General features: G+C 54.4%; 2 protein-coding genes and 1 long non-coding RNA gene across 3 annotated transcripts; 1 reads left to right on the top strand and 2 right to left on the bottom strand.

Moving 5' to 3' along the window:
- Positions 1 to 3,725: 3,725 nt before the first annotated feature.
- LOC119110201 (POU domain, class 6, transcription factor 1-like) lies at positions 3,726 to 10,098 on the bottom strand. The gene is made up of 6 exons (XM_037233936.1): positions 10,019 to 10,098; positions 9,569 to 9,690; positions 8,950 to 9,008; positions 8,340 to 8,429; positions 7,596 to 7,732; positions 3,726 to 3,907 (listed from the first exon to the last, which is right to left on the bottom strand). Exons 2-6 carry the CDS (start codon positions 9,656 to 9,658, stop codon positions 3,726 to 3,728), a joined length of 558 nt encoding a protein of 185 aa, XP_037089831.1. The 5' UTR covers positions 9,659 to 9,690; positions 10,019 to 10,098.
- Positions 10,099 to 31,646: 21,548 nt separating this feature from the next.
- Positions 31,647 to 49,846, top strand: LOC119110200 (trimethyllysine dioxygenase, mitochondrial). The gene is made up of 11 exons (XM_037233935.1): positions 31,647 to 31,651; positions 34,319 to 34,467; positions 35,185 to 35,274; positions 35,798 to 35,949; positions 38,918 to 38,999; positions 40,317 to 40,419; positions 43,091 to 43,226; positions 45,579 to 45,655; positions 48,681 to 48,813; positions 48,907 to 49,140; positions 49,817 to 49,846. The coding sequence occupies exons 1-11, from the start codon at positions 31,647 to 31,649 to the stop codon at positions 49,844 to 49,846; spliced, it is 1,191 nt and encodes a 396-aa protein (XP_037089830.1).
- Positions 49,847 to 53,687: 3,841 nt separating this feature from the next.
- LOC119110520 (uncharacterized) lies at positions 53,688 to 59,296 on the bottom strand. The gene is made up of 3 exons (XR_005095503.1): positions 59,095 to 59,296; positions 54,079 to 54,227; positions 53,688 to 53,783 (listed from the first exon to the last, which is right to left on the bottom strand). It is a non-coding gene; the product is annotated as an uncharacterized LOC119110520 (long non-coding RNA).
- Between the last annotated feature and the right edge of the window lie 12,234 nt (positions 59,297 to 71,530).

Here is a 71,530-nt window from a genome sequence, read left to right as displayed (position 1 = left end):
GTTATGTTTGTTGCACAGCCCAAGATGCCCAAGATATTTACCTTTCATGACTGAGCACAAACATGTTCGTAGACCTTAGAACAGAGCACGCGCCTAAAGGAATGCGATACCTTTCCCATCCTTACCATTCTTCTAGAAGCGTAAGCCACATTTTGGCTCAAAACATCAAGTTATCTCTTTTTTGTTATGCATTCCAGAGGTTTCAGTCTAGCTAGCCCCAGTGCCAGATCTCCGCACAACTACCGTTGTCACGTTATACACGCTGCTGCAATGTTTCGACGCCACCGAACCCTTAAGATGCACGTCCCTTTAGAATATTGTGTTCTCGCCTTCTACAGCAGCGAGATTCACCTCAAGATACCTCCATTCGTAAGCTATTCGACTCAATCAGAGCAGTCGCATCAAATATCTGCAGGCTGAGGGACGGCACAATGTCTTTGATCGTCACCATGGCTCACCTGCTTTCACACAATGAATGAATGGGGCAAAGTTCAATAACGTCGGCCGGCTCACGGACAGCGCATGAGCTTCTTATCGGTTACCCAAGAATACTGCCGGCGGCGACTGAGCATGCATTGCGACTCGTGATAGTTCGCCGCTACGAAAGTTTCAAATTTCATACCTTTAGCTCAAGTTTTTTTTACAAGCGGATGCTACAAACGATTAGTCAAGGGGTGGTAAACAGCGGAAACGATTCGCCGCACACTATGATGTAAATTTTGTCGCCACCGTAACGACATTTTTCACGGCAGCGTATTGACACGTTTTCGAAATGGCGTCATTTTAGGCTTGTCCAATCGTTCGTGACACAACCGTGCGTCATAGAAAGTTGTGCTGCCCCCACGACTTGCAGACGGTACATTGACTGATGTTGTGAAGTTGAATTGACGCCTTAACATGCTTCGGCTGTCGAATCGTGGAGCAAAACGTGAAAAGCTCTCGAGAACTGGCAAATCCGTTGAGACCGCTCGTCCGCCGGCGCGACTACGCACTTGTCACTTCGCGATTGCCCGACCTTACTAGATCGTCGCCGATTGATCGCAAATTTACATCGCAAGTGTTGTGCCGATCAAAATTTGACAACACGTTCTCGCGCACCATCCTCTCACTATGCACCTTTCAGTTATTACGCGACACTGCAAGACCTCGGCCACGTACCCTGGTCGAGCGAAAATGTCATTGTCCTTCTCGCTCCGGGTACCTGGGTACCTGATAAATGCCGGAACTGGACACACTCGTCCACTCGCCCACCGGCAGGTCTTTATCCAGCACATCAGATGTGCAAACCATTGCTGCAAGAACTTTGAGCTGAAGCTCCTGCAGCCAGACGTGTTCTTGTACTGATCCTCATCTATAATGAGCCGGTGATAAGTCCAGCATTTGTGTCTCATGCAATATAGCGCAGAAACCAACTTCTGTGTGAGTCAGTTTTACATGAAACAACATAATTGCTTCGACTTTTTAAGATGAGCCTATGCTATGATCAAAACACCACCTACCTATTCCAATGGGTCGTCATCCGTCTATTCCGAGCTGTAACCTGCCAAAACCGTTTGGTGAGGCCGGGTTCGGGTCTAATGTTTCGTACACCAAGCTCTTTTTCGTTTCAAGTGCTTGCGGACCACTTCGTCTCTCGCTCGTAAGTGCACGCTGATGGGATTTGCATTAATGTGTCCGTAATGACGGCAAATTATTGGTTATTATAGCCTTCACACCATGGGGGAAACATGGTTAGCTAATTATCCGGCCACTGTTAGGTACTGTTGAGTGCTGAACAGGACTGGATGTTTGGCTTTCAGTCAAGTACGTGCCACGACCAGCACTGTCTCCTTGAAATGGCCGAGATTCGAAGCGGGGTTATCCAATGACGGGTTCAGCGCTCTACCAACTGAGCTAACCAGGAAGGGCGGTGCATGACAATCACTGATATCGTTGTATAGGCCCCAAGCAATGATATCCAAATCAGCCCGACGTAACGGTATCCAAGTAAGCATCATACAATGTCAAACTGAGCCCTTTCAAGTTGTGGAGATTCGCCTGCAAGTATATAAACAGCTGTCATATATGATGCTGTCAGAAATATATGAAACTCAAGGACCTCTGGATTTGGCCTCGGCCACCGTTGAGTGCAAACCGGCGGACACTTATCATGCGCTCAGTGCCCCACATTCACCAAGCCTCTACATCACTAGCTTACAGCTAGGAAAACTGTGAAACATCTCAAACTTGGCCAACCAAAACGTCATTACGTGCATCGCAACAGATCGGAACCTGAGAAAACCGAAGCAAACGAATGCACGGAGGGTTTGCCGCCCCCGCGCCAGGCGTAAGTCAAGTTCGTCTTTGCTGTTGTGGTCTTCGCAACGCAACGTCAACTCGACCCGAAAAGACAATGACGTCAGTTGGTATTAGAGAGCACATCGGCCACTTAGGTCATTTTGCGCTGCTCTAAAATTTCAGTTACACGGCGAGCTTAAGCTGCTACTGAGGTAAGTATATCACGTGGATTTCAACAACGACCAAGAACAGTGCCACGCCACATAGGTCGATTTCTATATATTCCCCTTTACTTGAAACCAGGACTCCACGTCCAAAGAAATGCTGCCTCTCGGTAACCGGAGGTGCACATTCTACCAGTGTATGCCTGCCAGCGAAGATCTCGCCGCACCCATCGCATGTAGGAACAACAGCACAGCAACAGTATACGTGAATGTATTTGTCGCGTTTGGCACATGGTGTTTCAGCTAGCCACCGGGACGAGAAGGCCGAAGTAGGAACTTTTGAGGCCGCCCCACGGCCATCACTTGCCGCGGACAGCTCGAGAAAGACAGCTCCGCTGGCCGAAAGCGCAGCCAGGCACACCACACTGGTTGACGACGCACGTAAATAAAGACATCGAGCGGTACACGCCGCGCGCCAGAAAGACTCGATTAACAAAAGATTGATGGTGATTGTAGCGTGCGGTAATATGGCGAGTATGCAGACGCAATCATAGAAACCGAGAAGCTCATGCAAGTTTCTGCTATCACTCGAGCTCGAATATAATCACCTGCCCGTGCGGGCCAATAGCCGATCCATCAAATCGTCGATACTGACTATCTAAAGCTCGCTGCGAAGCCGATGGCTTGAGGCCGCCGGCAGCGCACCCTGGTGCACGCGCCGCGCATTCGTTTGTACACGGTACACCGATAGATGGCGGTCACTGCGCGCCTGGCCATCGCTGGCGGGACGCCGCGCCATCCAGACGACCACGGCCGGCCCGCCAGACAAGCAGTGCCGGCGCCGCCTCCACGGCACTACGTGCTGGGACCGGCTGGCTGGCAGGGGTACTATGTACCGGCAGCAGTACTCGCAGCCGAGGGCTACTCGGGTACGGGTGCCACTCGGCCACCGCCGTACTGTGTGCGAGCGTGCTTATCTCCTAACCGTGCCGCGTGGGAGGAGCTCGTCACCCAGACGACTAAACGGAGCGCGCGGGCCGTTACGACGCGTAACGACGCCACGTGGGCGAGCGAACGACAGTCCCATAATGCTAGTTGCCCGAAGGCCAACGGTAGGCCCCCCGACCACGCGAGTGGCGCCTCTGAATACATCGACCGCTGACGCGCGTACGCCCCGGTAGAGCAGCGCCCTGCGCCGCGCCGCGCCGCGCGAGGCCGGGCGGCGACCGCGATCGCGACCGGCACCGCCGCCGCCGCCTGCCGGGCGCGGCGGCCGGCCGGCGGCTAGACGGCCTTCATCGGCGGCTTCTGCGCCACGGTGAGGTAGCCGCCGCCGGGCGCCGGCGGCGCCGGCTTGGCCATCAAGCGCACCGTGTTCTTCAGCGCCTGGCGTTTGTTGCAGAACCAGATGCGCACCACCTCGCGTTCGTAGCCGAGTCGGCCGGCCAGCTGGGTGATCTCCTGACCTGAAACCAGCGGAGAGCGGTATCAGCACGCCCCCTGCCGACGGACCAGTCTCAGTAAACGGCCGGGAAAGCCAGAACTGATCGTCGCGGAAAAACTGACGGCTTGCTACACGACGCCCCGCTGATTGGGTGACGTCCTTCTGTCACACGGACACATGTATGTATGCGTGTCGTGCGCATGCGATGGCCACTTACCGTGCCTAACACCTAGAATACGCGACCGACTTTGCCACTTGGTATAGTGACCCGGTCGATAGTTCATCAGGTCCTGGGCATAAAACATGCAAAACCACACCCGCTTACCCAAGGCGGCATTTCCGCGCTGAAAAATGCATCGTTATGCGCACGTAGCCCCATCGCCTCGGCAAATCGAAGACCAGTTACATCCGCACGGCTAACCCGGCCACGACGATCGATGGCGGAAATCAGCCCACTTCGCGAAGAGCTGCCGATAAAAGTCAACGAACACCATGGACCGATGCTGAGGAAGGGCTCGACAGCCGGCACCGTCGCCCAGCGAGCACGCTCGCCACAGCGCCTCGCATGCAAACACAGTTGGTGTTCCGCGGTCTCTTTTCACGAATGCTCACGAGGAGCACGCGGTTTTGGTGCGGCTGTAAGTGCTTGAGACGCTGTTTTGATACGGCTGTAACCGTACTTGAATTCAGCGCATTCATGAGTTCAGGACATTTCTCGCTGGTGATCAGACATATTCCACGATCAGACACTGTTAAGTGTTTGGAAGAACCCTGCACGTGTGATGACTCAAAATATTTCTGACGGTTCACACCAGTTGTCTAAAAGAGCCTTGCTATGCAAAGGGATGACCTTAACCATTATTTTGGTGCTAACAAGGCAAATTGTCTCCCAGGACCGGTTTGCGGCACTATGGGACAAGTAACCTTCAGCTCGCGATGTGCACTTCCTTTCTCCCAACGGACTAAGCCTGGTGCGTTCACCGTTCACGGCATGCTGCGGCCTGTCACCGTCCCGTACCATTCTACAGTTTGTTTTGGGCATCCCTCCCGCTGACGCTCGCTTGTCCGGTGGCAGCATTGGGGTCAGTATGCGGGTCCTGCGGGCCAGGTCAGGATGTGATGGACCCCGTCCGTCGCCCGGAAGGGTGGGCTTCCGGTGACAGCGGTGGGGGTCAGGAGCTGGGTTACTGGGGCCAGGTCAGGATGTTGTGGTGACCCCGTACGTCGCCCGGAGGCTGGCTGTTCAGGATGCAGGTTTGCTGCGGGCCAGGTTCAGGATGTGTGGGACCCCGTCCGTCGCCCGGAGGGCTGGCTGTTCAGAGCAGGTGCTGCGGGCCAGGTCAGGATGTGGTTGCGCCCGTTAACGTTCGCCCGGAGGCTGGCTTGTCCGGAGCAGGTGCTGCGAGGCCAGGTCAAGGATGTGGTGTGTGCCCCGTTCCGTCGCCGGAGGGGGCTGGCCTGTCCGGTGGACAGCCAGTGGGGGTCAGGAGCGGGTGCGCTGAGGGGTCAGGTCAGGATGCGGTGACCCCGTCCGTCCCAGGACGCTGGCTCAGGCCGCCCGGTAATGACGGCAGCCATCGCGGCCCGACGAGCCCGGCGCCAGATCGGGCGGAGATAGCGTCTAGCGAAGACCTGCCCGGCTCGGACGAGAGCAAAAACACGTCCTGCGAGGACCAGGCTAGCCGCGGCTCTGACGTGTGACTTGAAGCATTCCCAGACATGCTCCAAACGCACCTCCTCCCGGGGGAGAGAGATGGGGATCACCGAGGCGCACATGACTGGTGCAGTGATGCGCCCTTGAAACGCAATCAATAACTTACAAGAGCACTGAAGAGCCGGCGCTGGGGGACAGGCTGCGGCGTTCGGGGGAGGGGCTCCGGGGTGGATCCAGCACCAGGCTAACCATTGACGAGGGCCGTGAAATCTAACAGCTGAGTGACCCGCTCGCGCCAGGGCTGGGGGGGGTCTTTCGGGGTCGTCTTTTGCGACACTGGGGAGCCAAAGCCTTGGGGCGGCATTGCAAAATGGCACGCGACACCGGCTCCGGAGTAGAAGGGCACTGAGGAAGCAGGAACATCACATGCCCGGCATCGTGGCGCTTCGGAAATGAGGAGTCTCGGCTCCCTCCGTGACGGAAGCACGTGCAAAGCACGTGACAGGCAGGCCAGATGATGGGCTGTTGGCCAAAACACTTGGGCCTATCACCCGCTGTCACAATTTTCAATATATATATATATATATATATATATATATATATATATATATATATATATATATGGAATGCTGGCGCAGCCGCTTAACCCAATGTCGCACACGCCCACAGAATCAGCACTTACGACGGCGGTTAGACCGACGGGATTGTCACCAGCTCTACAATGAACTGAGCACGGCTCGGCCGCGGCCAAACCGGATCGAGCCCGGTTTTCTAACAGAAACGTTCGTCCGCATCGGGAGCAGTGAAAGGGCGCGACATTCTGGACAGGTGGCGCGCTTCTGGGGAGATCGCTGGGAGACGAACGCGCCGCCCAGTTTGTGACACACGCCACCGCTGGCATGGAGCGACATCTATCGACAAACCTAAGCATTGCAGGAGAGGCCTGGGACGTCACATTGGCTTCGGTGACGGTAGGGCCCGGGAAGTAGGAAGCACCGGCGCGTTGCTTAGTTAACAGATCTTGGCGAACGCTGTCAACATGTTCTCACGCGAGAAGTGTCCTTGGGCGGAGCGCTTGTAAAGTAATTTATAGTTCTTAAAAGAAACCGTCACATGTTTGTCTTCCTAGCTTGATGTCGCGTCTTCCTTGTCCTCCTTGCCAGCAGACACGCGCACCCGATAAAAACCTGGGTGAAGCGCCATCTATTCTAGGGGAACTGGCCAACACCTGCCCGCATATCGAAACCCGCTGAGAGGAGGGGGGGGGGGGAGGCGTTGAAACGCACGTGTTTACCACCCTCCGGTGCGACGATTAGGTAGGGCTTTGTATCTGAGGCGACCCTGCGTAGGACGGATGATCGCGGGGATGAAAACTCGCCGTTATGCATGGCAGGGGGGGGGGGCTACTAAGGAGGGAGAGGGTGTGTTGCAGGTTACAAGGTGTGATAATCAGATAGCATAAACGGTCAGACTCTACGGGTATTCAGGCCCCAAGCCTATAGTGTAACCAAAGAGACCACGGCCATCATCGTCATTACGGAGCTGTACGATATATTCAGCTAGCTGCCGAAACTACATCGCGTCGCATGCCTCTCACCCTAGCAAGAAGGGCGGGCACCGCGGGGAATCGAGTCCTGTACCTCTGGTTTTCCAGACGCGCAGCAGTGAACGCCGCCGCGTTAACCGCTACACTACCGGCACCCCCATGTGGAGGTTCGACGTCCGTTAGTCCCTGTCCTCGTTACCTCACAAGTCGCAAAGGTTTTGCGGCACGCCGCCGTATTTCATCGATTACCCCAGCCCGGGCGTTCTAACCTCCGCCTGTCCGACGCCACCGATCTGACACGAGCATAAGCGTGCTAGCAGGGTACAGGGGCAAACCGCGTCCGGTTCGGGGTATCGTCGGCATCTGAACACCTCCCGCTAACCGTGCCGCCGGCACCGCTGAGGCATCAGACGTCCAATTACCCTCCCGTCGCAGGCGGTCGCAGCCAGCTCAACCGCACGACACCGCCACGCCGGAGCGCCCTCCGCAGCCGCGTCACCGTCCACCTACCGGACGGATGCGTGTTACGCTCGAAGTGCGCGTTGAGGGCCTCCAGCGCCTGCGGCGTGAACGAGGTGCGCCGCTTGCGCTTCTTGGAGGGCTCTGTGCCGCAGAAGTCCACCAGGTTCTGCGCGCCCAGCTTGTGCCTGCCGACAGCAGTCGTCTGGTCAGGCGGCCGGCTGCGCACGCCCGGCTGCGCACGTCCGGCTGCGCACGCCCGGTCTGAGGCTGCCGACGGGAGCCGGTCAGTGCGCGGCACGCCGCCGAGCCCGGCTCCTCTGTCGGGCGTCTCGAGTGGGGCGATCCCGCGCTGGGCACGTCGTCATACGCCGGCTCTGCTGGGGCCGGGCGCCGCGCGCGGCTCTGGGGGGGGGGGGGGGGGGGGCCTGCGCGGGGTCCGCACGTCCCGGCGGTGTGCACTCGCGGAGGCTTCAGTGAATTGAACGTTCATCCAGGTGAGAATGCCGCAACGCATTAGCGAGACATAAACAAACGCGATCAAACAAAACTGCACGCCCCTCTCCTCCGCACCAAAGGCTGTCCATAGTTTACAATCACATCACACCCCTTACGCTGTCTGTCGTACTAACATGTCCCAGAGTCGAACAGCGTGATTCCTGCGCCCGGCGAAAGCATGTGTCCCAAAACACGACCAGGCGTGGCTCAAGAAAGCGAGGGACATCGATGCAGCAGTGCAGTGGCACACAAAAGCATGGAGCTGCTCTTGCGACGCGACAGTCGGCATTACATTACCTGTACCTTTCTTCAGCCTCCCGCATCCACTTCTCGAGGATGGGCTTGATCTTCTGCGCGCTCTTGGGCGTGATGTCCAGCTTCTCGAACCTGCCGGCAGTGCACGGCACGTCGTATCACCAGGCATCTCACTTCTTACAAGCAAATCCAGCGGATGCTCTTTTGTGTACGTATATACAGATCTCAATGCCTTGTAGCGGCCACTGATGGCACCAACACGCCTCATGCTGCGCTCCAGAACGTGAGGGGCCCCCTACCTCGGCTGCTCTCAGCCCAGGGTTCGGGGCTGGAAGCAGTGAGGCAAGGGTTCCCATCAGTGAGCAGCAAAAGCTGGCGGGTTGACTGGGGCCGATCATCAGCATGCGATACGCGGTGGCGTCAGTAAATGCCAAGGTTGGAACGCATGAATTTCGGCCCAGACGTATTCGCCCGCAGGAGCCCGAATCCGGTTATTATTCGTCGTCCACAGGCCTTCGGAACGGGACTGCAGCCTCAGTCCAAAGGCCTGAAGCTCTGGTTCTGTATGTGCCTACACCCTCCCGAGCGTGCCTATCCGAGCCAAACGCGGCCTCGCTCCCATCTGCAGGTGCCGTGTCCGCCCACCTCTCACCTGCAGATGGCCGACTGGCTGTAGGCCGGGCCCATGCTGACGCTCAGCGCCTGCCCCACCTGCCGGTGACGGACGGACGCGGCTGTGAGACGCACGTCAGGCGACGGCAGGACGCGCAGGAGCGGCCCTCCGGACGGCCCAGCCAGCGCGCAGGCCGCGCAACAGTCAGGACATGATCCACTCCTCACTGCCCGACTAGCGCCGTCATGCCATGCCGGCGGCTAAAGGCTCAAGGTCCGGGAGTGTACAGCGTTGGAAGGCCGGGAGGCACACAGGGCGCCGTCACAAACTGCGGGCCGCAGCATATGAGAAAGCTTGACTGAAAGCTTGACTGGTGCTCTTAGCATTCCCTGCGAGCCGACCCGCCTTCGAGGCGCAGCGCCCGGTGCCAGAGGAAGAAACTAACAGTCCAAGTTCTCACCGCCTGAGCACGGTGCCGAATATATCCGCCGCCGTACTTAAGCCGAGGAGGAGGCCGACACTGAGGCAGGACTGAAACCTCCCACGGGAGACGATGAGAAGAGGGAAGAGGGTGGGTCCGCGTGCCTTCGCCAGGCTCGTGCCGCAGCAGCGGGCCGACGAGGACGCCGATCCTGCCGGAAAGCAGCGCTCGTCTCACCTGCGTCTGCGTCAGGCCCAGACTGAGGCGGCGCATCTTGAAGGCGCGCGCGAACTCCTTGACCTCCTCGAGGTCGATGCCGTCCACCATGTTGGCCGTCACTTGGTTGATGGTCGGCTGGTCTGCGGGCGCCGGCCGGCCGGTCAGAGCGGCGGTGGGCCACGCTCGCGATCCGACGGATCAGCCCTCGTCCCCGACGCTTCAGAGCACCACGCGGCCGGCCGCGCCCCCCCCCCCCCCCCCCCCGGCTGTCACAATGGCGTTCAGCAAACACACGGCCAGACGAGGCGCAGGGCTGGCGAGTCCGTTCAGCGGGCTAGTGGTGCCACCTAGCGGGCGAAGAATGAACCTTACGTTGCCAGGGGTTCCAATAAACTGCTCGCCCCACGAGCTCACAGCTGCCCACCGACTCGACTCCGTCACCGGCAGCGGCGGCGACAGGACACTCACTGCCGGCGTCGAGGAAGGGGTCCTGCCAGTCGGCGACGTCCGGCGGGCTGTCGTCGGCCGGCCGCGGCGGCGCCGGCGGCAGCGGCGGCGGCGGGCAGTACTGCGGCGCCGCCGCGTGCACGGCCAGCGACGGCGGCGAGCTGGCGCCGCTGGTGACGGCCGTCGCCTGTCGGCGCGCATCGGCGCTGTCACACGCCGCCACCGAGGGAGACGATCACGGCGGCCACCAGCCTACGGACGGCGCTACAGACGGGCTAACATCCTGACCGGGATAACACAGGGAAGGATGCTGATTATTTCTACTGCCCTGCACTTTATCAAACTAGTGTACTTCCTGATCTCAGAACATTACGACGACTCTTTTACATAAACGAGATAGGATAGCCAAACACGCCTATGAACTGAAAGAGGGCAAAGAGGGAAAGAGGGCAGAGGGCAAAGAGGGCAGGGCAAAGAGGGCAGGAACTGCACGGAAATCGCATATTAGAGGCCACTTCTTCCCGCCTGCAGCCATCAGTGTGCATTTCACGTAGATTACATGCCCAAAAACACAACCAAAGCCAGGAATAAGCCATCGCAGCTAACGCAGCCTCGGAATGAGTGAACATTCCCACCAGCAGACTGACAGCGCGGGCAGATCCCATCGCAGTGCACCACCGGTGCGCGGCACGGCAGCAGACGCCAGCCGAAAACAGCCGCTCGCCGTCCTCGGGGGCGGCGCCGACACATGCGCACACAGCATACGCAGGCCCCGGCGACCGCGGCCGTCTGTCCCGCTCCCTCCACTTACGAGCGTGAGGGGCGCGGCCGCGGGCGCCGCCAGGCCGTGCAGGGCGGCCAGGCCGGGCACGGCCGGCGCCGGCGGCGCCACCAGCGCCTGCAGGTTGGCGGCCGTGGCGGCGAACACCTGGCCGCCGCTGAGGCAGAGCTGTGCCAGCCCGCCCGACGCCACCTGGCTCACCGGGATGGTGATGATGGGCTGCATGGTCACGCCTGCCGGACACGGGCGCCGAGGGCGCGGCGTCAGCGGGACGGAGCGGCTCGGCGACGCCACACGACACCGAATACGGGAGTTGGCTAGGGAATTGTTGGTCCGTGCCGTCCTTACGTCAGCTTAATCGGACAGCGTCCTCCGTGAAAAAAAAATACAACAGCACACAACACACGAACAAACAGCAAACAACTCACGAACAAACAGCAAACAACTCACCAACAAACAGCAAGTAACTCGCCAACAAACAGCAAACAGCTGCCGAACAAACAGCAAACAGCTCACGAACATACATCAAATACACGTCATCCGAAGCGTGTCACGCCGCATTCCGCTCAAATGCACACCACCGCCATTTGTACCAGTGGTGTGCAACTTGGCACCGACGTGCTTCCCACGTTAACGCACCCAGTTCCAAAACAAACCAAGCGACGACGTGGTCATGGCGTTACATATGCGTAGGTACCTGGTCTTGTTTTCGTACGGTGTGCGGGTGAATGACACGCGTACGTGCGACCTGATCATTTACAAACATTTTTGAACATGAAAATTAAAGACCACGACGTTACGGGACCGTCGAAAACACACCCAGCTTTAATTCAAGGCTGGGAGCACTCTCTGACGATGCCCGCCATCAAGGCAACCGCTGGCCAACAGTGACAACTGCCGACAGATGTAAACGTAGGGGAAGCCAAGCCATCTCTAGATTACGAGCACAAGCCGCCAAGGATGCCATCACGCAACGTCGGCATATGCTGCAATTCGGTTCCCACGTGGAGCTGTGCTAACGATTAGTACCTTGGTGGCCTGCATGAAGTTTGGTTCCACGGCATGATGGGGACGGCATGAACTGCAGTTTAGCTGAAGTGAGACGCACTGTACCGTGGGCACCTTGGGAAGTGATGACGTGCTGACTTGGTACCATTCATGGTAACGCAGCCGTCTTAAGTACCGCCGCTATGACAGCGCACCATGCCCGTCACGTTCGTCAGGGCACGGCACGCCGTCTGAGGACGACACGGCACGTGCGCCGCTTACCGTGCGAGGTGGGTATGATGAGCTGGGCGCCCTGGATGCCCTGCGCCAGCTGACCACCGGCCAGGATCAGCTGCGGCACGGCGGCCACCGCCTGCGGCAGCAGCTGCGGCGGCGGTGGCTGCACCACGGCTCCCGCCGCTGTCGGGACGCAGGCCGCGCGAGCACGGCGGTCAGCGGAGCGGCCACCAGGGACAGCCGGCACTGACTGGTGGCTACGGAGTGCCACCAAGGACATCAGCCACTGCACACCCGGAGTATCTCCGCCACCGGCCACTAGGAACTCTACCATTCGGCGCTCGCTGGGGGCGCCACCGTTCCCTGTCACAAAGGGCCCGCCCCTCGCCACGACAGAGCCCGGTGGCGTGTCTCAAGAACGCTCTCACAGTCTGGTCGGCCACCCGTTTTGGAAGGTACAGACAATGTTTGACAGCAGCTCCACAGAGGGCCCGGCGGCACGACGTCCTGGGGACGGGTCCAGCAGCGCGTCTGCCAGCCTGCGCGGACGGTGCGCCTGTGCTAAGGGGGTTGACTGACCCATCTGTCCGGCGGTGGCCGCCTGCAGGCCGGCCAGCTGCGCCTGGATCGTCATCAGCTGCTGCAGCTCGTGCAGCGACATGCCCACACCGGCCGGTCTGGCGGACTCCGGCGGCCCTGGTGGGGGTCAGAGATATGGGGGTCAGATATCACGGTGTGACGATCACGGGATCACAATCACGAGTCGCTATCACGAGGTCGCTATCACGGAATCACAGCCCCGGGATGGGAGACGGAGCCGGTCACAGCCGACTGTCCTGGGGAGAGGTACAGAGAGCCAACGCCAGCAGAAACGGAGGGGGCGTATCCTGCGACGCCCGGAGAAGGACGGATACGGGTCACACTGACGGGGCCCGTCCGATCCTGAGGCACTGCATGGGGACGGAGAGGGATGGCAAACAGGGGGTTCGTTCGTACTCTGTACATCCCCGAGGAAGCTTCGGAGTCGGTTCTGGCAGATTGGGTAGCACAAATGCATGCTTAAGTGCTCCCAAAGACAACACGGAATGAGTCAGGGAGGAAACGCCTGAGGAAAGACACAGATGGATGGAAACGTCCGTGATTCAGAATATTCTTTCAGGACTGGTGTAAAATTTTCCACGGATGTGTTTGCCTACTAATGTGTGCGCTAAGCATACCTAGCTTATACGCACGTATACGTTGATGAGATTCATGCCCAGGCGATGAGCATGTATGTGATATTTACCCGGCAAACAGGTGAACAAAAAGGGTCATTTGTTAAAACCTCTGACCACGTGACACGTGACACTATTTTCGTTTGCATGCACGGTTTCTTCCTCAGAGCATCTCATCTTACACGTCTATGGACACCGGGGTTCGCGTAATGATGCGTGTTCCCCCTGATGACTTTAATATCCAAGTACACGTGACCATCCACAAGCACTGTTTCACCAAGTCGAACGTACCTGGCTGCAGCCTCCCGACAGCCCAGCGCACTCGGTTCCCGGCACATGGACAGCATGCGCACGTGCCTAATCAGCAGCACACAGGGTTTGCACGCGCGCCTGGGGGTGCCTCACCGCCCGCCGACGCCCCCCCCCCCCCTCCCCCGGGGCCCGTCACCAAGCGTGCCAGACCCGTCCGCCGCTGACCTGGATCGGCGGCCGGCCGGGCCGCCTCCTCGCCGGCGGCGGCCGCCTCCTCCTTGCAGCTGGGCACCGCCGGGGACAGACCCTGCCGGCAGAGCCAGAGGCGGCGGTGAGGACCGCCCAACACCAACCATACCAAAGTCCAGAGGTCAGGTCCCGTTTGCCTTCGCCCCAGGCAAATCCCCGGTACTCAGCTGTAACGTCCGCTCACGTGCGTCCCCGACAAGCCACGTAAGCGCCGCGCCCGGCAGCCAGCTGCATTGACACCCCCGCCGCCATGATGGAATACGAGGGCGGGAAGGCCCGGTCACTAGACAGACAACAGCGCAACATATCATGCGGACAATGGCTTCATTCATCAGCCGAGCTGCCAGTTGTGCCAGCTGGCCTGCGGTACCGCGCGAAACGTGACCGTGCCGGCGGCAGTACACCAGGTCACCACCCCACCCCCGCCAGTCAGCAGCGCTCGGCCCCCACCGGTTCGCAGCGGCCGCCAGGTGCTTTGACTCAGACGGAGATCGATGGTGCCAGCGACCGACGGTCACACGGAATGTCACCAGGGACGGCCGGAGGTCACACGGACTGTCACCAGAGACGGCTGGGGGTCACACGGACTGCCACCAGAGACGGCCGGAGGTCACACGGACTGTCACCAGAGCCGGCCGGAGGCCACACGGACTGTCACCAGAGACGGCCGGAGGTCACACGGACTGTCACCAGAGACGGCCCGAGGTCACACGGACTGTCACCAGAGACGGCTGGAGGTCACACGGACTGTCACCAGAGCCGGCTGGAGGTCACACGGACTGTCACCAGAGACGGCCGGAGGTCACACGGACTGTCACCAGAGACGGCCCGAGGTCACACGGACTGTCACCAGAGACGGCCCGAGGTCACACGGACTGTCACCAGAGACGGCTGGAGGTCACACGGACTGTCACCAGAGACGGCCGGAGGTCACACGGACTGCCACCAGAGACGGCTGGGGGTCACACGGACTGCCACCAGAGACGGCTGGAGGTCACACGGACTGCCACCAGAGACGGCCAGAGGTCACACAGGCTGTCACCAGAGACGGCCGGAGGTCACACGGGCTGTCACCGGAGACGGCCAGAGGTCAGTCAGATCGTCACCAGAGACGGCCGGAGGTCACACAGATCGTCACCGGAGACGGCCGGAGGTCACTCAGATCGTCACCAGAGACGGCCGGAGGTCACACAGATCGTCACCAGAGACGGCCGGAGGTCACACAGATCGTCACCAGAGACGGCCGGAGGTCACACAGATCGTCACCAGAGACGGCCGGAGGTCACTCAGATCGTCACCAGAGACGGCCGGAGGTCACACAGATCGTCACCAGAGACGGCCGACGGTCACATGGATCGTCACCAAACACCATGTTAGCGGCAAATTCAGCGTTACCTAGTTCAAGCCAAATGCTAATTTGCCCGTTTACAGCCTGCTGGCCAAACAGCGCGAGTGATAACGCCGCCGTCTATGTTTACATCCTTTCACCGCTGGAGGCATAGCCACCAGCACTAGGCCCACCACAAGTAAGCAAACCACATCTTTGTCACTGCTAGCATGCATGCTTTCGTATCCGTACAGCAACCCGAAGTTTTCCATTATTTCGTAATGAATTAGACATCACTGGGTCAAAGCGCGCGTTTCATACCTAAAACGATGGCCAACCAAATCTTGTTTTCGAGTTACACATGTAAAACGTATAAACGTTCTCTCAACCCTCGTAACGTGGGGCATCTCTGACTTCTTGTCACGTGGGAGCGTCTCTGGTCCCTCGTCACATGGGAGCGTCCTGACATTGAATGACGCGTCCAATAATTGTAGTGAAGCTCATGAGCCGGGACGCTTTAGGCAAAATCACGTCATGACTGTGAATATCACTTCGCAGACCACAATCTGGTCATCTCGGCAAAAAACCATACCAAGTTGGACCATGCTTCCAAACCCAGTTAAAACCTGTTCACGTTGGACCGCTTCCACTTCGCTCAACGCCAACCATTACCCAGTCCATGCTGACGGGAGTCGACGACCGACTAAAACCCCACCGAGCGAGAGATATGTTATCAAGGAGACAGACGCGCTCAGGCGTAATTCCATCGCAGCTGACGCAGGCTCGGCAGGTTTCAGACGACTCATGCCTGTCGCGGGGCGGCGTCTCCGCCCGGTTGTGGGCCGGGCGGTGCGTACCTGCGGCTTCTGCAGGTCCAGTGGGTCCTCCTGGCCGTCCCGGTTCAGGTCGCAAAAGGCATCAGCCATGGCGCTCCTGCACAGCCGAGGCGTGTCAGACGGCTGGACAACCGAGCAAAACACACTCAGCCACCAGCCAGCAGCCCAGACACTGCAGGCGCTGCCTACGGTCGGCTGCAGTCGGACGCTGCGCATACAGACAAGCAAGCCGACCTAATTTGACCGATGGCGTTCATAAGAAAATCACGCATGAAAGCAGCCCATTAAGCTCATTCAGCGACGTCAAACATGGCACAATCGTGGCGCAACTGCACCAGTCACTACCAAACATCAATGGCCCGAGCCGATCCCACCACTGCGATGTTGCATCACTACACCGTCACTGTCAGCCACAGGCGCCGCTCTTACCCCTCCACAGCCCCTGGTTCCCCGCCTCCCGCCCACGCACACACCCGGACCGGGGACACACAGAGCGCGCCTCAGCGCACCACCACCAGCGCCCACGCGCGGCCACTCCCACGCACCCCATCCCGAGCCGCCGCGCCGACCTTCACCACCATCGTCGCGCCACAGCCGCCTCCGTGGCGCGGGGCCCGCGCGACCCTGAGCGCCGCCGCGCCGCCGCCGGACTGACCTGGGCGGTCGGCCTCCGGGAGGAGCGCGCCGCGCCGGCCGCGCCGGCCGTGCGCCGGACCGTCCGTCGAACACCGACGCCGCCGCCGCCGACGCTCAGCCGCCGCCGCCGCTGCCGGCCGGAGAGAGACACGCTGATTAAAACGATGATTAGCAGGGGGACGCCGCGCCGGCACAATGCGCGGATAATAAGGCGGCGCCTCATCTGCATACGGAGAGGCGGCGCACGTGACCGGAGGGACGCGGCGCCGACACCGCGGACGCCGGCGCCGGCCGGTGCTAGCACGGCGGTCCGGCCGCCCGCAAAGAGCCAGCGCCACGCCGCCGCTGACCTGACCCCCTGACGGTCAGGTCTACTCTGGTGCACGGCTTCCGGATGAGGGGACGTCTCGACGTAGCACCGGGTCGCCGTGGGTTCAAGCCTCGGCGAGGGCCATCGTGTTTCACCGACAAGCAGGGGGAGACGCTGTGCACATGACGTGCTTCTAATGTCAGAGTAGCGTTATCACATTGCTCTGAACGTTTTCGTGGCGGGTTGTGCGCCACAAGGCCTTTACACATCAAGGCGTGCTAGCCGCCAATCAACAATAATGGCATCAAGGACACCCGTCAAAACGTGTTACTCATTATTTGTCCACACAGCACCAGTGCCTTGTCTCTGAAATATGAGATGACATAACCCACCCATGACAGGAGTGTAAAACATCCCCTCATATATATATATATATATATATATATATATATATATATATATATATATATATTCAACTGCGAAGCCGAAGTCGCAGTTGAATTCGTTCCCATCATGCACGGTGAAAATATGGAATATTAGGGTTCCATGACATATTCTTCACTCGCACGCGCGTGACCGCGGCAGCGGTCATTCGAGATGAATGTGAAATCAAGTTCCACGTTGCAGTTGGCGTCAAATTAGGCCACCCAAACCGGCCATGCCTGTGGGATCTAACCGAAAACTTCTCTTTAATGTCCATACACGGATACGGCAAACCAATGTGCTTCAAAGGGCGCAATCCATTTGATGGACTAAGGAAACAAAAGCGAAACACGAAATCTTATCGCTAAAAAACAGATCCTTCTGTAATGGTTAAAACGAGTAAGAACACCCGGAGCATGTTTATAATGTTCAGCAATCCTACTTTGCTGAAAACGGGGCAATCTTGAGCTAAAAACGTCATTGTGGTAAAATATGACATCGTGGCACAGATAACACGAACTAGCTATCAGACCAGATAATAAGCGTATCAGGTGATAATTCACACATGGATACACGCCATATTTCACACTAGACTAGGCCCATTCGAGGCTGCGTGTCTGACAGGCCGCATACGGGGGGGGGGGGGGGGGGCGACGGGGGACGGACGGAGATGACAGTCTGACGTCCTGACAGGCCGGCCAGCACCCTGTCCCTGCCTCCTGCGTCCGCACCGCTGCCCGCCAGCTACACTTTCCACCGGCCACCGACTGCACCGTCTCACAACCCGCACAATGTGGCCCTGACTGGCTCGGCCACGGACCCACAAACTGCGCCACCGCACCGGCAACGGACCGCACCGTCTCAAGTCGACATAGCGCGCTCTGGTGCCGCTCCCAATTGCAACAATCGCAAACTTCGCCTCACAGTCGGGACACCGCACCTCAAAGCCCCTCCTGACTGCACCAATCGCACACTGCATCGTCTCACAGCCCGCACATCGCACCCGGTGTCACTCTTAACTGCACCAATCACAAACTGCGTCGTCTCACAGCCCGCACGTCACACCCGGTGGCGCTCCAGACTGCACTAACCACAGACTGCATCATCTCACAGCCGACACATCGCAACACGGTACAGCTCCTGACTGTACCTACTCGAACTCTGCAAACTGCACTTACTCCACATCCTGAATGTACCAGCTCGAACTCCACACACCGCACTACCTCCACAGCCACAAACGGCAGTGCCACAGCCCGCACGTCGCACCTCGGTACAGCTCCTGACTGCACCAGCTCGAACTCCGCAAGCCACACTACCCCCACAGCCTGACTGCATCGCCCCGACTCTGCACGCGGTGCCAGGGCACAACCCCTGACTGCAACAGCTTTTACCCACCTAATGTCCCGTCCCACCCCACCGGCCACGTGCTGCGTCCTCTCGCAGCCTGCCACAGGAGAGACGTAGCCGAGGGACGGCGGATGGGGCCATGGGCCCCGCCTGAGCCAACAGGTTACACTAAACACTGGGCGATGTTGCAGGAATTCGTCTAAGCTCGCAGGGTTTCGGAGAAACTTTGGCCTCTACTCTCCCCCTTCCCTGAGGAACTTTGGCTGGATGCCCGGCGCACAGTACCATGACACCACATCCTCAGTATACGCACTCGAGCTACGCGACTCCACTTCGTCAACGATTACGGACTGCGCCGTCCCGAAAACCGCGCGCAACGACACCAGTCTGACCGAACCGCCCGCAAACCCACAAACCAGACCACATCTCCGCCTGCAACGAGCCAACCACCGCCTCACCGTCCACAATGTTCACGCCACCTTCCACAAGCTGTGTCGGCGCGCCGCCCGCCCAGCGCACCGTCTTATCGTCCGCCGGCCGAGCGCGGGTCTTATCGTCTGCGATTTAGCACGGCAGCGCCGCGGGCCCGCCTGCACGGCCGCCGCCGTCCGCGCCACTGCCGGCCGCCCGCAAACGGCACCGTCACCACACCGGCTCACAAAACGCTTATTCACACAGCTCATTATGAAAATGGCATCCCAATCGTGCACGGCCGGCTGGCACTGACAAAGGGAGGCCGGCCGGCGGCGGGGTGCCCCTCCCCCGGCGCGGCCCGCCTCTATGCCCGGCTCAACCAGACATGTGATTAGTCAATGCGCTATGATAATTCCTCCATTTTCCTCTCCGCGCTCCCCTCGCTAGCTTATTAATTATATGCATTCTCATTAAGGGCATGGCCCGGCGCTTATCATCGCGCGCTGCAGACAAATCCGGCCCTTAGCGCCGCGGCCGTGGCCTCCCCGCCGGGCGGAAACCGCCTGCGCCGTAGTTAATAACATTGCGATCTCATTATGTATGTAAATGAAGTATTAATCAACAATGCAGAATTAAACGCTGAGTCACAAAGAATTTAATTAAACGGCCAGGGCGCCCCGGTATTGAGCGGCGGCCGGCCGAGCGCTGGCCACCGACCGCATACGATTTGCGAGGGCGACGCCAGGCCCGCGCCACCGCGCGCGCCGACGCGCCGTCCAGTATTGATTGCCCGCCTTTTTTCCTTCTTTGTCCACTTCTTCCCTCCCTTATCTCATTTCAGTCCAAGTTCGGAATTTTCAATTTCCCGGCCCAATCGGATCGGGACGGCCGCATTATGCTGATGGCCCGGCAGCGGTCAGTTGGCGGCGCGTTATGTTGGCGAGCGGCGGGCGCGCCCTGCCGGCACGCCGAACGGCACGCCACATCTCCAATTGTGTTCAAGGCCGCACCCGTCATGCAACGCGAGATAATCCGCGGAGAAAGCGCCCGTCCCAGCCGCAGCCAATTAAACCAAGCCAAGCCGGCGGTCATACATTATTGATATTTTTCAGTAACTAGGAATTTTAAGCAGCGGCGGTGGGGAATCAATGCAGCCGCACGGCCGTCCGACGGTGCATCGAGGCGCGGCTAACGCATTCAATGGCTCGCTCTTATGGACCGGTCGCGAGCGGGCTCATTTGGCCGAGCAGCGATACATCAAATGATGGAGTGGCGGCCGGCCGCCGGTCAGGACGGGGCCGGAGCCGGTCGGCCGGCCGCCGAGAGCCCTCCACACGGCAATAAGATCGCCGGCCACCGCTCTCCCGGCCGGCCGAATTACGGAAAAACACGCCGACGGGCGGCGACTCCACCCGCCCGCCGTCCGCGGCCCCGGCCAGGACACGCGGGCCTCTCGTCGCCGCGGAGGGGTGGCTGTGGGCTACCCACGGCGGGGACAGCGCTGCAGGACGCGACCGCCCCCTGCAGGAGGAAGGCGGGACAGCAGGTGGGGCCCGCACGTCAGCTGCTCCCGTCGGATCGTAACAAACAAGACCGCGAAAAGAAACGCTGGCTGACCGCGGTGACAGCCTCTACACAATGGGCTGTAAGCCACCAAGGCCGGTGGCAGCGGCACCAAGATTTACCCGGACCGGCGCACGTGTGCGACAAATTCACTGAATTACGCATGACCGCATTATACCAGGCTGACCGTGAACTGCACGTGAGTTATTTGAAGTGAGCAAATCGTCAATTCGGACAGCCGGCAGACTTTCTGGAACCCGATATCTCTGCAATCACTAATCGCAGCTTCATGTAGTTCGCAGCTAAAATAAGCGGAATCGTTCGCACGCCGCGCTGTACAAGGTTTACGACATTGCATGCGAGCTGTTCGGTCGGACGTGCTTTTCCTGCAGCAGTGCGATGTGAACAAAACAAACCGGCCCATTCAATCAACATGAAAACATGAAAGCTCCCAATCGCCAAAAAGCTACACAACATGGATTCCAAGCGGACCCGAATCCATACCGGTGCGTGCTGCGGTGAGACGGGGACCCGCGGCACTCGAGGGCGAAGAAAGCTGCCAATCGCACAGGCGGGCGCGGGTCGGTGTGTGGAGTCAGCCTCACGTGCACGAGCGCTGACGACCACGTCCGATCACGGCAACCAGAGCAGATTACGATGTGAACACAACTGCACAGTGCAGGCCAACGTACCGTCTGCAAATCGCGAAGCGGGCTTAACGCTGCCCGACGGATCGGTGCTGCATCACTGTGCGGGGGAGTGGCCAACGCCACCGATTATCGGAACGGGCCGCGACTTCAGCACGCCGAGGGCGCAGCCCAGGGCGATTGGGGAACGCGAGCTCCACAGGTATGCGCTGTGCAGCCTACTTCAACGTGACCGAGACATCCAGAACATCTGCGTGTTTTTGCGACACCTCGACCGCAGGCACTAAAGCCGTAACCATTACAGGGCTTAACGATTTCATCGATCGACCTAACCTGCCTAGTCCAGATCTAAAGCCCGCCAATTTGCAAGCCGCGCGATATTAGCATCAGCGCGCGGACGCTACGCTAGTGAACCCCTGCTTTCTAGCACGTTTACGACAGGTTTTCCAATGCACTGGCGAGAACCGTTAGAACGAGCTCCAAAACCTTAGCGTTTAATGCTTCCCACATGATTCTGATTGGCAATTTTCTTATCTGCATCACCTCTCGTCGCACGAGGCACTAGGGAAGCATGGAAGTGGGTGAGTGCACCACAGCAAAACTGATAAACCAGCATTCGCGGTCCGACCATTTCTGAAACCGTAACCACCGTAAACCATCGCAATTAATGCAGCCAACGGTGCACCGATGACTGCTGTCTAAAATTCCAATGAACATAACAAATCGTCACTAAGTCAAACTATGCAAAACGTTTGCATTGCAAAACAAAATTGCAACTAAACGCGGCAGGCGTCTGCGGCGGTGCCGGCAGAGGACGGAACCAGGCCGACCCAGAGACCCAGCGAAGCCATCTGCCACAGACTATCAGCCCTATCACCAGCCGCGCCACGCAATGTGAATGGTTCACAGAAACCAGGCGCGCCGAGCGTCCCACGCCCGTGCTCGCGGTCACTGAGACTCGCGGACCGTGGCCGGCGACAAAACACGGCGCACGGTGTTTTGTGATTGGTCGATGCGATCAATGACGCCGACATTCACCGGCGGCATTACTGGCGCGGCCGACGCCCAGCGTGTCTTACCGACCAGTGAGAACAGTGCCAGCTCCGGTGGTAGGGCCACCGTCACACTACAGGACACGGCTTCGAACACAATATGTTGCGACCTAAACCGAGTACGAGTAAATGATGGTAACTACACGAGCACGTGGTGCATTTCATTGTGACTTATCTCCACCCAACATATTTGCGTTTCCTTCGTAATGCCCTTGCCACAGCCACTACGTAAACTGGAAATAATTTCTGAGTCATCGATGTTGTCGATGGCGTATCACTATACGTCGCCAGACCCCTAGCCAGAAGCGCGAGGTTTTCCATAGTTGAGGGGAGGGGGAGGGAAGAGAGGGAGATTTCGATTCTTTCTTTTCAAGCAGCGCCATTACCTTAGTGTTACATTTACGCTTTGGGGTGAGGGGAATGAAGCTCCCAAGTTCTTTCCCCAAACGACGTATTCTCCCGTACCCAGCCCCATGGGCCGTTCATTTTTTCAGCAAAATCAGGAATCATCCCTACGTCGCCGTGAAAAGCGCCTGCAGGCATTCATCACAACCGATGGCATGCATTTCCAACTGCGTCTGGATTACACGCCCAGGTTTTGGTAGCATCTGCAAGAAACAATTTTTTTATGATCGCGAGCAGGGCATTTCACTGCATTACACGGATGTTCTACATTTTAAGATATTGAAGCAAGCATGAGACTGATGAAACAAGCTCACTTGTAACTATTAATATACTTTCAAGTGAAAAAGACTGCTCTAGACATCACAATCTCTCTGTTTCGTAAATATGCTCCTCAGAACGTCACTGTCTGGTTACGTCATCGCACCCTGCACTCATTGATTGAGGGTCAATTGACACCATCATATCTGGAAATCGTACTCACGAACATCAGATTTAAAGGACTCGACAATTATATTTTTCTTGGCATTGATCGGCGCTTGGGTAATGGAACGGCAAGATCTGAATTGCGTTATCATGGTGTCAAGGACGCCTGTCTGACCTTGAAAGTCTACACGACATAGTCTGCACATCTTCGCGGGCGCGTAGCTCAGAAACTAGAGCATAGAGGTGTCAAGGTCTTAAGGGGGGCACGGCTATGAACTGCACCGAATGATCTTCAAGATAGCTATTTCAGTTCAGCTCCTCACAAATGTGGAACGCCTCCTTTCACACGCGCCCGGGTGGCCGGTCCCCTTCGCCAGGATAGTTGGGGGTCAATTTGACCCCCCTGGCATCTCGGGAACTAAGAAATCTAAAAGAGACACCAAATTTACAGGACGTGCTGATCTGCACCTGAACTCACTAAGGCCCAGGTTTGAGGTCCTAGATCCTGACCTTCAGGTCAAATAAGGTCACATAAGGTCAACCTCCAGGTTGGTCCCCAAAGTGCCCACAGAACCTAGATACCTGCTCTAAGCAAGAGGTCACGTGATCGATTAAGGTAAATTAACTTGTTTTGCCTTTCGAAGGTCACGGTGACCAACATCATACAAAACTGCTTTGAGTTTTGCATTTCAATTACGACAATAACCACGCAATACAAAGTGTTCCTAAAAACAAAATGTTGACCTGTGCCATTTCAGGTCAGTGACCTATTCCGACCCTTCATAATTGCATGAAAGATGTATAATGCGGTTCTTGTTGTCAATATATTCGAAGTGAGCACCAGAAATTGTCCCATTAAGCAAGCCTTAGAGTACTAAAACAGGCTGGCTCTGACCTTGTTCTGACCTTCAAAACTGATCTTAGGCTGATGGAATTTGTTCATTTAATTGTTGCGTTGCCTAAGGAAGCATCCCAGATATGTATGGTCTCGTCGAACACTCCCTTGTTGCATCAGATTAAACGATTACCTGGAAATCGACTTCGCGGAATGCATGGCCTGACTTAAACCTGCCGTAGGTAGCGACCATACAAGGTACATATAAATGTTTCATGCCATACGATCCACTATTCAACTGTCTGCAACTATGCACACTTTGGCGCGGCTGTGCAGCACCGTTCAGAAACCATTACAGAAAAATCTTCCGGGGGGGGGGGGGGGGGCAATATGACCCCACCCGAGCGCGTGTTAAGGTCTTTAAATTCCTTTTTAATGTTTAGGTATTCAGGTAGCAAAATGCAGCCACAACCGCGGAGAAAATGGCACGGGCAATTTTATGTACGGGTAAAGAATGAAGACATTTCAGAACACATCATTCTTGCAAGCCAAAGGCAAGTTGGAATATGTTCAGTTCCGGTCGGGTTTTTACACAGTCATTGAATGCCACACTTTAGAGTGTACCTAATTCTATACAACACTTGGTGCTAAAAAGACTGTGCATGCAGCCCTTGCTAATAACATTTTAAACACGCCAACATGGGTATATGTTAACGTTGGGGCGTGCACTGCGAAAATCTGATGGATATGATCTGACAGATGGATAATTTAATTGATCTGATGTATATGCTACGTGCATGTCACCTGTGTGTGACGTGCTTCTCAGCCATGCCAATGCATGCGTCAAGCAAGCCTGCTGAAAGTGCGGACATTTCTAAATGATCGTGAAAGCAGGAACACCTTGCAAAGCCTTTCAGCCTATTTTCCTCCATGGAACACATAGGCCGATGTTACCATTTATTTAGAAGTCAGTTTTCCTGTTTGCAGCCCACCCCGCCCCGGTTCCCACGCCCTTAAAGGCTACAGTAGCCAGCTCACACCATTGCAATGCATGCGATACATGGTGCAATGACGTAACCAGGATTTAACCGCGAAACGGCCAAATCGGGTCATAGCCAAGTCATAACCTTTTAGTCAAGGAGTCTCTCTTCATCGCTAAAGGAACCCTTTTTCTTTTGTCTTTTTATTGGGGGTGGGCTTTTGAGGGTCGGAGCCAAATTTTACCGCATTCGGGCGGGATTCCACCGAGGGTTCCGTTTTTGAGAAGCCTTAAAGCGTCTTAAAAGCGTCCTTAAAGCGTCTTAAACTGTGAACAAGCAAAATAGTCTTCGCACTCAGGAGCCCGCCAATTCTACGGCGGGAAAAGCGTGATCCCAAAGCCCCTCTCCCCCACTGGGCTACGTCACTGGCGTGCCATTCTCTTCCACAGGGTGCACAGCTGTTCAAAACGGCACAGGAGACATTGTCTACGGCCACTACACAAGACTCAGTAAATGTTAATTCCTCAACAAACGGCACCTCACTTCATTTCGAATCCCTTTGACACAGCATTATGAGAGTACTTACTCTGAAAACTATCAACATCATGATAGCACTTACTGTCAAAGCTACCTTCATACTTGCGAAGCATGATAGACAATCAGGCGCAGTTTCGCATGCATCCCCCTCAGCCGCCATGCAGCCTTTGTATGTTACTAAACTCTACGCCGTCATGTCCGTCCCTTTTCCGCCCAAGGGATACCGCGTCTCGGGGCCGTTTCAACTCCCCACTCCCATGCACAAGGCGCATTGTGCACGTCCATGTCCAGTGCATACCCAAACAGCGTAGCAGTATTATAGCGGTTAAGATGATGATGATTTGGCCTCGAGGCGCGCTGCATCTCTGGAAAACCAGAGGTATAGGGTTCGATTCCCCGCGGTGCCCGCCCTTCTGGCCAAAAGCAGGCAGGCGACGCCACATGGCCAGCGCAGCCAGCGCGTGGTAGAGCACCAAAGACTTGACCTGACCGAGCATGTCGAATGCTCTGGCATACCGTCCGACACCAGTACGAAAAGCCAGCTACTGTTTTGCAGTTTCGTGAATCCCGCCATGTGCACAGGACCTGCAGCACTATTGTCTCCATATAGCCCCGTGAACACCATGTACAAAATCCACAACAATACGAAATCAACGCAGAAGCCCGCGCTTTCGCGCTCAGTCCGCTGCCAGGATGACAAGTCCGGCGATCGTCCACTGGCGGCGCTGAGGCGGAGATGGGGCGCGGCGGGCGCCGGTCCGGCAGGGCGCGTGATGCCCGGACGGCACCCCTTCCCCGGGGAGCCGTTATCCCGGGCGCACACTGACTCACACAGAGCGGGGCGGCTGCGACGGCCGCTTGTCTGGCGGTCCGCGCGCGGCAGCAGCTCACCACCCGCTGGTCGGCTCTGATGAAAAGCATCAGGGACGGCCGAGGGGAAACTCAAATGAACAACGAACAGACCAATGCGTCAGATGATGTGGCCAGCAGCACATTCAGCGATATGGTAAGATGCTGCGCAGTTGGATAAAAACGGTCGCATTATTCAATTCTGGCACCTCGGCTTATAGGTGAAGGTACGCGGTTCGATTGAAGGAAACAGCTACTAGTGCTTTCTTATTTCAATGAGGGACAAGAGAAGGGGAAAGCTATATATATATATATATATATATATATATATATATATATATATATATATATGGAAAGCTATATATATATATATATATATAGTCTTATATAGTTATATATAGCACACTATATATACATATATGGGTCACTTTCAACTGCAGTTTTGTCGGCGCCCAGAGGCATCAGCGCCAGCCGGCCTCCCAACCTCCCGCGTGGAGACCAACCACGACCCCAACTAAGCTCCTTCGCCTCACGTGTGTGTTTGTGTCATTGGGACTTTACGACGCACTCAGCTGCTGAGGCTATATGGCATCGCCTGCCTCTCACCCTGGCAGGAAGGGCGGCCACTGCGGGGAACCGAACCCCGTACCTCTGGTTTCCCAGACGCGCAGTAGTTAACGCAGACGCGTTAACCACTACACTACCCCCCCCCCCCTCGGCCCCCGGGACAACTTTAATATCGGTGTTTACATGCAACGTACACCCGATAAAATATCCGTGTCTGCCGCTTTTATCCGCGGGCTGGGGCGACTCGTGACGGACACAACGGTGGTGCTGCACAAGACAGAAAATACATCCATTGGGATATCGAGGGGCCGACCGCAGCCGGCCGCAGTGCGCTCTTGCGTGAGATGGCCTGTGACCTCGGCATAGAGCACACGCCCAGCAATCCGCGGCGCAGGGGAGCAGCCACCCGTTTACAGGATAAATTTAACTGGCGCGTGGATAACACGCAGGTTGAGTGTCATATGGCACCGTTTATCATCCAGTCACCGGGTACTGCCGGAGAAAACTTGTTTTGCCCCCCCCCCCCCCCTCCCCGCATAACCAGAGGACCATTGTATGGATTTTCCAGGTGGCAAACGTATGTTGAAGAATCCGTGGCCTGCAGAAGTGCACTCCTCGTCAGTATCTTGCTCAGGACATGGTCGATACAGCGTGGCACGCGCAACTACTAAAACTGTCCCTCAGCTTCGGCAAACTTTCGATTCTCCATGTTCACTGAAATGCATTCAAGAGGACCATTCCCAGCCATGGAATTTCCGGCCAAATGGTCATCAAAGGGGCACCGACAAACTTCACCAAGGATCAAAGCGCCTAGAACAACGCGGCACCAACTGCTCCAGTAGGTCTCATTTCATGCAGCAAATCACTAAAAACAGCATGCATGTCTACGACCCGACGTCCTTGAAAGTTTTCCTCAATGCCGCAGATACCAGCCCAGCGTTTCATGGAAAACGGCATCTGGCGCACGGCGGCTGCATTCACAGTCCTACCATAGCCAAGTATCACGTCACTCTGGTAACACCGAAGACCATTTATGGCCATAAGACGTAAAATGCACCGATTCTCGCGTGAGTAATATGGTCATGCCACATCAGTCACACCCACCGTACCATGGAATACAGGCAGTCCAGCAAGCCCCCAGTCGTTGCCAAGTCTGGCCCAGATGTGTGTCTAGAGCTCAAAACGCTCCCAGCATCCCAGTACAATGGAGACACATGGGATCTTCACCTACCCATGGGATCCAGGCATATCTCTGCTTTCCAGAAATATCTTAATTTCCTCAGTATTCAACTAAACTACCAAAGTTTGTCTGGATGTGTGCAGATCCCTAAGGCAGTCCTGGATTTCACAGGATTCCATGCCAAGTCTGAGTCTTGAGATCATATCCTGAGATCATTTACAAAGGGGGGAGAGGGGGGGAACTCCCAGCATATGTTTGCATGCGGGTGGCCTGAGGAAAACAGCTGCTCGGACACTATCCTCAGAGATAATGCATGGTAAAAACCTTACCCCTGAAAATACTAGCTTAGACATACCAGCCATGATCTAAATCGTCTTTGATCTATAAATCGACATGGTCCACGGAAGAAAGGATTTAGCTCAAATCATGACTCTAGATGGGCTGTTGAAGGGAGTATCCCAGCTTCTTGTACTTTTTATTTCTTAGTACATTAGACGCGTGCGATTTGATCAGCAATACCCACTCTTTCATGCATTTAACTTCTTATTGCATCGGACGCGTGCGATTTGGTCAGCAATACCAGTTTTCCCAAATAATTCTGAACAACTCAGAATTTCAATTCCAAGTAGCCAACCCTGCCGGAGAAATTCTCACCTGACTCCCTCTCCACCACCATGAAAGTAATGCATCCCATTTGCCTTGTTTTTTCAACGTGAGAGTTCTGCAATGTTGTAACATGCCAATGTGTTTAATGTTTGTGAAATACATGCCACCAAGGCTTGAAACATTCCGTTTAGGCAAAGAGATATGCGAACATGAAGCTGTTATCTTGCAAATTCGACGATGCGTTTTATCACGGCTTTGATTTCTTTTCCTAGGGCATTTATCACAGAAGCTCTCTTCGAACACATTTTGGCTTTGGGAATGGGAGTATCACATGATCCATGTGGCAAATTGGTTCAAACTTGAACCAACTAACGGACAAACTTTTCAGCAACTTGTTCTTGCCCCCTAGGCCAATCACAAACATTCTTTTATTAGCACAAGCAGAGGCGCGCACGATCGTGATCGTTGTCATGACGATGGTAGTCGCCACTGCTGGGAACAAGTGTAGTGTCAGTTCAGTGCAACGTTAATACAGAACCTGACAGCGCAATTTGGACAAGAACATAATTCAAATCGATATCCTCTTTTGAGTGGTGAACTTAACACTTTACTTTTTACTCCAATACATCCCTGCTGACTTTATGTGAACACATACCTACCCAACTTGGAAACTTGATACATAGGTATAATCCTGGATCCTAAATGCTCACCTACCATGTGCTGGCATTATAACCTACCACAAGAGAAGGAGTGCACTGATATCAATCACTCTTGTTACAATATCAACATCAGTTCTTAGTGTTGTAAATTCACTGCCCTCAGTGGTGTGATAGCTGCCATGCTGGACTTGAATTCCAGAGATCCAGGTTTCACTCCTGGTGGATGGGCCTCAATTTTCTACTCCACTGGGAGAAAAATACCACCAAACCACAAGGCAGCCAGAATAATATGTCTGAATTAACAATCAACCTATTGCACATATGGGCAAAACCAGAGGCATGGGGTTTTATTTCCCACTGTGCCCACCCTTACACCCAGAGTGAGATGCAAGTGACTCTCATGGTCACAGCAGCTGAGTGCATCATAAAGCCCCAGTGATGACAAAGGCAGCTGTGGGATTAGGGCTCACCAAAGCAGAGGCAGGTGAAAAGCATTCTAGCATGCACAACAGGGGCCAGTTTCCTAATCAGTTGAAATGCTTTAGCCCCCAACTTTTTAAGAAAGTAGGCAAAATCCAGGGAGATTATCTTTGACTTTATAATTTTAACTCAATCTTAACCAGGCTGAATCATTTTGCTTTGATACAAATGCTGGAAAAACAGCTCCAAGCTACTACCTTGCAAAATATGCCACTTTACAAAAACTTCTATATAAGTCACCAACCAGAATACCCTTCATAATCAGAAACAGGCATTATATTATCTTACCTTCAAAAATAATGACAGTCTTATGATGTGAGGGTGCCCATGATGCAACCCTGACAAGGTTTCTAAGCTTTGTCATTTGGGTGCTGATCACTGATTGGTCAACAGAGCAGCCAAATATGACATACATGTAATTGAGATGGAACAGTGATCGCATTGGCATACCCACTCTTATTTGCAATTAAATGTTGCTTTTTGTCAGATTATATAGGGTTATTGATGATTGCAAGACACAATCATCATGGTTATCAATAACCTTGCTTGCAACAACACAACTCCTTGAAACACTGGCTCACATGTGACATCACACTGGCAATGTTGTAAGCAATTCAACAGATGTAACCTTAAATGGATAGTCACATAAAGCATAATGCACTCTCTTCCTTGAACTTAAGACAATCATGCTGATTGCAGCTTACTGTAGTTGGGTAGTTACAAGTCCAAACCTTGTTTTTGCACAACTATAATGCAATAATATGAATACAGTGCTCCTGATGGCTGTGTGAATAGGGACATCATGGGGACATTTCTTTCATTGCATGGACACTGAAAGACCATCTTACTACAAATTGGCCTCTTGGGTCACTATCCATACTGACCCAGCTTGAAAAACCATCAGACTGATAAGAACAATGTAAAATAGCTGAATAGTTTGGACAATTGGCCTTATTTCAGGTACCAGAATGACTTTCTGTTGACGCAAATTGCCATGCTAGACTAGGGATTCAGCTTAACTCCTGGGGGAAAGTAAAACACATCTGAGTAAGAAATGGAGCTAAGAATTCACAAAACCGTGGACGCAACCCAGCACAATTTTGGAATTACAATTCATCAGACATCTGTTATGCACGGAAATCCTTGCTGGTCATGGGACTGTACCATTAGTGCTTTATAGCGCTCATCACACCAAATACGTACCAATTATTTACTCACAGGCACGCTCCGGTTGACACGACCACCGCCCGCCAACACAATACCCACAAAATTTTCGCTTGAGCCCCGCGGTGTGATTGTAGTCGACAAACCACGGTCGAAAAACAACGCATAGGCCGACAACGATTTGGTAGCTTATCAAGAACAGCAAACAAGAAAGGTGAGGCCAAATCCAAAAATTGATTTATATTAAAGTACTTGATATTTGCCAGTCACGGCGCATTTCGTTCGTTTATGATGCGAGCATGTAAAAATGCTTCGGAGGCGAATCATTCGCCTCGGGAGTAGTTTTAGGGCCTTGGCTTTGGGCATTCGCACTGTGTAATAATCGAAACCCAAGTCCGCGTTGAAACTGCTTGTGGCCTCGGGGATAGGTGGTGGCTAGCATCTATTACCCTGGGTGGTTTACGCCAAGCGGTAGGTCGGCATGGCGTACACCCATTGTTGTGCGCCCATTAGTTGGGTTTTGAATGTTTCCGGGCGGCCATGTCCGCAACCTATCACCTTTTTTTTGTTTATCTCGTTTAACTCCTCCAGAATCCATTGTATGCTGTGGCCTGCGGCCATATACCTACACCCTCTGCTCACATTTGCACACCCACACCCATTTCCTGCCTTACAGAACGCATTTCAGGATGAGGTCAGGTTGTACTTTCTTACCTCATGTTACAAAAGAGCATTGTACATCAATCGTTGTTTTTAAGGCAGAACATATCATAATTAATCATAAAACAGGTCATCTATACTCTTACCTTGGAACCTAACTAATTACGATATCAAACATCCGACTGCCGCAAACACACAGCAGCCGCGACGCCGGCGCCATTACTGCGCGCGGTCACAGCGTTACCGCGCGCGGTCACAACATTATTGCGCCCAAGCTCCGACCAATTTTCAGTATCCCAGCCTTCCCCAGACTTGGAAAGAGGAATTAAAACCTTGAATCCCTGTCTCTCATATCTGGCAACCACTTGTCTTCACTTGCAAGTTGATCTTCTGCTACTTTCTTTATAAAAAAATAATGTAAACTTTTTGAATGGGTGGATTTCTGAGATCAGAGCTCACACCAAGCATTTCTTGCTATGTGAGCCCTGACCATTACCATCCAGTTGCAAAATGTTTGGTCAGTAACAGAATTTGGTGGTCAAGGTTTAATGTGCCAGAACACTGGTTGCGGTCTGTCCTGCCCTCTGGCATCCCCTAACCTCAAGTGAGGCCACTTGCCTGGCCACGGGTGGGTGGATCATAAGTCAGGCGCTCTTACCAACAACCACAGGGACAAACCTGCGCATCACTTGAATAAATCTTCCCTTTAGACTTGCATTGATTTTTATATCTGACCACGCAATGGCTGTCCCGATCCTGATAATGATGAGGGCGATGATCCCTTCATATCACTGTCTTGTAACGCTAGTAAGTGTTTAGTTCCACCATGATATTGCATGTTAGAGTATCGTGGTAAAAAAATCGCGACGTCCTTTTGGACGAGTATACCACATATGGCTTATGTCTCCATCCTCTTGTAATTTGAACATTCCTCCAAGAAAAAGTCCATCATTGTCGGCCTGCATGTACGCATCATCAGATCACCCAACCATCTTGTCCGTGCTGGCTCGGTCATGTCATGCGTTCGTTGCTCTTCGGCGGTGTTTACTGACCCTTTACATGAATTTATAAAGCACATGCAAATTGTTTGAGACTGTTTTTTGTGATTGGTTTTGAATTTTTGCGAGAACTGCACCGAGCCAGCTTGTGATCCATCAGCTGCACCAACTTCATTATTTTGGTTACTTGCAACACAGTTTACGAGACCAGGAAACAGCAAGCTTGCTTCTGTCAGCCCCCAGGAGAACTCACCAGGACAATAATTAAGCTGTCCTGCTTGTGAAAAGCAGTCCACTGAATTTCACAGCCAGCAAAACTGAACTGTATTATCTTGGTTGTTGTTAAAAATGCCCCATGATTGCAAGGGTGATTGCAACGGGTCTGAGTCCCATCTGTCCGAAAATAGCGTGTGCTTCAGGTGTGCGCGCGCTCTACACGCGCAAAATGAAACGTGTACACCCGCCGCGCTGACCCATGCTTAGAGGCTGCTCCGCGACATACCATTTTTCCTTGTTCGGTAAATTTTATGAATTGTTTGCATGCCAGAGAATTCACAACGTATTTATGTTGTAGGCACCATTCTGACCCTCCGCAGCAGCATGCAACATTTACCGACCCTGGCAAGCTTTGTAGCAAATAACTGAGGGGGATAGGGGCTCTGATTGCAATGTTCGAAAATGCACATGGCAGAAGGCAATCAATCAGAAACGTGTTCCATGCTCGTCATTGTTCATATGCACTATCTGGAAATGGGAGCGCCGGAAACCACTGCCCTCTGGTGACGCATCTCTGTACGCTAACTTCGGTCAGCAACCGTAAGACACGAATTCGCTTAACCAAATACAAGGGTACGGTCTTTGTTGAGGATGTATTAGTAATAGGGGCCATTGGGGCTGGCGTCATTAGGAGTGTAGTGTAGGATGCGGAGTGCGTGCACTTTGAAAAACCGAGTCGGAAGAGGCAAAGGAGCACCAGTGTTGCTAGCTTCAATTTAGTATGATGTTAATTTTTTTCTGTTTTTTAACACCTGTCAACCGGGTTTTCCTGCCATCGGCTGAAGATACTTATGCTGCCATCAAACGTGTAGACTGGCATGCTCATTTATAAAGAGCACAATGATCACTATATAGTAACACCACATCTACAAGGAATAAATGGTTAGCGAGCACTCACGACTTGGACGGTAGCGCTCGAGAAGTAACCCTGGAGCTTGTCCGAGCAATGCGAAATCAGCTCTATGAAGATTTGCATTTGGAATTAATTCCTTTAGGATACTGAATAGTTTTCTGCCGCATTCTGCCACTTAACAACACAATACACGACAAAACACACACGGTGGGCTTTTCATTCGTATCGGAATTTGGTTGGGAACGAGTTTGCGTAAAGTGAGAAGATGTATGAAATACCCGCTACAAGGTTGAAACTGTCCGCCGCTCGCACATATTGACACCAATACGGTCGACAGGCGTTGAGGGCATACAATAGCTCAGGCCCATGTTCGGCAGATTGCAGGGTTTGCCAGAATTAGTCCCGGTCACTAAGTTGCGTTTCTTTTCAATCAGGTCCTTCTGCTGCGCTGCAGCAGTGAGCCGCTCTATACCTCTACTTTCTCCGCTATGTTGGTCTATCGCCGCACGCTCAAAGCACTAAGAACCCCACCAGCAAGACGGCGCACAACTACATCGCATGCACGTGTCCACAGACCTGGCGAGGCAGGACGGAGCAAGGCCGTGTCACAGCGAAGCGAGGCCGAGTCACGGCGAGGCAAGACCGAAGCTGGGCGAAGCCGGTGCGGTGCCGGGCGAGGCGCCCGGTCGCGCGGGAGCGACGGGCCGGCGCCGAGCAACGGCGGTGAGCGTCGCTGGCCGCCGGACTATTTTTGTTTATTTTCTCTTGCGGGGCTCCGGTGGCAGCAGTGACCAGCGGCGTGCTGTGACGCCACGGTGCGCCGTCGGGCGGTGGGCCGCCAGTGCTGCCGGGCCCCGGTGGCAGCTGTGACCAGCGGTGTGCTGTGACGCCACGGTGCGCTGTCGGGTGGGGGCCGCTAGTGCTGCGGGGCTCCGGTGGCAGCAGCGACCAGCGGTGTGCTGTGACGCCACGACGCATCGGCGGTTGAAGGCCTCCAGTGCCGCGGGTGACTGGACGTGGCACGCTTCGCGTTGGTCGGGCTGCTGCGGGGCGTTCGCCGTGAGCCAGCCGTCGCCGGGGATGTGCAAGGTTCGGGGATCGGAAGTTTGGGGATCTGAAGTCGTGCCGCGCTTCGCGATGGGCTTGCTGCTGTAGCACGGCCGGCACGTTTTAATTCAGTTCCGCCGTTTCAGCACATGCAGTAAATAAGTGGCCTCAAACAGGGACCGCTTTGAGATGGGCTTACTACTGTAGCATGATCGATGCATTCACTTAGTTCCGTCCTTTCAGTACATGCAGTAAGCATAATGTTGTCGAGGTCGGTGTCATATTTGAGTAGATGTTTTCTGACCGGGTTTGGCCGGCAACGGAACAAGAATAGGCTTTTATTGGAACCTGCGAGCGCGATTTCGCGCAGCGAAGGCACTGCAATTATTTCAGCCTGTTATTCCTCGAAACATGCAAGATCGTTCTCCAAGACCTCCAGCAGGGGAACAACGGCCGGTCCTGCTCACAAAAATGTAATTCAAGGTTCGTTGAGTGGCGTGATTTCAGATGAGTGAAATGTGCTTGTACCAAATGGCAAGACCTTCCCAGAACTTCATGTCACAAATCTGTGTCATGATGCATAGGATGCACGTATTACGTCCTGTGGACCTATGACTTGTGGACAGTCACTTGCCAGTTTATGGATGCAGGGGCTGAAACCATGCGACTTTGGCGCCGATTTGAGGCTTTTGATCGGCTTTGAGGATTCGCGTGAATGTGTTGGCCTACTGATATTGATGACTCACAGATTTATGATTTAATTAATGGCTGTGAATCTGGACTGTCCTGCGTGCTTGTGTCCCCATGCCGTTCCCTTAATCACTGCTAACTTGTTCACGCATGTGCTGAGGATTTGCTAGTCATTAGCATGGCCTCCCTCATGATATTGTAAGCACCCATGATAAACACTCCAGCCGAGAAGCTGCATCCCCCAGCCGTGATCTAGCGGCGCTCCTGCAGCCGCGCTCGTCTGCTGGCGTTTTGAGGTTTCGTTGGCTGCCAACAGATGACAGCGCGGTCACGCTGTACCTGCACGGCTCTCACCTGGTGGTGCAGCACCCGCGCTGGCCGGCGGAGGACGTGCTGCTGCCGCTGGTTTGGCTGCGCGACCACTGCCGCTGTCCCAGCTGCTACAACACTACCACTCACCAGCGCCAGGTGAGTGGCAGACGTGGAAGGGACGACCGAGGCCGGCATTGGCCGGTGAACTAAGGGACTGGGACCCATACCGGCACTGGCCCGGGAGTGGGACCGGGCGGGCGCCCGGCAGGACTAAGGGACTGGGACCCAGACCGGCACTGGCCCAGGAGTGGGACCGGGCGGGCGTCCGGCAGGACTAAGGGACTGGGACCCAAAGCGACATTGGCCCAGGAGTGGGACCGGGCGAGCGTCCGGCAGGACTAAGGGACTGGGACCCAAAGCGACATTGGCCCAGGAGTGGGACCGGGCGGGCGTCCGGCAGGACTAAGGGACTGGGACCCAAAGCGACATTGGCCCAGGAGTGCGACCGGGCGGGCGTCTTGCAAGACTAAGGGACTGAGCCGGGCACCCGGCTCTAGCACTGACATTGGGACGGGGACTGTGACTGGAACTGCGGCCGTGGCTTATTCCGGGGAAAGGCCAGGGACCCGTTCGGTCGCTGGGAACGGGTCGGGGGCCGGGGTGGGCTGAAGTGATGCTATTGGCAGGTCTAGGGCAGTCCAGACTTCAATCCCGAGACTTGCTCCACACATCATCACGGACGAAATGCTCGGAGAACGAAATTGAGGATTGAGAATTAAGAACGGAATGGGCAAAATTGCCTGGACCCTAGACTTCTCTGCTACGGAACTTGGCGCGCAAAATTGGCCACATTACACAGTGGGCCTCAGATCGGCAAACTCGGCTATCACAATTCTTTGGCATTTACACTGAGGAGCCGAGCAAAATTCTCGTGAAGTGATATCACGAAAAGGGTGTAGTGAAACTTGTTTTCATTCACTGATGTTGTTAAGATGTAGGGGTTCTTACATTCGGCTCGGCGTTCTATATGTAACCAATCGCGATTAATTACAACATCTCATTTTTAGATGACCTCTACATGTTCAAATTTTCCACGATGAGTATCCTTCATGTGCGTATCCTTCACCTTTCCTCTTGTTACGCACTTCACCGTGACCCAGTGGCTTGCCGGAACTGCGCTGGACGCGGCGCCAGCCATCGCCCTGAATGCTCCATTCAGGAAACTGAAGCTGCGACGCAGGACAAGTGGCCCAGCCGGCCGCCCGTCCTCTCAGGGTTACTGTAGCCTTCTGGAAGGGCTCTTTAGGACTGGTACAGCCAAGCAAGTCGCATTTGATGCCCTTGCCTTTGACCAGCCACTTGAAACTGCGGCATATGCCCTTCGGGGAGGACGATGATCCCGTACGAGGAGTAGACCAGCCTTTCACTGTTCTGCAACTCCGTGAAGGATTACAGGACGTTGTCGTTGTTCGAGCTGAATCCCTCCACATTCTCGTGGGGTTGGTACCTATATGTGGACCTTGGTCGTTGGACCCGGAAAACCTCCAGCCTTCCTCCACCCGGATCCGCCTCTACATGGGCCCGGGAAGGCTCCTCCACCTTTCCCCCACTCTGGTCTGTGCACGCTCAAGAAGCCTTCTTGTTGATAAGCGGGCCGTAACAGGGATAACATTTGTGCGTTTTTAGAACTGAGTGTGCCAGATATCCGGGTAAGCGTACCCACGGCCTGCTCGATCCCAGAGGGCATTCTCAGTGTCTTAGACCGCTTTGTGCCATCACCAGTTTTGCGGACCTTGTCTGGTTTCACACTAGATTCCTCAAATAGTGTTTTTTAAGCATTCGTGTTTATATCAGACCTTTCACTAGAGCTGAAGCGTAGACACACATTCCATAGAAATTTCTTGTTTTACCACTTTGCCCTTTTAACAGGGTCGTCCTTTAAACTTCGATCAGGGTGAAATGTAAGGGTTATAAGAGGATGAGTGATGAAGGGACAAGGTCAAAGTGAACTATCCTTTTTTGAAAGCCTCGCTCCTTCCACAATAGCTGTAAACATGCTTTGTATTTTGCACACTTTCTGGTGAAATGCAGAGTTTACGTCTGCTTGGCAACGATCGAGACAGTTCAGAATATTTTTGTCACTGCCGATAAACCTTTTAGTTTACCGGCAGTGTTCGTTTTCGCTTATCAATTTTTCGTGATTTCGCTGTAATAAAACCTTCACTTCAAAATGCCGGCGGGCGATGCGTCCCGCTGGTAACTGCCGTTCTCAACAAATGCCAGTGCAAGTTGATTCATGCAGATGTTTTCGGCTGGAGTCTTTTTTGACGACGGTTACCAGTCAGGTGATAATTGGCTAACAGGCCATGTATGCCCCAATGTATGTCATTCCAAGCACGTGCTGCCGTGGGCAGATTCCTGGTAGCTGCCGCGTCGTTTTGAGGCGCGACCGGCGCCGAGACAGCGGCGAGCCGTCCGTCCCGCTCGGCATGTTCCTGTTTAGGCTCTGATAAACACCGTAATATACACACAAGGACAGACCCGAGCCGGATGCCCTCGGGACTGTGGGACAGACCGGCGCAGGCGGCAGTGGCGCTGCCCGGAACGGCCACTCGGGAGCTGCAGCGGGCCGTTTTGACATGGGCGCTCTGGGCCCGAGAGGGCCAGCCTGGCGCCGCTCGAGGGCCGGGCATCGTGGAGACGGGCCATCGCGCGAGCGAATGCTCGAGCAGTGGGAAGCAGTAACGATCGGGGACGGGTATCCAATGCGGCAGAATGGTGAGACACTGTTGGCCAGTTGTCAGTCAGCCAGATGTTGACACTGTCAGGCGTGGCAGACACAAGTTTTTTTCGTGTGACTCGGGCGCGCCTGTGCTCTGAGTCAAAAGCTGGCTTGGATCCCCCATGATACGGCGAGCTTAGACGTTGAACTTTACAACGAAGTGCACATGGCCCGCTATGAGCAAGAAAATATCAATGAAAGAGGTTTATCGTCATTGGAGCCATCCGCGAAATGCCATGACTTTCTCTCGTTCCTTTTGCACGACTTATGCACACAAATGCTCGCACCACGTTACCGCCACGCCTCGTCATCGTCCGTCAACTCGCACGTCCTTCATTCCAGACCGATGTACGTGACCTGGTGTTTGACGTGCACCCCAGTCAGTTCGCCGTCGACCAGAGCGGAACCTCCATCACCATCACCTGTGAGTCAAGCCAGACATTACATCCGCGGGACGCATCACCTCGCACAGGTTCACTGGAGCAGGCGGGACCTCGCGCTTCAGCCTCTCGCGTTTGATGTCTGTTGCTATAACGAAGGGCAGGGTACCTGTCGGTAGGCGTTCTCATAAACAGGTTTTAGCGTGGATGAGGTGAGAGTTGGGTGACTTGGAGTGTCTGGAGATTAGCGGGTTTACTGGCCGGTGCGATGTGGGGGCTGCGTGCGCCATCTAACGGCTGCCAGACGCACTGGACATTCCGGTCCCGCTCACACTGTGCCGCCACGTGGCAATAGTGGTTTGCTGGCGAGCCAGAGCGGGGTCGTTGCTCGCCGGGGAAGGGGTGGGGGTGGGTGGATGACAGCAGTACTTGATGCGGCAAGGCTGTCGGGACGGATAGTCTCTACTGCGGGTTTTCAGATAGGACTGAAATCCACAGACATCGGTGTGGTCGCTGCGCGCTCACCATGGAATACCGCCCACCATGTTATTGGTGGCCTGTGGGCTAATGCGAGATGTCAGCGACTGTAAACCTTTGACTCCGCTGTGGGGTCTGTGCGGTGAATTCTGTGTACCGTTGGGCGTCCGAGACGAACGCGAGGTCTGGTGTAGAGTGTTGCTGGTGGACTCTTGGTCTCCTGTTGCCTATGGTATTCGAGTGACGCAAGTGTATCGAATAGTAAATACCTGGCGATGTCAGACCCAGCTTGTCTGCGATGGCTGGTTAGGGACCCTACATGGCGCTTTCCGGTCCGGTCTGGTTTCATGTACTCTTATACAGAACAGAAAATGCATGCATCAAACCAGCGCCCTGAGTGATCGCACCCTGGTTCGGTCCCAAAGCTTGTAAGGTACAAACAAGCGCTAGAAGACGTCCTGGAAGCATTTCCCAATGCTGTGGCAACCGCAGGTCGGGCATGACCAGCCCACAAAGCGACAATCCCCATGTTTTGGCGCAGGACGGGTATTCTGACCTGCCGTTTATTTCTACCCTCCGGCGATGGCTATAAAAGTTTGAGAGGCCCGTAAAGCGGCACTTTGGCGCCGAACACTTCATAACGGCAGAGTTGACTGCTGGTCCCCGAGGCTTGGCCTCACAACGACCAGCGAAGAGGCCAGTGCCGCGTGTGTCTAGCGCCAGCTTCACTTTTATGCGCCCCGTCTCCCCTGCGCTGGGTGAAATGTGACGAAGTGAAGCGAAGACGTGTTGACGGCGCGAGGGAACAGGGCGACTGAATGAAGCATGGCCATGCGGATCTCAGTCGCGGCCTCGTAACCTGACCGACCTCGCGACTGCCACAGGGCACGACGGACATGAGTCGAAGTACAGTCTTCAGTGGCTCTGGGAAAACAGCTACATTAGTCAGAAGTACCGGCAGATGCAGCAGGACAGGGTCTGGAAGAGGTGAGGCGTCCCACCCACCTCACCTCCTTCCCCTCCCCGAATCCCCCTGCCTGGCTGTTACCAGCCAAAATGTCATCATTGCGCTTCCAATACTGAAGCATGTGCTCGCTTAAATCAGAAGAAAAGCTTCGCTGAAGCTGGGTGGTGGCAACCAATTTATCGTCTCTCTTTCCAGCCCAGCACATTGCAGTTTTGCCCTTGTAGCGCGTGAAGCGCCGCCGGTGCCTACATCGAAACAATAAGTTCAGGCGGGACTAGCCGTGAGTGAAAAATGGGACTAATTTTGACATGTTGGACGAGCCCTGACACACAGCCAGGCCCCCGGGACGCCGTTTGTTTCCGCCGCACCGCCGGACGTGCCGGGCTTGGGCCGGCTAATTGAACTGGTCCGAGTGTTACGTGACCCCAGATGAGCGGGCCCATTGCTCATCCGGAACGCCCGCTGCGGCCGCTCTGCCATGACGACGCCCGGCACGGCCAGATCTCAGAGGCGTGCAATGGATTGAAAACGCGCGGCGCTGGTATGACCGCTGGGAGGGCGTGACGCGCCGATGGTGTGACCGTTGGGAGGGCGTGACGCGCCGCTGGTGTGACCGCTGGGAGGGCGTGACGCGCCGCTGGTGTGACCGCTGGGAGGGCGTGACGCGCCGCTGGTGTGACTGCTGGGAGGGCGTGACGCGCCGCTGATGTGACCGCTGGGAGGGCGTGACGCGCCGCTGGTATGACCGCTGGGAGGGCGTGACGCGCCGCTGGTGTGACCGCTGGGAGGGCGTGACGCGCCGCTGGTATGACCGCTGGGAGGGCGTGACGCGCCGCTGGTATGACCGCTGGGAGGGCGTGACGCGCCGCTGGTATGACCGCTGGGAGGGCGTGACGCGCCTCTCGTGTGACAGTTGGGAGGGTGTGACGATCCGCTGGTGAGACGGGCTGGGAGGGTGTGACGCGCCGCTGATGTGACGCACTGGAATGGTGTGACGCGCCGCTTGTTTGGTGAGTCGCTGTTGTGACGGCTGGGAGGGTGTACCGCGCTGGGAAGGTGTGGCGGTCTGCTGTTGTGACGGCTGGGAGGGTGTACCGCGCTGGGAAGGTGTGGCGGTCTGCTGTTGTGACGGCTGGGAGGGTGTACCGCGCTGGGAAGGTGTGGCGGTCTGCTGTTGTGACGGCTGGAAGGGTGTACCGCGCTGGGAGGGTATGGCGCGCCGCTGGTGTGATGCGCTGAGGGTATGACGCGCTGGAAGGGCGTGACACGCCGATGGCGAGACGGGCTCGGGGGGGGGGGGGGGGCGCTCCGTTGGTGTGACGGGTTGGACGTTGTGACGAGCTGGGAGAGTGTAACGCGCCGCTGGCGTGGCGCGCTGGGAGGGTGTGACCCTTTGGCAGCGTGTGACGGCTGGGAGGGTGTGACGCACTGGAAGGGCGTGACGCGCTGCTGGTGTGACGCTCAGCTGGTGTAACGCGCTGCTGGTGTGACGCGCAGCTGGTGTAACGCGCTGCTGGTGTGACGCGCAGCTGGTGTAATGCGCCGTTGGTGTGACGGTTGGGAGGGTGTGGTGGTCCGCTGGTGTAATGCGCCGTTGGTGTGACGGCTGGGAGGGTGTGGCTGTCTGCTGCTGTGACGGCTGGGGGGGGGGGGGGGCGCCCCTGGGAGGGTATGGCGCGCCGCTGATGTGATGCACTGAGGGCATGACGCGCTGGAAGGGCGCGACGCGCGGATGGCGTGACGGGCTCGGGGGTGTGGCTCTCCGTTGGTGTGACGGGTTGGACATTGTGACGAGCTGGAAGAGTGTAACGCGCCGCTGGTGTGACGTGCCACTGACGTTACGGCTGGGAGGGTGTCACGTGCCGCTGGTGTGACACGCTGTGAAGGTTGCCCACCCTCTGTCACGTTGAGCGCCGCCGCGTCCGGAGCTGGTGGCGCTGACGGACAGCTGATGGCTGCCTGTCAGCGCCGGTGTGGCCCTGACTGGGGCTGTGCAGCCGGGCTGCTCGCCAGCGTGACGGAGCTGTACAGCAGGGCTGCTCGCCAGCGTGACGGAGCTGTACAGCAGGGCTGCTCGCCAGCGTGACGGAGCTGTACAGCAGGTCTGCTCGCCAGCGTGACGGAGCTGTGCAGCAGGGCTGCTCGCCAGCGTGACGGAGCTGTACAGCAGGGCTGCTCGCCAGCGTGACGGAGCTGCACAGCAGGGCTGCTCGCCAGCGTGACGGAGCTGTACAGCAGGGCTGCTCGCCAGCGTGACGGAGCTGTACAGCAGGGCTGCTCGCCAGCGTGACGGAGCTGTACAGCAGGGCTGCTCGCCAGCGTGACGGAGCTGCACAGCAGGGCTGCTCGCCAGCGTGACGGAGCTGTACAGCAGGGCTGCTCGCCAGCGTGACGGAGCTGTACAGCAGGGCTGCTCGCCAGCGTGACGGAGCTGTACAGCAGGTCTGCTCGCCAGCGTGACGGAGCTGTACAGCAGGGCTGCTCGCCAGCGTGACGGAGCTGTACAGCAGGGCTGCTCGCCAGCGTGACGGAGCTGCACAGCAGGGCTGCTCGCCAGCGTGACGGAGCTGTACAGCAGGGCTGCTCGCCAGCGTGACGGAGCTGTACAGCAGGGCTGCTCGCCAGCGTGACGGAGCTGTCACGGCGCCGCGGTCTGATCCCCCCCCCCCCCCTCCTCCCCCCGATCGGCAGGTGTCTGTGGGACGCGTGGACGGCGGCTCGTGAGGACCTGCCCACTGTCCACCACGACCAGTTCATGCAGGATGAGGCTGGTGTGCGCCAGATGCTGAAGGGCTTCCTCACGCACGGCGTGGTCACTGTCACTGGGGTGAGTGGTCACTGTTGCTGCGGTGAGTGGCCTCCGTCACTGGGGTGGATGGTCACCGTCACTGGGGTTGGTTGGTGGTGGTGGTCACTGTGACTGGGGTGGCGGTCGCTTTCATTGGGGTGAGTGTGCACCATCACGAGAGTAAGTGACCACCGTCACTGAACTGTGCGACTCTGTCTCTGTGGAAGGGGATTATTGTCAACAGGAGTGAGTGGTTGCCTTCACTCGGGTGGGTAACCAGCATCAGTGCGGTGGATGACTGTTTTGGGTGACTAACAGATTGTTCGTTCTCATTTGTCGTTAAAATATGACTGGCCAACCTTCCGACCGATATCCCGTCTTTTCCGGCAGATGTGCCATTTCTCGCGGTCTGGGCCATTAGGTTTATCCTTCATCATCATCCTAAGATGAATCTCAACTTGGGAATCGGCCGGACACCTATTTAAATTGTTTTTCCATCCCTAGAGTCGCCAATATTCCTACCTCCATGGTGGAAATTCATGGGCCAACATATGTTTCGTGTGAACAGACAACTTCTACAACTCCTAAAACTCCTTACACTTTCAAATACTTTTAAAGCTCGGAGTACAAACTCGTAAAATATGCGCGGCCCGAGGTCCCGGTGATGAAGTATCGCTTATGCATGGTATCGGCCAGAAAGCAAACATGAGAGACCGAAGACAACTGACGTGTTATGTGGTGCATTTGACAGCCCACTGCCCCGCGCATTAGCCCAATGCCTCTGACACGTGGTTGCATGAGGGCGCGGAACCTTTGGTGGGTGACAACCGTGTCATGTCGCGGTGCATGCATGCGTATAACCATGACGAATAGGCTCCAGACGTGCTAAGTACAGCGATTTGTCAGGCTGCGTCAACTCAGCACGCATATATTCATGAGGGAAGTTGGGTGAATTATACCGACTTCCGCGAACTCAAGTGCGACGTAGAGGCGACTTTCTGTGGACCGTCATGCATACGCGAGTTTCGCTGATCTCGTTACACCGGTTTCATGTGTCATATCTCAGTAAGACACACCATATTAACATATGGTGCAAGGACGCAGCGGGTGTGGTGTGATGAAACACGGACGAGCTCCGTACCCGGACCCGGGCGCGTGAGTCCCCGGAGGACCAGTGGGAGGGGATCGACCTGTCTCGTGTCGCCGTTTCTCAGAAAAGCGACAACGGCGGGCGGCCCCGTGGCCGGCGGTGCCGCACGGTACACGTAACGCAGCCGTCGCTCGCCCGGCTGGTGTGCTCTGGAAACGAGGATGTATCCGCTAATAGGGTCCCCATTGCGTGAAACCCGCACAGGCTTTGGGCGTTTTAGTGGAAAAATTGCCTTTGGTGCGGCCATGGTGCCCGCTGTACGTGCTAAGGTGCCGGAGCTCTGAGGCTCATCAAAGTTGTGGCGGTGTTTTAGTGTGGCCGGTCCGTTCGTCCGCTATAGCTCCACAGCCTCGCGATGGGTCTTTGTTTAAAGTTGCGCGAAGTTTGGCGGAATGCTGTGGGATGTTTCCAGTGCCTCCGGCCTCCAGGTCTTTTCATTTTCAAATGAATAACCAGATAGGCATCCGGGGAATAATGCATACGTTTTCTCACCAGGCTTCTTGATCAATCACTCGCCAAAACTGCTTGGGAGCGATATAAGGCCGCCAAAGTGGACTTAAGTAATAAGAATTTGGTCCGCTTTACTAACATTATAGTGGACCAAACTAAGTTTATTGCGTCGTAGCAAAGCTATATATTAAAGGAGTAACGCAGCGTATCGAGGGGATAACACTGTCAGTAATTCAACCTTTCAGCTGGACAAAGAAGTGCTAATGTCGCCCGGCCTCGGGATGCTTGTTGTGAGCTTAGGAAAACATCAGATTGTCTATTTTCCTTCATCTGCAGCGTAGCCCGCGGTTCGATGGCTCCCAACTTTGAGCCGGGGGAATGGGATAGTATTGGCGCTGGCGTGTTGTTGACTGGCTGCCGGTCCGAACACCACCCTGACGGCCTCCGGGTGAGCCGCGCTTATTGCTGTGTGAATTGAGCGCAGCCGGCAGGAGTCGGCCGTCGAGCGGGCTGTCCAACGTCACGCCCCGATGTGTCGAGGTCTGCGAAGGACGTGGTTTGGCCGGGTGGAGCGATACCGGCCTGCGTGAGGCTAGACTGGAGACGAATGGCGCATTACGGAAAGAACAAGGGCAAAGAAAACCACTTTCAGACGCGCGATAACTAGGTATAGTTGCCTTTTTGTATGGTATTTCAAGTCGTATACATGTAGCTTTAAATACAACCCCTCGAAGAGTGGACTTTCTATTTAAGCGGACCAGCTGACACACAGTTGCCCGCCGCGCCGCCAGGTGTCGGCGTCGCTGGAGGCCACCCGCCGGGTGATCGAGCGCGTGGGCGCGGTGCAGAACACGATCTTCGGCGACGTGTGGGCAGTTCAGCGCCGACGGCGCCCACGCCGACACGGCCTACACGCAGCAGGCGCTGAGCGTGCACACGGACGGGCACCTACTACACCGAGCCGGCCGGGTACGTCCCGCGCGGCCGTCCCGCGGGTGGCATGATGAGCTGTCCGGAGGTGGCACGATATCCGTCCGAGGGGCAGCACAATATCCGTCCGTGGGTGGGCATGATGAGCTGACCGGGGGCGGCATGATATCAGTCCGGGGGTGGTATGATATCCGTCCGGGGGGTGGCATGATGAACTGAACGGGGTGGCCATGAGGAGCTGTCCGGGGTATGCGTTATATCCGTCCGGGGGTGGCTGCATGATATCCGTAAGGGGGTGGCATGATATCCGTCCGGGGGTGGCATGATGAGCTGTCCCGGGGCTGGCGTTCTATCCGTCCGGGGGTGGCATGATATCCGTCCGGGGGGTGCATGATATCCGTCCGGGGGTGGCTGATCAGCTGTCCGGGGGTGGCATGATATCCGTCCGGGGTGGCATGATATCCGTCCGGAGGTGGCCTGATATCCGTCCGGGGGTGTGGCGTATGATATCCGTCCGGGGGTGCGCATTGATAAGCTGTCCGGGGGTGCTACCTGATATCCGTCCGGGGGTGGCATTGAATATCCGTCCGGGATTGGGCATTTACGCGATATCCGTCCGGGGGTGGCACTTGATATCCGTCCGGGGGTGGGCAATGATGAGCTGTCCGGGGATGGCGTTATTATCCGTCCGGGGTGGTGGCGTCGTGCTATCCGTCCGGGGTGTGCATGATATCCGACGGTGAGTGGATGGCATTGCTATCCGTCCGGGATGGCATGATACCGTCCGGGGTGCATGATATCCGTCCCGGGGATGGGCATAATATCGCCAAGGGTGTGCACGATATCCGTCCGGGGCGTCGGCTATGATATCCGTTCCGGGGGTGGCATGATATCCGTCCGCGGGTGGCATCATGAACTGTCCGGGAGACGGATGCCGTCCTGAGTAATTTGTCTCACCACTTCTCGCCTGAGCTCGGTTTACGTGGCGCCGGAGCGCCATGGCGTGTCACGTGACGTCGTGACGCGCCCAGCCAGGGTTCCTTTGGCACCTGGACAAGTCCTGCGACACGCCCAGCTTCCCGAGCATATCTTGTGCCATTCTGAGTCGTCACGGCCTGTCTTTCGTGACCCTAAGTCGTCTGAGTTTGTCTGTTGTCGTGCCGAGGCGGTTGAGTGCGGCACATGACATCCTAATGGGCCCATGCCGAGCCTGGTGAGCGCCTGGGTATGCCGTGCCTAGCTGAGCCGGTACGTGGCGCTGAATGAGCGAAACGTCCAGCCTGTCCGGCCCGCTTTTCTGACACGTTTTACTTATTCACCGCCTCGTCCTGGATCCTCGCACTGCCCCGTTACATCGGGACATGCGGCGGGCGAGCCGCGGGCTGCCGTTACAGTCGCTCTAGTGCGGGAGCCCCGCAAGACGACCCGCGTGAGCCACAGGGGCGGGGTTCTGTGCGGGGTGAGGCGTGTTGGAGAGGGCCTCTCGGAATGGTCGCAGTCTTGCCCCACTGCTCACCAGTCTCTTTAAACCCGCAGCCGTGAAGAGGTCATTACTGTACTCTGCAATGAAAGTTGGCTCTACTGCGAACCGAACCCCGGCTTGCCTGCCTCGCGAAGTTGTCCAGCTCGTATGCTGGCGCCCACTAACGAAAACAGAAAATGTGCTAATGTGTGTCGGTCACGTATGAGATCAGGGTGCCCCGCACGTTTGTGTTCCCCTTCAGTGGTTTCGACCAGCGGTTTTGTTCACCCATCGGTGATAACTATATTCGTCACCTCGGCGAAGCAATGCCATGCTGATGCGACACCGAACCTCGGGCTCGCTGGAGCCCAGCCTACGTTCAGGAACTGTGGGCGGCGACTGGCCACAATGGGCTCTAGGCGGTGACAAACTTTGTAAATTTGTTGTTCATGGCATGCAATATATATGCCTTAATGTCGGCCAATCCCACGATATTACGCCCAGCACCCATAACCGCGAAGTGTTGTCTAATTTGAATATAAGCCGCAGGAGGCCGCGTTAGAGCTTATGCTGTTCATAGTGTCATTAACAATGACAAATCATTCCCTAACTCGCCCGGTGAGCGGGGTCACCGCTGTCTGCCCATTATATATATATATATATATATATATATATATATATATATATATATATATATATATATGATCCGAAGTCAATACAGACCGCGAGGGCGTGGCATTAAACAAGCATGCTCGTGCGTTAGAATGACTTGAAGGCACCCACAGGTATGCTCGTGCAGTATAGCGACATGAAAGGAAGCGTTTTAACATATAAGTTTTGAGCTCCGGTCACAAAAGCTGACTTTCAGTGTACCAGGAAATACTGTAAAAACGACGTTACCGAGGAAACATTGTCCATATTGTTAGGCCTCGAAACTTTAAGCGTTGGTCATAATCGTGAGTGATCTTCACCACAGCTTGAAGCTTCGAGTTTTGACAACATAACTGATGCTTGCTTCGTAACATCGTTTAATCGACATCGGCTGGTGTGTTGAAGGTCCATTGGTAGCATAGGAACGCGAAACTCATAGTGCTGAAAGACCAGGAACTCTAGATCTTTCGTGGTTATATCAGGCTTCCAAAATTCCTTGTAACTGGCGTGCGAAGACAACCATTACGTGGCACATCGAGTGGCTACTACAAACAAAGTATGGAGGCTAAGTCGGGTCACGTGTCGTTTCTGGTTTAAGCAGCGCAGGCATGTTAGTGAACTCCGCCGGCAAGGTGTTACATTGCATGGGTGCATGGTAAACGGATGAATTGCTACCAGTCATACGACAACGGATGCATGGTAAGTGAACCAATGGTGCAGAGATTCCACCGTTTTTATCTCCGCTCCGCTATTCTAAACTCCACTCCACGCTCTGATCGGTCCCTTTTTCTCCATTCGCTTCAAAACTGGCTGCAAGTATTCCGTCTGACCGCACACCATGCCTGCGCAGAGTGCAGGTGTTCCACTGCCTGCACCACGACGGCACCGGTGGCGAGACGACGCTGGTGGACGGCTTCGCCGGCCTGCAGCGGCTGCACGCCGCCGACCCGGCCGCCTATCAGCTGCTCTCGACCGAGCCGTGCGCCGGCGAGTACCGCGACCCGGGCCGCCGCGTCCACCTGGCCAGCGGGCGCGCCGTCATCGCGCACCGCGCCGGCGGCCAGCCGCGGCCCGAGCTGGCTCGCCGCCTCCGCTTCAACCCGTACGACCGGGCGCCGGCGCGCCACCTGTCGCCGGCGCGGCTCGAGCCCTTCTACCGGGCGTACCAGCGGCTGGCCGAGACGCTGCTCAGCCCGCGCCTGGAACGCCGGCTCCGCCTGACGCCCGGCACCGTGCTCTTCATCGACAACTGGCGCGTGCTGCACGGCCGGGCCGCCTTCACCGGGCGGCGCGTCATGTGCGGCGGCTACGTGGCGCGCAGTGACATCATGAGCCGGGCCCGCGCCGCCGGCCTGCTGCTGTAGGAGCCGGTGACGTCATCGGTCGGTGTCGCAACGTGGTCCAGGAACGTCATGAACTGCGCCGCGTCATTGGCAGGCTGCGCGGTGACGTCAGGAGCCGTAGCGTCGTGACGTGCAGCGTCATGGGACGTCATAGAGGCGCCGACGCTGCTGACAGCTGCTGTAGGGGCTCAGTGACGTCATACAGCACGGTGTCGCGATCCGTTTGAGTGACGTCAGAGTCGCACAGAGGTTTAACACGAGTGTGTGCCGTGGCAAGCCATCACCCACCGACCAATGCTGACTGACTTTGGGATCATTCAGGTATTCGTGGGGGTTCCCATGTCGCGTTTAATACTCACATTCTGGGATAATTTGGCTGCTACAGGGATGTTACGGCTCATATCTTGAAAGCACTGCACTTTAAATCCAGCGCTGCCTGACTTAGTCACTGGTACAAGTTAAGATGTTGTGGCTTATCCAATACTGAATGCCTTTAGATTTAAACTTGTTATGGTGCTTAACTAGAGTGGCATTCGACACTGTTTACAGTTTGATACAAACAGAAGGCCTTATGGCAGTCAATGGCACTTGTGTGTCTCCGCCAGACTCCTGCCCGCTTACATTGCCACCCTTGACGCTCCAGGGCTGCTTGCCGTACTCCCACTCCGTTTGATCCTGTGTGAACTCTCAAAGCCAGGGGTTTACGTCACAACACAATACACACGAAGTCATGCATCAAGGTTTCGAAACCTTGATGGTATTTGGCGATAATGAGAAAGCAGTAACATTTGGGTTGAAGTCAACATTTAGGTTTCGGTGATATTCCACGAGGCGATTTTTACACATGGGCTCACTCCGACTTTTTCCTCCGAACATGTCATGCACCGCAACTAGACTTTGTTTGAAAGATCCTGAAGTAAGTGGAAAAAAGGAGGACACTTTCTCTGCGCATACGCAACACCGTATTTTCTCTGCTAATGATATGTACATGCGCATACAATTCGAACGTGAACGTGAAATGAAATCGATTGTGATGACGCGTGTAAATTTGATTGATAAGTATTCTTTTACCTTTTTGATTTGATTGTGATGACGCGTGTAAATTTGATTGATAAGCATTCTTTTACCTTTTTGACATGGCCGTATTCACGCTAATACGATTTTGCTCGTGTCTAGCACCCCGTCTTATTATTTACCTGTCCCACCGTTACTTCGTGTACTTAATTTGAGTCAGGACCAGCCATAGTCAGGGGCCTTGCGCTCGGTGCGGAAGGCCCAGTTACGAGGTGAATAAAGAAATAAATGAAACCTGAGTTTGACTCGATATCATGTAAGTGACTAAATGAGACCTGAATGAGCCTGACTGTGCGCTGGGCGACCTACAACAGCTCAGCTGGATGAGTGCCGTAATATTTTAGCATTACGTTGCAGACCTTTCTTTGTGGCAGCGACATCAGTTGATTTTTGCACATCATGACAGCACGCACCACTGCGAAAGCTCGTGTATCTGACGTCGAATGTCAACTGCCAAACGGAGCACTTCTGCGGACTACGTGTGCGTAGACAATATATATATGTATATATATATATATATATATATATATATATATATATATATATAAGAAAACCGACGAAAGAGATAACGACGGTGTCCCTCACTGTACGGATTGCTGCCTGAAGCCTTGCCTGAGATGCCCTTGAAGCTCAAGCCACCGTTCTTTCATGTGGAGTGCAACAGGCAAGGCATCGCTGGTTCCAATGCTTCTGTGAAAGGCCTTCATGATTGGTTAACCCGAGGTATTACCGTGTTAACACGGTCAACGCGTCGTTTTACACGCGCATGTATTACACAAGATGATACAATCGTCACAGCCGTGGTCAGACGCGAGCGTGCGATTGGCAAGTTCTTAAAAACACGTAGCCACACACGATTCATTGCTTCTCAATGAGCAACTGGCTACGCTTCGATGAGTTGTGGACCAATGCTGAAACAATGACCTGCAGAAGCGTGAACACACTCACGCAGTGCGACAATCGTTACCGCTTCGTATTGTTTTGTCCAGCGGGCAAATCACCCCGGTATGAGTTATGACGCCGTTCAGGAATAAACTGTCCTGATTCCAGTCATAAATCTTTAGTTGGAGCAAACGTCTAGCCATTTCTAAAGTCGTAGTTTTCCAGATTGGCTGCGGTGCGGCTGACGGCCGTGGCTCTCCGTCGATCCCAAGCATCGCATGACCCCTTCGACCCCTCTTTCATTCTGCCGCGCGCGATCTGTACACGGAGGGCGTCAGTCCGCTCGAGCCGCGCCTGTCGGCAGAGCAGCTGCCATCGGCCGCGAGACGTGGACGGGTAAAATCGCCGGTGATGTACAAGCACCTGCCCGCGGCTCTCCTCCCCTGTCTCTCTCACACACGACCAGCAAAGGTCTGGGCGGCCGCCGAACAGTGGGCCAGCTGCAGCTGAGGGGCGACTGCGGCAGCTGGGCAGCTGTGGACGGTGGCGGGCGAAGCGTTGGTCACTGTCATCGAGGCCGTCCCGGGGCTCCGGCCCGCGCTTCGGTGCGGGTCCGACCGGCGCCCATCGTCACGCCCCGCAGCACTGGTGGCGGCGGCGGCGGCGGCGGCGGCGGCGGCGACGGCGACGGTGACTCCTCCGCCAGCGGTCGGCCCGGACCCACTGGACTCACGGCCGGCGAGGCGTCCCGGCCGGCGGCGGACCGCGAGCCCCCCGACAGTCGCCGCGCCGCCGCCTCCTGGCTCCGCCGCTGCCATACGATAGCGGCGAAGATGCACAGGTTGAGCACGAGCAGCGAGCCGCCGACGGCGACCGTGAGCGCGAGCGCGGCGGCGTGCGCGGCCGGCCGCCGGTCCATGTCGCGCGACATTGTCTGCAGACTGCGTGTGGTGACGGGCGCCGCCGTGCTGGCCGGCGCCGGCGCCGGCGCGGCGCTGGTCGGCGCCGGTGGCGCCGGACGCGTCGGGGGCGGGCCAGAGCAGGCAGGCCGCACAAGTCCGCTGAAGAGCGGCTCCGACGCCGTCTCGACGGCCTGTTCGAACGCCAGTGGCGCGCGTCCCGACCGCTGGCGCGCGCTCTGCAGCTGCGGCACCAGGCGCGCCCAGAAGGCTACCTCGCGCGCGCGGTACCGGCTGCGCACGCGCAGCTTCGAGCCTGCGGAGCGAGGGCGATGTTAGCGTCAGATCGATCATCCTGACAGCGGTCCAAACATAAGTTGATCGGTGCAAATTCCTTGCGCGTCCAAGCACAAGCCCTGAGGCGCCGCCCAACATTTCAACACTTGCTCCATTACGACGCTGGCCTTCTGTCTGACGTCTCGCCGTGTCGTGCATGCTCGGCGTCCCAGTCTGATGCAGCTGCGCGAGTCCCACCCCGCCGTGTCCTGCTGCATGTACAGCACCTTGTTTCGCCGCGCGCAGCAGAGGCGGGCGTTCCCCGCCCCGGGCCGTTATCGCCAGCCCGCAGCCGGTGCCATGCCCCGTCACACGCGGTAAGATTAGCGCGGATTCTCAGCAGCGTCGACGCCGACCGACGCCGCGCTGCATACTGATGAGTTGCGGCTCGCGCCAAACCAGACAGCTGCAGAGTCGCAGCAGCCCCCTCCTCCTCCCCTCCCCGCACTCATGGACGCCCCGGCGCGACGATCGCCAGCCCATCGTCGGCGGGACGCTGATGCGGTCCGCTCGTCGCGCTCCATCAGGCCGACGTTTTCCCGTCCTCATGCAGTGACCGCAGTGGCGCAGCCCAAGGCGCCCTGGGGTCATGCCGCCTCCCCTGGCACTAGAGGTGCGAAGATCCCGAGAGACCCTCGGTGCTTTTTGGCAGTTCTAGACCCCCGTAGGTAAACAGGATATCGAAAAGGCCCCGCATTACATATATATATATATATATATGTATATATATATATATATATATATATATATATATATATATATATATATGCGTATGTGTGTGTGTTTGCACGCGCGCGCTGTGTGTGCGGGTGTGGGTGTGGGTGTGTCCATCACACATCGTTAATGTCAACCTCTTTAGGCATCGGATCGTACTCTTCCATACCAGAAGACATTAAATAATATACATGCAAAAAAGTAGTTGTTGCAACCACGCAGTTTCATATCAGGCTTCCTACAAGACTTGGGTTCTCAGCGTGGGGCACCATTCTGATGCCGTTAATAACTTACGTGAAAAACTCCTGAAGCTCGTTAGACTCGATAATGACCACCGGAATGAAATGTCAAGCTTCACTCCAAGTGCCATTGCGCTCGAAAACCGGATCCTGAAGTAAAGGTGACAACAGACACCAGGAAAACGAAAGAGCCCCACTCAGTTTCAAAGTAGCTTCATTTAACTTTGCCATGGTCCCCGTCCACCGAGACACGAGTGCGACCGGTGCCAGCTTTCTGCAGCTGCCGGCGCGGCGTCGTTACAGGCGAGCGGCCGCTTCGGAGTCCCCTGTGGCGTCGCTCGTCTCACCCAGGTTCAGGTAGCTGCGGTGCGTGGCGTTGTAGGGCGGCCAGGTGACGGCTCTGTATCGGCTCCGCTCCCGGCCGCTAGGAGCGGCGCGCGCCTCCGGCCGTGGCCCGTTCGGGTCCCTGGGGGTCATGAGAAAGGTCAGCGCATGTCTAGGGGGAGGGACAGGGGGTAGAACATGCAGTGCCTACTGGCCACGTATGTGATACTGCCAGCAGCTCGGGTCATATTTTCCACAACTTGGCAGCAAGCATCCAGGCGCGTTGCAAACGCCTACTTTAATGGCTACCAAATCCTTCTAAGTCTGTCGCCACAGACCACAATGAGTTCTGACACGCGGAGCGTGACGCAGGACTCGCTCAGCCCGCCTCCTCGCACAAAGCGCCGACTCCAGCCCCATCGGTGGTGAACTCGCACCCGGTCTTGGCGAAGTTGGTCCAGAGAGCGACGACCGCGCGGCTGAGGTCGGCCTGGCCGGACGTGTAGCGGATGCCCGTCTCCGCCGCCGGCAGCAGCGGGTCACCGAACACGTACGGCAGCTCCGAGCCGTGTACACTACCCAGACGCTGCAACAGCCACCAACAGCAGCTCAGGGCAGCCCGGCCGCTCCAACAGCCACCAACAGCAGCTCGGAACAGCTCCACTGCCCAGCCGCTGCAACAGTTACCAACGGCAGCTCACGACGGTTCCACTGCCCAGCCGCTGCAACAGTTACCAATGGCAGCTCAGGGCGGCTCCACTGCCCAGACGCTGTAACAGTTGCCAACGGCAGCTCAGGGTTGCCCCACTGCCCAGCCGCTGCAACAGTTACCAACGGCAGCTCAGGACAGTTCCGGGCCGTGTGCACACTGCCCAGCCGCTGTTACAGTCACCAGTGGCAGCTCAGGGCGCGGCAGTTCCGGCCAGCGCACACGGCAAGGCAGTCTCTGGTTCTGACTACAGCGCAACTCCCACCGCACACACTGCCCAGGCGCTGCAACAGCCACCAACGGCCATAGGCGGATCCTGGAGGGGGGGGGGGGGGGCACGGGGCCATGGTCCCCCCAAAAACTCTGAGAGTATGTTTTGCCCCCCCCCCAAAACATTCCCAGAACTTCATAAAAATTTCGTCTACACACCGTCTGTTTTAAATTTAATTGTTTTAACTGTTTTGTTTTACTTCTGTTTGAGATTCAAAAACATTTCGGTGCTTGAATTGTGTCCCTACTAGGTACTCGCGAGAGGCACCATGCACTGGACTCGGATCCCACACCAGCCAGCTGGCGACGAACGGCTGCCCCCCCCCAAAAAAAAACAAAAAAAAACAAACAACTCCAGGCTGGATCCGCCCCTGCCAACGGCAATTCAGGGCAGCTCCGGGTCCGGCAGCTCCGCGCAGTGCACACGGCAAGGTCGTCGCTGGTTCTGACCACAGCGCAGAACCCACTGTGCACGCGGCAAGGTCGTCGCTGGTTCTGACTACAGCGCAGCTCCCACCGGACACACTGCCCAGGCGCTGCAACAGTCACCAACAGTAGCTCAGGTCAGCTCCGGGTCCGGCAGCTCCGCGTAGCGCACACAGCAAGGTCGTCGCTGGTTCTGACTACAGCGCAGCTCCGCGTAGTGCACACGGCAAGGTCGTCGCTGGTTCTGACTAAAGCGCAGCTCCCACTGGGCACGCGGCTGGGATTGCGATCTTAACGTGCGGAGCCATCGGCCCCGCATCCCAGGAGGCGGAACACCTTTTTGCGTCAAGGAATACTCAACAGCTGTCTGCTATGGGGACGAAAACAAAATCGCTAGGTTCAAGTCGCCGCAACGCAATTTGATTTGGGGGCGGTCAGGATTTCAAGGACGTCTCCTGGATAAAATGGGGTAACCAGCTCGTAGAATGCTGAGTAAACCTTTAGAATTATGCGGCCCAAACTTAACGTGGCGCAATAATTGACACGCTTCGTCATGCCCTCTAGTACCACCTGAGCGTAAGCGCGGCTGCTGCCATACGCCGCGGGACATCCCAGTCAGAGCTTAACGGCAAGTGCATAAGCGACTCGGGCCCACCCCGCCACGAGTCGGTGGATCGAAGGGCGAACGCTGGAACCAGCTGAGTTGTCCGGATGATCGGAACCCTCCCCGAAACTCTTCCATAATTTAGAGCTTAAGTACTGCGAAAAAGCAAACGGATCGGTGACGTTTAGATTGAACCGATAAGGGATGGGTAGCGGTTGGATGTGGGCTAGGCCACTTCACGGGTTGGGTAAGCCCATAGATACCGATGTGATATGAGCAACACGGTGGTATGCTACAGGTTTGTGGACAATGTTGGGTGCTGGTATGGGTCGTTTACGAAGTGTTGGGTAGATTCCCACGAAATAGTGCACATTGTTACTGCTTGGGCTCCATTCATAACTCTTTGTTCACACTTTTTTTGCAATTTCCAACGCAAGAGTAAGTTTGGATGTAAAAATTCCCGCATCTATTCCGTAATTAACAATTAAATGCTTGGAAAAATGAAAATTGGTGTGTAACAATGGGTGTGACTGGCGAAGGGTGGTAAGCGGCCAGGTATGGCACAACCCGTCTGGTTGACGAAGGGATTGTGTACAGGAAATCGTTCTGATGAAGGCCTCTAGTGCGGGGACAGCCCCAAGGACAGCGTTTGGATTTGGTAAGGGAAATCTTGCCCGTCAAGCCTGCTCGATAATTATTTGGGAGGCCAGTACCTCTTTCCTGTTTACTTGAAGTGTTCCTGAGATTTCGGCCACTCATTCAGTATAATTTTGAAAGTAAAATGAACTCCGTAGTCTTTGAAAGTTCAAATTTCAAGCTAGTGTGCAGCATAATGCACTCGATGTATATGTAAGAACAGCGAGCTTCGTTTAGCCTGGTTAAGCGTGCGGAGCAATTTTCTTGTATGATGAACGTCAAAGCACGACGAATATGGCAGCCGTGTATTAAATTCAAAAGGTCCCAGAGATAACCATGCAAACGATACGCAGTCCAATTCGGAATAGGACGCAAAACTGCGGGGTCGGCAGAAAACCGCTGCGATCAATGCTTACCAATGGCAAATCCAAAAGTAAATGACTTAAGGCAACACCCCGTGAGCTGCCGTGACATGATCGAATCTGACCTTGCAAAGATGTAGCTCGAGCTAAGTATGGACACCACCAGTCGCAAAGCTGCCAAAAGGGGTGGTAATAGGGAAGCCCAGTGAGCCCATTAGCGCTTTTCATCTATGCATGAGGGCATTATGGCGGAAGATGTGTGAAATTCAAAATTTGACTGACCCGGATCAGCTAGTCCAGACATATCAAATAAAGGCTCGATAGCTCAATAATGGTGAAGGCACCTACATATACATGCAATAAATGTTTGCACATTTCGAAACAAACTTGTTTGATTGAAGTCTCTTAAAAAGTGAAAATTTTGGCTTGATGCGTACCGCGAAAACCCTTGTCATTTCGCTGATTTCGATACCAAGGTTTACTGTTTCGTTTGCATTTCCTAGTTTCGGAAGGAATAAGGTAACGGAAAACCTCCCCACCCATAAATCTCACCCTATGTGCGAAGTGCGCCCATGCCTTTTGTCCATGAATCAGCTACTATCCAACGGGCATTCCAACAATATCATCCGTACCAAGTCTGTTCTACAGCCGACTACTTTACTACATTTTCATCCTGTCGTCATTCGGCTTGTTAACCGTTTTGGCTTGTGGTTTCCATGCTACGTCCGCATCTGGCACGCGCCATGCGGCAGTCGTAAGGCAAGGTGTTTGCGGTGTTTTTTTCTAGTGTCTTTTTATTCCGACTCGGTATCTCCACTCTATCTCGCCGGCGGCCCACCATGCTCAATGCGCTAAAAATTTGTTCGGAGCAGGGCTGGTTACACTAGCAGTAACGTGATTCCAGCCTGAAAAAAGAATCGTGCCAACACAAAGTGTTCACCCTTTTCTTGGATCAACGGTATGGTATGGCACCCACCCACCCACCCCTTACGAGTATGGTCTGACTACAGTCCTGCTGAGTTATGGCAGGGGCCTCCTGTTTCAGAAGGAGGCCTTTTACTACACAAGGGATACCTTCTAGTCCAGAAAAGGAACCCCTAGTTCATACCGGGACCCCGTAGTTGATATTAGGCCCCCCAGTTCATAACAGGGTCCTCCTAGTCCATAACGATGGCCTTCCTAGTCCACAACGATGCCTCCTCGTCCATAAAGATGCCTTGTAGTCCATAAAGTGGGCCGGCCAACTCACTTCTGGGGCATCCTAGTTCATAACTGGGCCTACTAGTTAATAACGGGGCCTCCTAGCTCCTATGGGAAACCTCTTAGTTTACAACGGGCCTCCCGGTTTATAATGAGGCCTGCTAGCCCATAGCGGTGGCCTTCCGAGCCAGCAAAGGGCGTCCTTAACACAAAATTGGGCCTCCTAATATGAAGCATGAGCTAGATTATTTAGCAAGGCCGTCTCATGATCGCGAAAATGAGGCTTGTAATGTAAAAGTCTCCTGAGACCCGTTCAGTACCCTCTTGTTCAGTTATCGCGTCTCCTTGATCTGAATTTTGGTAATCCACATGGGCTTTAGAACCTCTGCTGGGTAAAACGGGCCTCCTAAGATTTTGTAGGAGCAAAAACACACTCCTACCTTCCTGCCAGCCGGCAGGGAGGATAAGCCCACTCAGCTCCCTCTGCCCCCCCCCCCCCCCCTCCCCCCAGTTTGTTCGGAGCACGAGGTGATCGGAAGCATGCAAGTTAAGTTTCGAATACCTGTTTCGGGGCATGATCATCGCAAACTATTTGGCCAGCGCGCGGACGGTGGAACGCAGTCTGGAATGTGTTGATCAGGAAAGCCAGGTTTCTTCTTTAGTGTTCTGTTTTAGAGGCCTGCAAAGCTGAAAGTGCCCATATCGCCCACTTCTCCTCCAAGTTACGACATGTTTAGCTTCTCCCCTCGTATATGGGCTGCTCGGTCGATGCTGTCTGATCGCAAGTGGGTTAAGCTCGTCAACGAGATGAGCCGAGATGGGCTGGTCGTTTTTGCCCTGGAATCCTCCGGGGGATCTCTGTCGATGCAATAATGTCTACGCATATGCGTTGCTACTGTCCAGGTGACCGGAACAGCGACTGACGATTCTGCAAAATCACTGACGCACTTGACTTGCAGGCAAAATATGCATTCTATGGTAAATGGTGATGTCTGTTTAGTTTTTTTTTTACTTAGCCACAATGGGGCCTTGTAAGTTTTCACTTGGATTCTTCCTGCAGCATCCTTTTCCAGATTCATCAAAGTCCGTCGCCAACTCGGCAACCGAACAAGCAGAACACATTTTGTTTCTTGCTAATGAGAGTTGGGCGCAAGCAGCAGCTGGGGGTAGAGGTGGGCACCGCCTTGTCTCTATCCCCTCCCCCAACATCTCCCCTTCTCCTTCTTGTTAGAGCAGCGAAGCTCACCTTCGCCGCTTCACCGACATCCCCGACGTAGCTGAAGACGTAGAAGAAGGTGTTGTGTCTGTGGCCACCGCCAGAACCAGCCGCGACGTGTCGGTCGGCCTCCGCCGTCGCCGGCGCCACGAACGCCGCGTCGCTCAGCGCCGCCAGCGTCTCGTCCCGCACGGTGATCGGGTGACGGCGCGGGTTGCTCCAGTTAGTGTACGCGTTGATGATGGAGTAGAAGATCTCGACGTTGCTGTAGCAGTAGCCGTTGCGGACGAAGGTGCGCAGCAGGCGGTCACGGCGCTCGCTCTCGAAACCGCGGCTGATGTCCCGCTCACGGAACAGGGCGGTCGCATCCCGGCCGGCCACGCCCACCAGCAGGTCATACCGCCGCGGCGGCGCCCGCGCGCGCGCCGCCGCCCCGCCGGCGCTCGGCCCGTACGTCGGCAGGAACTGGAACCGGCCCACGTCGGCGGCCAGCAGTCGCTGGACGCTGTGCTGGCGCAGGCAGGCCAGCAGGCGGCTAGGCTCGGAGCTGACGCCGGGCAGCGCTGGGCAGCCGAGCTGGCGGCCCAGCGAGGCGGCGCGCTGGCCCGGCGACTCGACCAGCGCCAGCGGGCTCAGCGACGAGCCTGACATCAGGATCACGCGATGGAAGAGGCCTGGGAAGATGGAGACGCGTCACCGGAGGGCGAAACCGGCGCTGCGCAGCTGATACGGCCTCTGATGTCGCTGCAAGTACGGCATGAATGCTTGCATGTAGGGAACGGTCAGAATTAATTCAGCTAAAATTACGAATAATCCCTCGCAAGCTCCAAGCCACTAAGGTCCTGACTACCTCTTCAAGAAAAAGTACGATGCTTACTGGATGCTTGAGTCCAATATAGCCCACATGTCAATGTGGAATGGCAACGTTGCAGGCTATCACTACAATGTTCCGCAGTGAATGCACAGAGCTAGTTCTAAATGCGCATGACAACAATAAAATGCGCCTTAGTCACGCACACGATACAAGAAGCGATTCACATGCCCGGGTTCCGAGCGCAAAGGCTTGGCCAAACTTGTAAACACAAACTTCAGTTAATTGTATTCAGTGTCTATCATGAGTTAAGTGAGATGAGCATATTTGGGATATATATATATGTATATCAGTTTTAATGTCCCAACGAATCTGCAACATGCACGGGAGCGATGCATTGACGCTGCTGACGCCCGATGGATCTACAGAATGCACGGAAGCCTGCAGGGCGCTGGGTTTCCGCTGGATGCGAATCTTGGTAATAAACTAAACTTATCAAATAACACATTATGGGCACTTACACGATTTGTGACAAAACGATGTAGACCCAAGCCTGTTGACAAAATACCATGCTGCGTGTGGGTAAAGCCAGAGTAGCTTTTGTTGAAAATAATGAAAACAATAGCCTTACCGATAGCGGTAAACAAACAGTCCGATGGGAGAAATAAGCGAAAATGCCTGACAAATCGCAAAATTGCCGTGGACAGCCTGTTTTTTTTTTTCTGTGGAAGAGGTGTGGCAAACTGGCTTTATAGTTCGAAATGGACACGACACATCTGGTTACAAGCCTCACGTTTAAATTTCGACTGGAAATTTTGGATTTTCCCTGCAATGGGAGAAGTAGCACATGAGGAAAAAAACATGTCGGATATTGTATGCATATATATGCACATATACATAGATACATATCAACGGATAAACATATTGGTGCAACTATATATTCATAAATTTTCCCGACGGCATAAACCATCGTCTCTCATTCTTGCAGCCTGTCGACGGTTAATTGTGGGCTCACCCTCGTCCAGAGCCGGCGAGTTGACCAACAGGCTGATGCAGGCGGCACCCTCGCCGTGACCGAACAGGGTGACCCGGTCCGGGTCACCGTCGAAGCCGGCGATGTTGCGCCGAACCCAGCGCAGCGCCGCCGCCTGGTCCAGCAGGCCGCTGTCGGCCGCCCCGCCGCCTTTGACGCCCAGGAAGCCTGCCGACACAGCAGACGGGACGCTGGACACGACTCTGGCGCGGCCGGCGCGATTATGACGCAGACGGCGCCGCCGAATTACGTGTCAGAACGGATAATTTGTCAGGCTTCCGTCTGGCGGCGGCGCTATTTTCGGGCGCTGGCAGGCTTTGGTGTCGTGACTAGGCTCGTTTCAAGGCAATACTTTGGATGCCATTAGTTTTACTAGGCTGAGGGTGTATGGCTGCCATGATGAAAAAGGAGGCTCGCATTTGTGGATGGATGGCCCTTAAGTGAGCGGTAGGTGCCTGGGTAAGGAGAAGGTAACACGAATGAGGGATGACATAACAAATCGTTTCATATATACGTAAAACAGGTGTACTTCAACAATTTATGTGCGAGGCGGTTTGCGGGGAAATGGCTTGAGAGCACTTCATATTTACATGTGCCGCTTTACCAGGGCATCTTAACTATTGTTCTCAGCACTCCAGCATAGCGATCATACTCTGCGCGCAGAACGTTTGGACACACCAAAAAACTTACATTTTCAGGCCTTATGCCGAAATAACCGATCTTCATGGCACTAGAAGGTACTGGAAACCGACACTATCAAGCAAACATCAACATGCATGATAAGGATCCATTTCGACACATGAAAATGTGAGGCGATTTATTGTGATATGCAGCATCCTAAGCGTTGTGTCCAATCTGCCATCAGCCTGTAGGAGAAGTTAAAGAGATAGGAAGAAGGCATGGAGAAAAGAACATTGGCATAAAAAAAAGATTAGCATTTGAAGCCAACTGTTTTCATTGCAAGAAGTTGTAATGCCAAGCACCGGGAGCTTTCATTCTCTGGCTACTATCTGGGAGGGCAATTAATTTGCATACGTGCTACGTAAAAAGTCACCGCATCTGTTCCTGGTTTTTACAGCATTGTCTGGTGACAGCCTTTCGTTCTTTGGGATAGAATAGATCCACAACAGTTCAAGCTTCAACAGGAAACTGGTAGGGAACAAATCAGGGACTTTGGTGCATTTCTAAGTATGAGCAATGCTTCGTGGTTAAGGGCAGCAACGCATCTCTTCAAGCGCGCGGGTTGAAATCCGCTCTGTGCAGGAGACAGAAGATGAGCAGTGAAGAGATTACGCGGCTTCGCGAGATTACCACCCTCCCTAAAATTGTGGCAGCGACCGAGACAATGATGTTTGGCCGGAAGCTGGATGGGTTGCAAGAGCAATCAGATTTGTTTGACGGGCAATGCAGTGCTTCCAAGGACCGGGAGAGTGGGAGCCGCCTGGAGGGATGCTGAAGGTTGTAGTCATTTGGAGGGCACCACGGATCGCATCAAGGCTGCAGCCTGGATGACGCTGATGAAAATGTCATTTGAAATTGAGCCGAAACGACAAGCAAATTGCCGGTTCTCGTCGGCGAGGTTCGCTTCAGATGTCTGTATTACACACGATTACATTCCTGGGAAGACGGGGACAGCCAGTCAGGCTCGTATGATAGGATTGCACACAGACATGCCAGGACGAAGGACTCTGACAACTTTGGGGGCCAGGATACCCGATACAGAAGACGTTAAGGCTTTATAATGAAACGTATATTTTGCGTCTGAAACCCTCAAGGTTGGAGAAATAGGATGTCAGCAGTAGGGCGTCGGTAACAACGGTAATACGATTTGGAAATGTCGATTCTGACGATGAACGACCTTCCAGATATTAGGAGGCACTGGTTAATGGGAATATGCCACCTTTTTGAACTTTTCCTTTATTGTTAGATCTGCCGCGTCCAGTTTGATCGGATAGACGTGTTAGGTAAGACAGTAGTGATAGCCTGATTCCTCACAGAAAAACCAGGTTAGAGATAGGGATGCATTAATATTTCGGCAACATACCTTTATCGAAACGAATAAAAGTAAATTCGAAATTGCACATCGATCATCCAACTCGATTTTCGCAGCTTTTTTGGCTGTCGTATCTATGTGCATAATGTTCCTTGCAAGTGCACTTAACAACGTACGGCAAGACGTCTTCTTGAAATCCTTCTGAATAGCTCATAATTTCAACTTGAAGTAGCCGCTTTGCTGAAAAATTTCCTGGTACACCCTGCTCACCACTATCTAAGTAATACATTTCGTTTGCCACGCTTTTCTAACGTGTGTTCTGTAATGTTTGCGACACGCTTATGTGTCAAAGTGTTTGTGTGATAAGTGTTGCGAAAGCTTGAAACATTCTGCTTATACAAGAAGGAAGGCGAATGTGAACCTCTTACCCTGCTTATTCAACGAAACGTTATGCTATGGCCTTGATTTCTTCCCCATGACATTAACACAGCGGCTCTTTTCGAGGCGCACCGTCGCTTCGAGAATGGGGTATCACACGATTCCTGTGACGCACTGGTTCAAACTTCAACCAATACACTTCTCCGTAACAGGTCATTGCCCGCTGGGCCAATGACAAACGTTCTTTAATCGCACAAGTAGAGGTGCGCATGGTGGTTGTGACTAGAAAATAATTGAGATTGAAATCCTTACTATATCTTGACAGTGCTGTAGTCGCACTACCCAGCGATTTTATTAGACGTAACTGGCCCTGAGGTTTCACCAGAGTATGTCATTGGAGTATGCCCCAAAGGTCGGACACTCCCTTTGTACGACACCTCGTTACCATGAATACAGCTTGAAACGACGAGTTTTGTTGATATTACCACTGGTTGCTGTCCTCTGATGACAGACGCAATTGTGCGTTCGTCGTTCGCCGTCAGTCTGCTTGCAGCTTCGGCAAATGTGTTTGAAAGCAAAGTGACAAACCTGCAAAACCACATTCTAGAGTGCTAGGTCTTAAGTGCCCAGAGGTACTTAGCCCATGCCACTTTTAGGTTAACTTTTGTACGAGCTTGTTTTGGTCCCGTTTTGAACAGCAGCATTAACGTAAAATTTGTGAGAACGTCTATCTTTGGACTGGTTGCTTGTGGAGCTAAGTATTATTCATGATTCGTCATTAAAAACAAAGCCAATTGCGCGTCATCTGAACTACAGTCTAGCATGTGGCATATATTCGTATGTCATCGGTGCAAAATGTCGTCTGTTAACATACCTGTTTATATCAGTGACTGTGTCTTTCACATGCGCTAACACATCTCAATGCACGCAGGATATGACTGAGCGATGTCCTGGCCCTGATCTGCGGGCTAAGACAGCTTCCGAAGAGGATTTTGGTTGCAGCTTAGTTCTGTAATTCAGTGGCTGTTCTCATACATAATTGTGAGTCTGAGGACACCGAAAATTCGATACACAACTGTTTTACATAAAGCACTACATAGATTGGATGAATTTTACTGAAAACTCTGATTGGATGTAGCGTGCCTTCGCAGTCTGAAAGTCATTCACAGCTTCAATGTCACAGGCCCGTCAGCTGCAGCGGCTTTAACGGCCAATGCGCTCTCTGACGTGCATCACTCAAGCAGTCTGCAATGGGTGAACGTCGCCCATCTCTGTACATGAGACTGGAACGTACAGCTGGGCCAGCCAAACAATATGTTTATATGTTGACCACACAATATGTACATTGTATATATATATATATATATATATATATATATATATATATATATAGATGTATATATACACATATATGCATATATATATATATATACATATATATACATACATATATATATGTATATGTATATAGATGTATATATATACACATATATGCATATATATATATATACATATATATATATATATATATATATATATATATATATATATGCATATATGCATGTATATATATATATATATATATATATATATATATATATATATATATATATATATATATATATATATATATATATATATATATTGATATGTATAAACCACACAATATGTTTTTGATTGCAACGACATTTCAGGTGTAAAACATGGTGAAAACTGTGTTTACCATTTCAGTTTAAGTGGTGCCTGACCTATTGTGGACGAACTTGAAAAAACTGGTTTTACAGTCTGAAGAGGAAATGCCTGCTTCATTTGCGTACGAGTACGGAAAAAACATCAAGCTGAAAGACACACCCTCACGTGAAGCCCTAAAACCAATCTCTCCAACCGCGAACTGAATATTCATCTCATTTGGTGATCCTGCGATTCCTCTACACAGATGCATATTAAAGCCCTCGTTGCACCGCTGGATCAAAATGAATGCCGGATAATATTGGAAAAGAACTCGTAGATACTATTACGAAATATGGGGCTACGCTCTAATAAAGGTGAGGGGGGTGTAGAGAATGTTTCCATATTTATCGACTGGCTGATGTTTAAAGCACCAAACTCAGCAAATCATCAATGAGAAAGATGGCTGAGGCAGCTGGAACGGAAAGCATAAGGCACGGAAGGCAGGCCTGCGTTGCAAATACAGCTACAACAGCAATGGATTTATTAAAGAGGTCTATTAAACCGGAAGAATAACTGATATTCCCTAAACCAGCGCGACTTACCGAATCTGAAATGAGCGTCCGGTGAAATGGGATCCTGGGCACTGGTGTCGGGCGCATTGGGAATAAGTGGGCCTATTTTTCTCAGACCCGACTCTCATGGCACGATTAGAGAGCAATCAGTGACATCATTTTTTGTTCATGATGAGTTGCAGCCTACGCCCCGTGTAGGACGCTGTGACGGGATGGCCATCAGCAGCATGTACTTTACACCACCACATAACGTGTCCTGGAAGGGCCATGCTAATGCAGCATGCTTCCAAAATGTCCGCTCCCAGCTGGCGTACACGCCGCCGTTCTGGCCACCTTGGCGCGCGGAGAGTCTGCACGAGGGGCGGCCGCCGCCGGCCGTCCGGCCACCCAGGCCCCGCCGGAAGGACTGCTGAGCCTGGTGACAGAGTGGGGCACCAGACCCCAGCCAGCAGGTCTGCTGAGACGGGTGACAGAGCGGGGCACCAAACTTTGGCCAGCAGGTCTGCTGAATCAGGTGACATAGTGGGGCACCTGGCCTCAGCCAGCAGGTCCGCTGAATCAGGTGACAGAGTGGAGCACCAGACCTCAGCTAGCAGGTCTGCTGAGTCGTGTGACAGAGTGGAGCACCAGACCCCAGCCAGCAGATCTGCTGAGACGGGTGACAGAACGGGGCAGCAGACCTTGGCCAGCAGGTCTGGCGAGTCGGGTGACAGAGCGGGGCACCAGACCTCAGCCAGAAGGTCTGCTGAGACGGGTGACAGAGCGGAGCACCAAACTTTGGCCAGCAGGTCTGCTGAATCAGGTGGCAGAGTGGGGCACCAGGCCTCAGCCAGCAGGTCCGCTGAATCAGGTGACAGAGCGGGGCGCCGGGTCACGGGTGGCGGCTGGCGCGGCGGCCCCCGGCGAACCCGAGCATCGATCTGAGGCGGTGCGAGGCGGCGGCTCTTGGCCACACCCGTCGGCCAGGGGTACGGCCGTGCCGCTCACCGAACCTGGCGCCCGCTGAGCAGGGCCGCCTGCCACGCAAGTTCGAGCATAGAGCTGGGCAGTGACGGCCCGAAGTCACAATCGAGGGGGTGAGGGATGGGCGGCAAAGTTTGGAGCAGACTGTGACTTCAGTCTTTGTTCCAAATGTCCACCATGGAGTGCCATGTTCTGAGACGTCGCGCCCCCTTTTGGTTGAAACGTTTTCCAGACGGGCGGCCGGCGGAGCTCAGGACGCTCTCCACATCTGGTGTCAGTCTCATGGGACAGGAGTCTCGGTTTCTAACGCGCTGTTACGGCGAACGGGGGGGGGGGGGGGGTACGGGTTGCTGTGGGACAATGCTCGTCGCTGGCGCTGTGTGCAAGGGAAGTTGGGACAACTCAGACTCTTTTTCGTGGAAGTTGTCAGCGAGGTGTCCAACAGCGTGCTGCATATGTGCCAGAAATGCGCACGTTGGACAGTAGATCGTGAAAAATGCTAGCTATTTCAAGTTCAGTCACACCGGCTCCACAGACAAGATTCGAACTCCGCGCAACGTCACAAGCAATTCGAACCGTTCATCAAGTTATGTCATGGGTTTCGTTGAAAAACGCAGAAGCATAGTCAGGTTGCAGTTCGAACTTGGTAATCATGTTTGGAGTTTTGCAAACTGGAGCACGCTGATATCGTGTAACACCCGTAACAGAAAATTTTCAGACGTCTAGATCCATCAAAATGGAAATGTCTTCATCAGTTGTGCGACCATATAGCATTGTCAGGCATTCAGATGCGAATATTTGCCGTACTAATATTAATTAATCTCTCATAATATTGATATCAATATTAACTAATCAACCGGTCTCTAATCGGATCACATTCACCAAACTACCAAATCCGATCAATAAATGCGCAGTTGACATTCACCGTGCCACACATTGCGTTTCTTAAGATGTTGACTTACCCTGTCAAGATACATACGACATCCTGGATTGGACAGTGGATCGCAGGAGTGCTTGGAAAGCCAAATAACATGTCGATTTTGTCGATAAAAGGCTGCCCGATATCTCTGCTTGTGTGCCATAAGAGCTTTAGCATGATCCTGTCCCTGACGCACTTCACCAACTCTAGTTATTTACCGTCTGATACCGTCAGAGCAATCATACGCTTGATCTATTCAAGGGCCCATTTCACAACTGTATTGGGTCTGACCGAGGAAAGGAGGTTGCATGTACACAGCCGGCTACGCAAAAACTGTGGCGCTCCACAAATGCGCCTGTAAGTTTATCTTAACTTTGTGTGTGTAGCCAGCGTATTTCACAGAAAACGACCCAGTTACCATTCAATTGAACCAATAAGCCACTGAACCACTGAATGAACCCAATAGCTGGGTAATATTATGAACCAGAGTGAGAACAATGCTCAACTCTCCCGTTTGGCACCAGCGGAGGGCAGCGCGCGTGTTTCACCGCTGCGTCCCGTGTAAACAGTGGCGGAGCGGCCGATGGGCCTGCCCAGTCCGGCGAGCACTCAACTCTCCGGAAAATGACAAACTATCGGCCGGGCTTATCACTCTGGGCGGCTCGCGGTAAATCAGACGGCCACAAATGCGCCACAGCAGTGGAGATGACACCATGCCAGGGGGTTCAGAGACAAATTATAATGACACTATTCGGAAAATAATATACGTCACACACCAACTGTAACACGTACTAAACCACTTATCGTAAAACCACGAGTTTTCGGAGCCCGGTCCGGTTCAATCGCGCGAGGTACATATCTCGCCCGTCCGCCCAGCAGCGTTTCTGCCATTCGCAAAACACAGTCAGATGGAATCCGGTAAAGCAGAAATATGACCCCATCGTAAGTGTTCTGCCTTCCCATTTCAGGTTGTTTCTCACAAGCTGACAAGTAAGCACACTCAGTATGAATCTTTAACAAATATTTATTTCCATCATAGGTAAAGCGCATTTAATTTTTCTCACTCCACTTCATCGATGAGAGGAGTAAAAGACTTAACATAATGCATGAATGACAGAGTATGCACAGCCTTTTACCTAAGCGGGGTACTCCGGGTACTACATTGCTCCAACAGTCCTCGCAAAAGCAAGGGTGACCCCGCCGCAGCGACGTCGCCGCGACCAGCGTCTGGCTGCAGTGCCAACCAGAACACCCGTGGCCTCCGTGCTTGCGGTGACAAATCTGGGACTGCAGGATGATCCGAGTGTGCTACACGCACCGGTCCCCGCCCCCGGGGCCAGGGCCCGGTCTGCTACCTGCGATGGGAAGCGCTGCGGAAGCACCAGCTCCCCGCACACAACCACCCCGCAGCACGACCTCCCGCAAGAAGCACCCCACGCCTCCCCATGTCACACAGCTGCGCCGAGGCAGCCCCGGCCCCGTCTTCCCGCCCACTTTATCACTTTCCTGTTTGAATAATATGAAAACGAGTATGAAGCTGCGTGCGGTCTTCGCTGCGTTCAAACAAGGGTGCGACCAGCAAACCTTAACGTATGACGTCACGATCGCAATGGAGGCCGCTTCACACAGCAATCGGCTGAGAGGGTATCGCCTCGCACATTGGCACACAGCTGACTGGCAGGCCTGTTGGCAGCCATGCCGGCATTCTGTCACGTAGAAAGCGAGAAAACATGTAACGGGCAGTCATATGCACGGACTCCAGCTTCTTGCTGCAGGAGAGATCCGCACTTTATTCATCTACTCCAAGCATGCTAATATTCGCAGACCGCTCCGGTTACTTCCTCAGTAATAACAGGTCATCGTTCTCTGCGACCGGGCCGCATTGATGTCAAGGACACCGACAGCGATGGCGAAACAGCCAAACAAGGCATCCTGTCGCCAGAGAGCGATCATCTTCCCTGCGCCATCTCAAATATGTGAAGCGCCATCAGTCCTTCTCTCCGACGCTCATTTCAACACGGATGGTCCAACGCGCCCATCGTCATATCAATCCAATCAAATCCACGGAGCGACACTGGCCAGTCATAAGGCAGAGCGCCCGCCTACTGCAAGTATTCCTTCCCAGACTTGGAATTGGTCAAACACAAATCTCGGGCTGCTTTCCATTCGCACACACGCCTCCGCTCCGACACCGCTGTCGCGTCCACTTTGCAATTCATTGATTCCCTCTCACGTGTCCCATATTGCAGCAAGGAAGAGGAGGCCTAATGAGCTAACTCAACACCAATCAGCTTTTAATTAATCAGCCTAACTTGCCGGTCATTCTTATTCTGGCTTCCTCGCCATCTCGAAATTCCTCGTACAGTACAAAGCTGGACAATCGCATGTAAATTTCGTACAATCTCGGCATAATGCATGAATTATGTAGGCTTCTTCGCCGAATGTTTTTTTAGCACTCTGCATCATTGCCATTTTCAATGAAAAGCATCCTTTTGATGAATGGCTTTCTTCGCGGCAATAATGTTATCACAACACAATGCAGATCGCATTACTTTAGACATCTGTTACACCATTGCATTTATTTGCGCCTTCCCGCCTTTCAAAACTGAAGCTTTAAAACGGGAAGGAATTGCAACAATGGAATGTAAGCACATTCAAGACATCAGGAGCATGCTATACCTAGTTACTTCAGTTCCTTCTAGCCACGTCTTCGGGCTGAAATGCGTCTATCATAGCAAGCTTTTAAAACTAGCAGCGGATCAAGACGGCAAGCCGTCTAAAGCCGTTTAAGGAGGCGTATTCTAGAATCCGACGTATATCAGATCCGTGCCTTTTGGAAATTTCTGATTCATTCCGTCCAAACCAGGCATAAGTATGCACTATGCAGTTCAAGGCATCCAATCAGTAGATACTTCCATTTCATACGGTACTCGCGTAAGGTCCGCAGCTGTATGACATCAGAACCGAAATCGGTAGATGTTCCTACCGCTTAAGGACTTCAAAGGACAGAATAGATCGTATACCCCCGAAATATGGCTGTAAGTCATCGGTTCCCGAGTGCTTTGGGGAATAATTGGGAAACAAGACCGTGACATTATTCCTAGTTTAAAGAAAAGAATAATGATGTTTCTGATGAGCAGAAATTATACTTGATTGCAGTTCTGTCTTATTGTTACCAACAATGCGACTACCGTCTCAAAAATATTCCATAATCTGTACAAGACGCCCGGCGAATGCGAACACCTCATTTGCCTCATTTTCCGCCATTCACCTCATTTAACCATGGTCAGGGTGATCTACAGTGATCCATTGACACTTGACACATTATGTAGATGTCGATACTCGTCGAAGTCGATGTTGGACATTTGTTTCAGGAAAGCATCCTGACGCTTTTTGTAGGAATGGAAAGCTGGGAAGTAAGTGCCTGAATCATGCAGTTACAATGGAATGGCATTGCCAGGTATTGAGCTTATTTCATCGTGAATGTAATGCTTGTAACAAACATAAAAATCACATCAAGTAGATACAATCAGATGTAATCCTTGCTTTACGTTGATTCATGTATCAAATCCCGACGAGTTAAGCCATATTGATTAGCGGAGACGTAGAGCGACACATACATTTCAAACATCACTCGCCATTGGTTTTGCTTTCATTCCTTTGCATGGCCGCCTCTAGGCTGCGGGCTCTAATGGGGTGGGCGAAACTTGATGCCGTCTGCCCAGCCGAGCGTGTCTAAGAGTCGAAACATTTAAATTTCAGGCCTTAAAGCAAGTTGTGTGTGAATTATCGCGCAGGACAAATCCGACATCGCAGTGTAGTCAGTTGCGCAAACCCCGGTAGACCTGGAGAGTCACAGCCGCAGACAATTCCATAGTCAGGGTGTTCAGTTCTTACGGAGTCTGGAGAGCGGTTAGATTCAGTGTGGGGGACATATGATACAGGTTCTCACAGCTCAGGAAAGTTCTGTGTTTACATACCCTCGGATCCCCCACAAGGTTCATCCCGGATAACTTTTGAACGGCGGGGCGCAGCCGCGCCAAATTTTGTGCGATTGTAGGCAATTTAAAGCCAGTCTTTCGGCAAGATTAGACGCACCTTGTAAGGTTGCTGAACTATGACAGGT

Source organism: Pollicipes pollicipes, unplaced genomic scaffold, assembly GCF_011947565.3.
Source record: "Pollicipes pollicipes isolate AB1234 unplaced genomic scaffold, Ppol_2.1 Scaffold_7231;HRSCAF=8579_pilon_pilon_pilon, whole genome shotgun sequence".
NCBI classification, from domain to species: domain Eukaryota; kingdom Metazoa; phylum Arthropoda; class Thecostraca; order Pollicipedomorpha; family Pollicipedidae; genus Pollicipes; species Pollicipes pollicipes.
Note: the sequence above shows the minus strand (reverse complement) of the source record. Positions and strands in the feature narration are given on the sequence as shown.

Coding starts and splice junctions, on each gene's coding strand:
- LOC119110201 (XM_037233936.1), bottom strand. CDS start 9,658: ATGGTGGACGGCATCGACCTCGAGGAGGTCAAGGAGTTCGCGCGCGCC. Junction 8,430..8,949: donor AGCCAGTCGGCCATCTGCAG/GTGAGAGGTGGG, acceptor CACTGCCGGCAG/GTTCGAGAAGCTGGACATCA. Junction 3,908..7,595: donor GCGTAACACGCATCCGTCCG/GTAGGTGGACGG, acceptor CGCTGGTTTCAG/GTCAGGAGATCACCCAGCTG.
- LOC119110200 (XM_037233935.1), top strand. Junction 39,000..40,316: donor AACCTCCATCACCATCACCT/GTGAGTCAAGCC, acceptor CGACTGCCACAG/GGCACGACGGACATGAGTCG. Junction 40,420..43,090: donor CAGGACAGGGTCTGGAAGAG/GTGAGGCGTCCC, acceptor CCCGATCGGCAG/GTGTCTGTGGGACGCGTGGA.